This window comes from Hydra vulgaris, chromosome 09 (genome assembly GCF_038396675.1).
Source record: "Hydra vulgaris chromosome 09, alternate assembly HydraT2T_AEP".
Classification (NCBI taxonomy): domain Eukaryota; kingdom Metazoa; phylum Cnidaria; class Hydrozoa; order Anthoathecata; family Hydridae; genus Hydra; species Hydra vulgaris.
Genome location: NC_088928.1, coordinates 38348369 through 38420457, shown reverse-complemented (window position 1 = coordinate 38420457; position 72089 = coordinate 38348369). Strand labels below are relative to the sequence as shown.

At 28.1% G+C, this 72089-nt stretch overlaps 3 protein-coding genes and 2 long non-coding RNA genes across 6 annotated transcripts in view; 3 read left to right on the top strand and 2 right to left on the bottom strand.

The window, feature by feature from the left end:
* Positions 1-16098, top strand: part of LOC100197910 (RNA polymerase II-associated factor 1 homolog) — a 19412-nt gene extending 3314 nt beyond the window's left edge. For both annotated transcript variants that reach the window (XM_065805625.1, XM_065805626.1), the window contains 10 exons: positions 1431-1532; positions 2996-3047; positions 7956-8012; positions 8088-8156; positions 8248-8351; positions 8489-8605; positions 8796-8862; positions 13010-13071; positions 13595-13706; positions 15852-16098. In XM_065805625.1, the coding sequence (XP_065661697.1) occupies positions 1431-1532; positions 2996-3047; positions 7956-8012; positions 8088-8156; positions 8248-8351; positions 8489-8605; positions 8796-8862; positions 13010-13071; positions 13595-13706; positions 15852-16055 (946 nt within the window). In that variant the 3' untranslated portion in view covers positions 16056-16098. The remainder of the gene's footprint in view (positions 1-1430; positions 1533-2995; positions 3048-7955; positions 8013-8087; positions 8157-8247; positions 8352-8488; positions 8606-8795; positions 8863-13009; positions 13072-13594; positions 13707-15851) is intronic.
* On the bottom strand, positions 3920-6053 carry LOC136084949 (uncharacterized). Its single transcript, XM_065806351.1, has 5 exons — positions 5802-6053; positions 5220-5591; positions 4644-5039; positions 4113-4379; positions 3920-4018 (listed from the first exon to the last, which is right to left on the bottom strand). Exons 1-5 carry the CDS (start codon positions 6051-6053, stop codon positions 3920-3922), a joined length of 1386 nt encoding a protein of 461 aa, XP_065662423.1.
* Positions 16099-16369: 271 nt separating the features above from the next.
* On the top strand, positions 16370-18705 carry LOC100203860 (2-aminoethylphosphonate--pyruvate transaminase). Its single transcript, XM_065805627.1, has 4 exons — positions 16370-16523; positions 16614-16924; positions 17594-18081; positions 18153-18705. Exons 1-4 carry the CDS (start codon positions 16421-16423, stop codon positions 18463-18465), a joined length of 1215 nt encoding a protein of 404 aa, XP_065661699.1. The 5' UTR covers positions 16370-16420; the 3' UTR covers positions 18466-18705.
* A 1904-nt stretch (positions 18706-20609) lies between these two features.
* Positions 20610-21667, bottom strand: LOC136084763 (uncharacterized). Its single transcript, XR_010640835.1, has 2 exons — positions 21040-21667; positions 20610-20949 (listed from the first exon to the last, which is right to left on the bottom strand). It is a non-coding gene; the product is annotated as an uncharacterized LOC136084763 (long non-coding RNA).
* A 29217-nt stretch (positions 21668-50884) lies between these two features.
* LOC124811479 (uncharacterized) lies at positions 50885-52943 on the top strand. Its single transcript, XR_010640834.1, has 2 exons — positions 50885-51021; positions 52265-52943. It is a non-coding gene; the product is annotated as an uncharacterized LOC124811479 (long non-coding RNA).
* The last annotated feature ends 19146 nt before the right edge of the window (positions 52944-72089 follow it).

The window sequence follows — 72089 nt, the reverse complement described above, 5'->3', positions numbered from 1 at the left end:
CGAATTTTTTACGGTAAATGCTATTAATTTATGCACACAAAAAAGTGTTTTATGTTTTTTATTCTTATTTAAGTTGTTCAAACTGTAACATAAATAGAGGAAAATTATTACTTTTTAAGTTTTTTCGCTTGCTAGGGTTCTTATTTTGAAAACTATTTATAATATTCGCTTAATTTATAACTAAGTAGAAAATTAAAGTATAAAGTTTTTAATATTAAAGGCAGGGATTATCTTTTTCCAAATATTTCAGAAATTCCAGATATTTTTTTCAACTTTTATTTTTTCCAGATATTCAAAGCATTTTCCATACATACAAGTTTAGGTATACATTTTTGTAATATATTTGTTATTTAAGCTTTTTTCACTCATCACTTATACAAAAATTTGAAAAAAAAAACCGGAAACAACTCAGCTATAAGCGAAATTAAGGGGAAATTATATTCCAGATTTTTTCAGGGTATTTTACCCAAACAATTTTCCAGATTTGTAAAATATGACTTGGATAATCTATGATTAAAGGTTACTATGGTTACAGTTTGTGCAATTTAAATAAAAATAAAAACTTCTTTTCTTAATATTCAATTTTGCTTTGAGATGTTTTAAAATTTGTTTTTCTGTTTTAATTTATTGAATATTTAGATATTTAAATCTCTTTAATTAAATTTTCAAAAGGCATGAAATAATGTGATTCATTTTTTACTTGTAGTTTAAATAAGAGATATTTTTAAACCTCAACAATTATTCTTAGACATTTCTGCCTAAGAATATTTGTTAAAATCATAAACATTAGATTATCAACCACATCATCATATGCAACTACTAATTCTAAAATTGTTTCTTTTGTATCTTTTACTAAAACAATCTTGAGAACAAACTTTTTTTTTTTGCAAGAAATTAATACAAAAAAATAGTAAATAATCTGATAATAATCTAAAATTTTTAAGTCTTTAATATCTTTAATATTGCAATTAACAAAGGCATGTCAACATTCCACCTCTCACACATGGATCTAATATTGAATCAGTCTTCAAAATAAGCCATTTATATTGTGTGCATGCTAGTCTTCTAAATAAGTCACACATGGTCCTGAAATTGAATTTACTGACCAGTATATTCCAGATAAATTGATTAATTCTTTGTTAGGCACCCAAATTACTCTGTCTTTCATTGCTTTTTAACTATTTTAACTTTAATTTCCAATTTAAATAGTAGTTGCAGCTTTTTTGAAGGGGTGAAAGAAAGTGAGTTTAAAAATAAAAAATATAACAAAAGTAGTTAGTTACTTTTCATGTTACTGTTTGTACACCTCAAAATCATTTTAAACCTTTGCATTAGTTGGCTTTAGATTTAAATACAAAACATACTGTAGGCTATGAAATTTTTGATAATGATGACGATGATGAAATTTAAAATATTTATTTTATGATTAGACACCAGCAGCACACCAAGACAGTATCTTGGCTTCGTAAAACTGAGTATATATCAACTGAGTACAATAGATTTCAAACAAGCAGTGAAATGGCAGAAACAAAGTAAGATCTTTTATTAAATGTTTACATTATCTTTTTAAAAAGTATTTAAAGTTAAATGCAATTTTGTAGTTTGTTTGTTAAAATTTTTTAAGCTTGAGCTTTCAGAAAAAGATAAAAATGAAGAAAATCAGTTTAAAAAAAACTGTTAGTTTTTGAATTAGATTTTTTACATAAGTTAATATTACTTGCCACAACCTTCAGATTGATTTAATAATCATTTGATTACACATGTCAATAAAAAATTTTTTTTCTTTGGTGCCGAACAAACAATTTGTATTTTGTATTTCTCATTTTGATTTCAAATATGCAACTCATTTTTCACCATCATATCAAGTTGTAAAGATATTGGATTCAAATCTTTAGCATTTGGGGTAAAATCCCTAATATTGTCACACAAAAAAAAAAAAATTATTAAAAAATATGTCAACCTGTGAAAATGAGTTCCATATTTGAAATCAAAATGAGAAATGCTATACAAAAACAAATTGTTTGCTCGACGCCAGAAAATTTGTTGTTGTTGACCTGTGTTACTTAAGGATGCTTTTTATAAATTTTGTTATTAATAAAATTCTTTTTTTTAAACACATCTCCAACAAAATTCTGTAAAGTAATGTTTTGTGTTTCATTTGTATGTTATTAAGGGATTCTATTTTGTTTCAGTAGTTAAAAGTATTAATTATTGGATGTCATGGAAATTTTCTATTGAGTTACATGGGTTGCTTTAATTGCTTCTTAAAACATTGTAGTTAAAATTTTTTCAACTATATTAGTGCAAAAGATTTTATGAGTCCTTAGTTTTTTGCATATTAGACTTGAAGCCAAGTTCTTAAAACTGAAACTGATTTTCATCTGGTACTCAAACTTGGGTAGTCAGCTGAAAGCAAGTTTAGAAAATCTCTAGTTTTAAAAAAGGATAATATGTCATAAATTAAGGTTCCTGGTACTAGAACAATCCTTAAAAGTAAGACTTTAAAATAATGTTAGCTATTTTGATTGTCAGTTGTAAGCATTACCAATGTAAAATATAATTCTATCTGTAAAAAATTTTCTGTGCTGTTTTTATTTAATGTCTATTTTAGTACACATTAAAGATGAAATAAAAGAAATTTTCTGAAATCTTCTTTTGTTAGTTTTTTTAAGAAGTTTTTGTCATGATTTTATACAGGTTGCTTGAAAATTTGCTGTGTGTTTTAGATCCAATATAATTATTTTATTTGTTATAGTAAGTTATTTAGTTTAAGTGTTAGCAGAACAGGTAACTCTAGAATAAGTAAAATAAGTAAATTTCAAAAGTGGTTTCTCTGATAATAATTTCATGCTATTATACATAGTTTTCTTCAGATGGATCAAATCCAATTACCAAGTCCCAAGCATGTTTCAATGCAGATTTAATAGTTTTAAAACCAAGAGCAATTTCTTTTCAATTTAAAGATAAATTATTGTGAAATTTATTATTTCTGTAGAGTTGGATATTCATCTAAGAAGCAATCCAAACTTGATATTGATCTTTATAAGGTAAATTGTGCAATTTAATACAAGTATCAAATATGTGTGCATATATATATATATATATATATATATATATATATATATATATATATATATATATATATATATATATATGTATGTATGTATGTATGTATGTATGTATATATACGTGTATATATATATATATATATATATATATATATATATATATATATATATATATATATATATATCAGGGATGCGAAGTTCCATCGATTTTTTGGGACTCCGGACTCCGTGCTCAAAAATCATGGACTCCGAATTTTTTTTTTCTTTCTTAAATTAGATAAGGATTTTTATTATCTGGAGTTTTTATGTATAAATGCCAGAAAAGTGATAGGGTACCAGTAATATTTTTATTATGAATAATATATATATATATATATATATATATATATATATATATCTATATATAGATATATAAATACAAATATATATATATATATATATATATACATAAATATATGTATTTTTGGTTCCCTAAGTAGTCTATTCGGTCTTATCGCAGAGCACTGCGGAAAAGCAATTAACAGGAATTCACTCCTCTTTCCTAACCGATGTCGCAAAACTTGCCCAAAGGTGGGTTTGAACCACGGTTCCCTTACTTTTTAGGAAAAATAAGGGATCCGTGGGTTTATGCAGCCGAACACAACCACTGCTTAATAAGAATAATACAACTCTAAAGATAACTTTTATTTATTTTGTACTGCTGCATGCACAGAGTTCTCAATTTCTCTGTTTATTTGAAAACATGATCATAGAATTATAAAAAGATTTAAATGTTTATTTACATTAATTTTACTCTAAATTGTAAAGTTACAAAAACAAAATAATACAATATCTACATTGTCAAAAATTATTCAAATAAAAAACTCGTTTGTTTGTAAAAAAAGCATATCTTTATTAGCCAGTTGAATCAGTTTGTAATTAATTTTCCAAAGTCCATCAGCTGCAGCTATCTATAGAAATATTAATAAGTTTTTGAATATGTATTTTTTAAAGTTAAATATTCAAAACTATTTATATAAATGCATTTTGATAAAAAAAAACAACCTTATCTTCAGTTGCTGTTAGCATACAGCCATGCCTAATATCCACGTAAACTGCTGCAAGAAACAAAAAATTTTCGCGTAGTGCGCTTTCTTTATTATTCATTCCTATTTGGAAATCTCTAGCTAAGTCACTGTCTTTCCTGTCTAGTTCACACTTTATTGAATTCCAATCAAAAAGGAATTCGCCTGCGGTAATATTTTCACGCTGAAGACGGATAGTTAGATCGCGTGCCATATGCAATACATCTCTCAGTTCTTCCCACATCCCCTAAAAATATGGTTGCACATATTCAGGTTTTGAATTACTGGTCGAATCTAGAAGAACAGAAGAATTCATTAAATATATGTATTACGTTTTCAACTAGTTAAGTAAAGAGGATTATTAAAGAAATATTTACATAAACTAAATTTTAAAAGTTATTAAATAATGTAAATGTCATTAACATTGAACTAATTGGATTTATACTATAGCGGTTGGAAAACCAGTTTATACACTTTAATCAAAACTTAGAAGTTATAAACTATAACTTACCTGAATTAGCCTCTCGATTATATTGAACTGGCTAGACCAACAGGTAACCTGATCTATTATTGAAACAAGATGTGGAGCTTGGTCTCTGAAGTAGTCAATCCACTTAGAATTTCTCGCAGTTTTGACAACTTCTCTTGCATGGCTGAGGAATTTTTTTATTGTGGGCATCTTCAATGCATCATTCACGGCTAACTGTAAAGTGTGGACAGCACATCTTTGAAGATGTATAACATTCATTCTACCGGCAACTCCACTTGCCAAGGCTGCTGCCGCATTAACTGCTTTATTTTGACCATCTTCGTCGAACTCATCAGTTTCAACTGAAAGATCGCTTTCGTCATCTTCGATTTTCTCAATGATGCTGATTCCGAAGTCGCGCACCAACTTTATATTCACCTAAATATATTAATTATGATTTCAATAGTTAACTGAAAATTTAGTGAATATACGGTTTTATCAAAAAAGTTTATTTTTTAAATGTTTTTATTTAAAATATTAATTTTAATATCAATTTAATATACAATGTTCTTCATTTTAAAAAAATAAAAGGTGAATTTTAAAGTATGTGTTACTCACTGCTGCGTTGTCAACACTGAGGCCTAAAATATTAATTTTATTGATTCCAAACTTATCTAAACACTTCTCAATAATTTTTTTAGTGTATTCCGCCGTTTGTTTTCCTCTCGTATCGATAGTGCCAAGATTGATGACAACAATTTCATCATTGTTTGAGTATTGCACATTTATACCGAGGTAGTGGCGCATATGCCTAGATGTAGAATCGACTTTTAAATAAATTAGCATTTCCAATAATTTGTTTTTGATTTGTTCGCGATTCTTTTTGGCAAGATCACTAATTTGAATTCTCATATTATCTCTATTCATTTTAAATTTAAAATGAGATGCAACTTTTCCACAAAGCTTTTGAATAGGTTCCCGATCAAACGCCTATAGAAATTGTTTTTAGAATAATACATTTTTATTAAAAAATGGCAAAAAAACATATAATTTTTTAGATTTTTTTTGAAATTACTTAATAAATATTAACGAAAAAATAATTTGAACCTGGAATGAAAGACCTTCAATCAAAACCAGCTGGTTTAAGGCTTCTAAAAACTCATCTCATTTTGCTATATGCAAATTAATTTGCTGTGGTACAAAACACTGTAATATGGATTGCTGTGAAGTGCTGCCTTTGATGGCTGTATGTTTTTGCTTCTTATTCTTTTCTTCTAATTGTTTAATAATGCGAGCTTTTGCGGCACATGTAATTTCTTTACCGCATAACTCATTATTTTTACTTTTTTCGGGTACAAGACATTTGAAACATACTACTTTACATCCATTAAACATTTTATTTGCACGATGAAAATGTCTGTAGATCGTATCTGATGCATAGTTAGCGGCCATTACTAGTCAAGATTGTTGCTCACGAGTAAACAGCAAATATTATTATAAATAAAAATGTTGTTATTGCAAGTTATTGTGAACATGCAAAGTATTTGCTCTCTGTTATATATGCTTCACCAAATTAATTAACTGTATAACAACTCTCGAAAACATTGTTAGGAATGTTGTTAACATGACTAGTTACGAATTGATGACATTAGTATTTTTTCTGTCAAAGCAATTGTTGCGCAAAATAATTTTTATTTATTTGTTGAGGTATTTTTATAAGTCTTTTTTTTGGCTTCTTTCTGATTTAGATGGTAGGTTTTTTACCATTAGTCTAGATCGTTAGTTTGGCTCAATAGCGCAAACTTACAGACATTTGAATTATTTTTTTTTGCGTATAATTAATTTGTGAGTTAAATTTGATAGCTTTTCGTATCTAAACCATACCGCTTTCATTGCAATTTTTCAGTAAGCGTTATTAAAATAAAAAATTTCATTTTTTTAGGAGAGTAGACCGAAAACCAATGTACATAATTATATTATCTCACAACATTTCGGGTTTAAATTAAAAGAAACAATTTTTTTCTTAATAAAAGTAGTTACAAGTTTTATCTATTTATAATTATAGTTTCACACTACTTAACAGTTTTAAACAGTACTTAAACAAAGCACAAATTCAATCGACAATTATTTTTAAAGAACTTTACTTTGGTAAAATATTCCTTTACTGCTCATAAACTAGTTCATCATTTCTAATCGACGTACTTTCTATGATAAATCTAAAAATTTAATAATAACGGAATCACTTAAGCAAAAAAATAAACTTCTAAACTAAAATATCATTTATTTTTAAATTTGGTACATATTGAAAAAATTTGAGCAAATAAATTCTCAAACATATTATTACCTACAGGTCTAGCCAGGGAGCGATTTTTTGAGTAAAACGAGGAGGGTGAGTCCTTCAAAAGCGACAAATGTCTTATAAAAAATATTGAACTGTAAGTCAAATGTTAACTCCCTTTCTTTTTAGAGGAGGGGGCAACAACCCCCTTTCCATACAACCCGTGAAATCGCCCCTGGGTCTAGACAATTGATGACGAGGAAATACTTTAATAAACAGTTCATCATAAGTACTTTCTTAATGGGATAAAAAAAAATATAAAACAAACATTAAGGGTTTCATTAGTAGTTTTATATTTAAGAAATATAAAACTTATAATGAAATATGATGAAAAATTTAAAATTGAAACACTTTATTTTCTTTAACTAATTTTAACAAAAAAAAAAATTATTAAACAAACTGTTTCTTTAACAAAAAACCTATTAGATCACAATTGCGGCAAAATGCTTTTATTTTATATTTTCTGAATAAACGTCACATAAACAATATCAAAAGATAATTTAAATATTCTAAATGATAAAAGTTTTGGTTTAACGTAAAACTACTGAACGGGTAGGCAAATGGCCAGTTCGCACGTAAAATGCAAGCTGCGAAACGCTTCTTAACAAGGCGCGACATTCGAACCGATACTCAATCTGGCCAAATAAATAAAATCGGTAAAACAGTTTAGCCTCCTGGTCAAATGCTTTTTTTTAGTGCTTTGTAACAAGGTCTTTTTAAGGCATATTATTAAAAAAAAAAAAAAAAAAAAAAGAGTCCCGGAGTCCTAAAATTTTTATGGACTCCTAAGACTTCGGACTCCGGGCTAAAATAGGGACTCCATGGACTCCGACTCCGGACTTCGCAGCCCTGATATATATATATATATATATATATATATATATATATATATATATATATATATATATATATATATATATATATATATATATATATATTTATATATATATATATATTTATATGTATGTATGTATACACACACACACACATGTTAATGTGATGTTTTAATGTTATAGGATAGAGAATCACAAATAGAAGCAATTGAAGCCAGTTTTGAAGCTGCAAAAAAACCAGTAAAAATATTTTTCTACGCTTTTTCAGCGCAAAGATTTTTTTTTTTAAATTCAATTTTTTATATTTATTTTCAGATTACCTGTCATGACACAAATGCTAGGATAAAACCTGTTGAAATTTTACCTGTTTTTCCAGATTTTCAAGTTGGTGTTTATTGTATTAATCTTTTTTTCTATTCAAGCTTTGTTAATATTTGAATATTATTATGATTTTATATTTTTTTTTTCTGAATAGTTTTGGCATATGCCATGTGCTCATGTTATTTTTGACACTGAGCCAACACCCCGTGGAAAAACAGTTCCTGCAACTGTTGAACAAATGTCACTAGGAATGATTAGGTAAATACTATAATTAAAAAGTATTATAAATGTAGGTTATATGTTATTTATAAAGATAGCTATAAATAAGGATTTGTTATGTTATAATTTAATATTGAATTAAAGGAAACATTTTAATTTTTAAAAATGTTTTAAAGAGGAATGGAAGATGAAAGTGGCGATCAATTTGTGGCTTATTTTCTTCCCTCTGATTTGACGCTAAAGAAGAAAAAACAGGAGTTAGATAATAATGAGCAACCTAACCCAGATGAAGAGTAAGTTTTAAAAAAAGCAACCTATTCATTCTAGATTAAGGGGTTAAAGGGCTGATGTTATTTTGTTTTTTTTCCAGACTTTTTTTTGCATAAAAGAATTAAATAATTACTAAGGAAAATGTTTTATCCAGGCTTGTCATGTACATGTAAATGTTGTGTTTTTCATATATAACAAGCAACTTTTTTTTAGGTATGAATATAAATTAGCTCGTGAATATAATTGGAATGTCAAAAATAAAGCTATTAAAGGATTTGAGGTAATCAAATTTTTTCGTCAATTTTTGAAATACTGGGGTTAAAATTAGAATCAAATACAATTTATAAATATAATTTTTTTTAAATTTCAAAGTATAAATATGAAGACAGTCTTCAATGTTGGTATGAGGACTCATACCTAAATTGAAGACTGTGCTCTCATAAAGTTAGAAGACAGAAAGAAGCCTATTTATTTAAATATCTCACATCCCATCTTGAGTCAAATAACTTGCTGTCAGACAATCAATACAGTTTTTGATCCTCTTGCTCTACAACTGATTTTCTAACTGCTGTGACTGAAAGATTTTATTGTGCATTAGATGGCTATTGTGTTTGACATATCTAAGGCTTTCGACAAAGTTTGGCATGTTAATGTTCTCCATAAGCTTAATTCATATGGTGCATCTTGAATTGTTTTTGAGAATATCAAATTGTTTTTTTGTAACCGCTTTATAAAGCTCATCATCGAAGGCCAACACTCTTCATTTCCAGTAACTTCTGGGGTACCTCAAGGTTCTATTCTTGGTCTTATTTTGTTTCTTATTTACTTTATTAATTTTTTCAGCAACATTACATCTAAGGTAGCTCTTTTTGCTCATAACTCAACTTTATACTTCTGTCTTGACAAAAGGTCTTCTCTTGGATTGCTTAGAACAGGCAGCTGATCTTGAATCTGATCTCACTTTTTTAACAGGTTAGGGCTCGGAGTGGCTTGTAAATTTCAACTCCAACAAAACTCAGATGGTTTATCATTTACTACTGACCTTTCATGGAAACCGTATATGCAATTGAATGGTAAACTAGCATCTGCTAAGGTTGCTTCTTTTTATTGGACCTGGCCTATCTGCTAAGCTCAAGACTCTTTCCAACCATCGTAAAGTTGGATTTCTTTCTCTTTTCTACAAATACTATAATGGTTGCTGCTCAAAGGAGCTTTCATCTCTAGTTCCATCAACTAAAACTCATTCTTGCTTGACTCTTCATTCGTCAAAGTCTCATTCTTTTTACTGTATCTGTCCCTATATGCTCCAAAAACTTATATTTGTCTAGTTTTTTTCCACACACTTCAACCCTTTGGAGCTCTCTCCCATTTTTATGTTTTCCTGACTCATACAACGTACATCTTTTTATGTCTTCTGTCATATGTTTTCTTGCTCTTTTGCTCGATTCTTTTTTTCTAGTAACTCCCAACTTAATAGTGGTTGCTTGCAGCCTTGATGGGAGTGAATCAGAATAAAATAAAATTAAAAAAATCATGATGGTAACCATGCATTTAGACTCAAATTGGCTTTGCCAAAAATTGATTGTGTGAAGCAAAATTATCTCAAGTAAATCCAGAACTGTTTGTGAAAATGTAACACAGTTGCCATTTACAGTCTTTCAGATTATGAATAAAATTTTAAATCAATTGATCTATCTCTAATATTTATGCGCAAAGGAGGAATTACAGGAGGCAGCATGATAATCTCTATACAATGGCAAAGCAGCAAGCCAAAGGGTTTGTCCATAAATTGCCTCACGCTCTAGGAGGCGGGGGGAGTGGTTTTATGGCAGCTCATACAGGGCTTGTTATTAAAGTGTTATAATTTTGTTACAAGGAGGCTGGACAAAAACGGTAGAAAATTGTGTGACATATTTTATTGAAGAACCCAAAGGAAAGGAAATTAATTTAATCAATATTGAATAATTATGAAAAGTGATAACTATAGGTAACAAAGTACTTAATGTAAGAAGTACTTAACACTGATGAAGGCATAGCAAACATTTGACTGACCGAAAGTTATAGCAATGCTTAAATAAAAACAGTCTCACACAAATGGTCACATTTCGCACCCACCACGGAAATAATTTAGAAAGACTGTCAAGCACTCCAGACCTAAATTAAAAATAATAAACCTAATAATAAACCTAATAAACCTGAAAATTACTATTGAACCTGACTGCATAGATGATACATGAAGTTGGCTTACAAGGCTGCACACCTGCCCTTTACTTATTAGTTTTCTTGCTACAAATAACATTCCTGTTAAAAATGAACAGAAAAAGTTCATCTGAAGCAGAGAGAACTATGATAAAATCTCAACATGAATCATGTCTTACTACTAAGTGACAATTTTTGACTCTTTAACAAACGATTGTTTTTATTAAAAAAGTCAAGGAGGTAGTTGTTCTGTACATGTATTTAACTAAAACATTCTATAAGGTCTTTATTAACAAAGTCAACAAAGTGGTTTATCTATGTATACCTTCAACTAAAACACTCTTGTAGATAATACAGAACCATAGAATTTGCACAAAGTTGAAAAAGCAGTTAAGTAAAAAAGAATACTGGTGATAATACCTAGCAACTTATTTAAGATGCACAATCCGATTCTAGTAGAGCACAAGGCAGCCTACAAAACACTAGTTAAAATTGTGAGATTGCCAGATTCAAAATGCCAAGGGAAAACAAATGGTGAATGAGATAATGAAGTAACCACAGTTGTTCTCTTCTAAAGCTTAAAACATATGGCATTTGTTATGCTTTCCTTAAGTGGATAACTGACTGGTTAAAAGAGTGCGATCATTAGAGATAGCAAATTAATATGGGTAGATGTCATGAGAGGAGTTTCATAAGGCAAAGTCATCTATATAAATGACCTTCTAATTGTATGAGGCATAGCATAAAAATCTATGCAGATGGCAGAGATTTTGATGATCTCTATGTTGTTAGTAGTCATCAACATAGAGGGCAGTGTAATAAACTACAACAAAACATAGATCATGCAGACTAAGAAGTTGCTTATGTTTTTATTTTGACAAATTCACCCGTTTCTACATAATGTTTGATAATGATGGCAATTAAGGAGTAATCGAGTCAACAAACATTTAATGTGACCAAGGGTCACATGACCAAGGGTCCTAGCATCGAGTGGCTTGAAGTCAAGAAGGATCCATTAGAACTCATCGTGAGTATGCATGGTCTACTCACCTACAAAGCGACACCAATCCTCTTAGATGTATTCAGCAGGGTACAAGACTTTTTTTTGATTTTGCCAAATCAAAAAAAAATTGAAGGTAAATTAACTATACTCAGTCTCGCTGCTTTAGAACAGTGATAAGTAAAGCACAACCTTGTTCAGCAATATAAAATTATAAGCAGATATATGTGCAATTACCATCAGAATTTGTACATAACTAATATATGTGCAATTACCATCAGAATTTGCATGGACACAACTAATTAATAACTAGTTCTTGAACCTGTGTCAGGTGATTCACTAATATTAACCCAAATTTATTCAGCATGGCACTTAAAGTCTCAAAAAAAAACAACAACAAAGCTTTTGGAAAATTATAATTAAAATAATCTATAGAATTACTACATTATTGTATCAATTTTACTAATGCAAGATTATCTATATTTTTTAATATTTTTGAAATATTTGCAAATAAGTCATCAACAGCAAGATCCAAATGTGATACTGATACATCTGTACTAAAAATAACAAACTGCTATTAATTATGCAAATTATATAAATTGTCAAATAACCAGCAGTTTTATTTTAAATTTCAACAAATATTTTGAAAAGTAAAATTTTTTATTTGATATTTTTAATTGATCACTCTAGTTTATACAGGTTTACTAGCTTTTACTAATTTATATTTGTCTCAATATTGCAATTTGTATAAGACAAGATGGAAGTTAAGATGTATACTAAAAATCTACTTTATTCAAAGTTTAGAGTTGGCATTTGAAATTATAAACCTAGTCATAAATAGTAATAATCAAGTTGTAATAAGTAAGTGATAAACAAAAGAAATACTAATTAATTATAAAAAGTTTAAATAAGTTTTTATAATTTTAATAATTATGAAAATTCATATCAGTAATGGTACAGTGGTAGAATTGCTTACTTCATAAACATAAAACTTTAAGTTGGACCCTCACCACATCATTGGTAGTACCATGCTGAACTTGTTTTTTGTTTTAGAATTAAAGGCTTAAAAAAGGGTTGTAACAAAAAGTGAGTAGCCTCTTCAACTGCAAGTGAATAAGTAAAAAAAAAAAAAATTTAAAGTTTGCTTTAAAAATCAAATCCATTAATCTAACATATTCCTCTAGCATGTACAATTAGGTATTACCTATATTTTTAAAATTTTGTTTAGGAAAACTACTTTTTTGTATTTCGTGAGAATGAAGGTGTTTTTTACAACGAGTTGCAAACAAGGTTAGTTAAATTTTTTTTTTGTTATTTTCTTTTGTTTATTTGTTTTTGTTTTCGTTCATTAGAACAATAATGTTTCATATTTTGGAAGTTATGTTGATGTGGTTTCTACTTAAATGTCTTTTTTTAATAATTAAGGTTCCAAATTTTATTCCTATTTCTGAATAGTATTAAATTACATAATTAGTATAGTTAAAGAGTTTGTATTTTACATTTTGCATTACAATTTATACTATATATTTTAAATGTATATATATATATATATATAGTTTATTTTTGTTATACTTTTTAACGATGACTTCTAATTAAAAAAAAAAAAACTTTAAAAGAGTAATGGCAATAGGTATAGCGGTATAGCAGTGTAATTATTTTCAAAACTTGTTTTTAATAAATAAATGAATACAATCAAAACAAACAAATACACGAGTAGTGTAATAAACGAGTAGTGTAACAAATACACAAGTAGTGTAATAAACGAATAAACAATCATTGTGTGTAAGCTTTTCCTTCTCTTTTTTTTTTACAGAGTACGTTTAAATAAAAGAAGAGGTAGAGGTGGAGCTGGTGGCATATCTTCCTCTGTATCAAAGTTAATTGTTAAAAACCGTGAACCGACTGAAAATGAAGTAAGACTTCAGGTAAAAAAAAATTTAAATTGGTTGTTCTTATTTATGTACAAATTGTTTATAATTTCATTTTCAATTTATGCCTAATAATTGCTCAACTATAGTTTTTTAAATTTTTGCAATCTTATACACTTATCTACAATCAGTCATTTTTTGCAATGGCATTGTTGGATTGGTTGAGAACCTGAAAATAATATTAGAGTTTATCTTTTAAAACAATATTTTTAAGACAAAGACAATATTGTTTTTACTCTAGTGACTTAAAACTTAATGGTTTTTCTGCAATTAAGCATAGCTTCATTAACATATCTCTGGTGAATAATCTCTTAAAATGATTTCAGACGTTAAGCAATATCTGGGATATTAAGGACATTAGAGATGATTAGACTCGATTATTAAACAAAGCATTTTCAATGTTTAACAAAATCAAAACTGTTGACAGCAAGTTACTAAAGTTGTGTAACCTGTTGTCAACAAGTTTATCTGGAAAATCTTTCTCTAAGAGATTTTCCAGATAAAACAATTTGATTTGAAGGAAGAATTTGAAATATTTAAAACATTCAATGCAGTCAAATAGATGTTTTAGAAATATACTCAGTTTCTCCTAATGAGATATGTATTCTTTTTTAAGAGAACATACTAAGTCTTCGAATTTTATTTAAAGTATATGTTTCAAGTACATGTTTGAGTTTATTGACAACGAGGCCGAAAAACACAGCTTTACATAAACTTCTTACAAATATAAAAATATTTTTTGAGAAAACTTTCATGTTTTTAAATGAATTTCTGAAAATTATTCCGGTACAAAAATTTTAGGTACTAAAATATTTATCATAAATTTTTTTTTTTTTTTTTGGAGGATCATTTTTAAGCGTTAATTTCATAGTTATTGTCATTTCACTCTTGGATTTTCTTTGAACTGTAACAGCTAGTGTTGCAGTTTGTTGGTGTCTGGTGTTTGTCGGGTGCTTTTTATTTCTATTAAGAAGTTTTTTATCAGGCTTGGGCTATATTATCATCAGCATGTACTAGCCCCGTGTAAGGGGAAATTGATCTAGGTGCTCAAGAATATTCTGAAGTTGTAATTGTTATTGGATTTACAGGTTCTGTGAGCTCTGTAATTATCTATTAGAAAAAACCCATTTTTATTGTTTATCAAAACGTTATTGAAAGAAAATTGTTTTTTGTCTTTTGTAAAAAAATTAAAATCGATGAGCGGTTATTTTTTCATGCTTCTAGCCTATATTTTAGCTATTTTTCGTGTTCACTAATATGCAAAAACTTTAAATGACCTTTTAACGACGTAGTTGTGCTCCTTTTCTTGAATACGTTTTCCCACTCACTATAATTTACCGTATTAACGTCAACTTCATTAAATTATCTTATGTAACACTTGTTTTTGGTTTGGTTGTGAAGTGTTTAAATAAAATCGTCGGGTTAATACTTCGTTGATTACTTCGCTCATACTTAGATTTCAATTCACAACTTGTTTACCTTTTTTAAATTCTAAATTAAATGGTTTTCAAAGTTTTAAATTTCATAGAACACGCTGTTCTATGAAATTTAAAACTTTTAAATTTAGAACACGTTCTAAATTTAAACTTAGTTATAAAATCTGGTTTGATATCGTCAGAGTCGAAAGCGTAAAGCTCCGATTGATTTTAAAACAGTCGAAGCTTCGTAACATCCGTATTATGAATGCCGTAATACAAAGAATTATATTCAAACATTTAGTTTTTCACAGTCAATAATAATAAAAAATTATTTAAAAGTCTTTAACAATTATAAAAAATAATTTTTTGAATTTTGAGTTATATTTCTACTATATATTGTGTATTTTTAAGTAATGCAATAAATATTATGTGAATCTTGCTTATCTGTTGAACAGCCTCCTATAAGTCTCAAAGTAACGACTTGTGCATACAAATTATATTCAATAGAAGCTCATAACTTAAGATTGTTACGACGTTTTTTATTCAATTTTTGAATATTGAATTGATCAAAGTATATTTGATAAACTTTATATAAGTTTGACTTTAAAACTATAAATTTTTTTTTTAAATCATTTTAAATACTATGCTTATACTTGATTAATACACATTAAAAGTTAGATTTGAAAATGTACCAAATATTATCTTACAAAACAAATTTGTTTAGAATGCACGTTTAGTGCAACTAGAAAATCTAGCGCCTGACGATGACGATGACGAAGTTGCAGAAGAAGAGCAAGTTGAGGATAATAAAAACGAACAGTCAAAGCAACCCGAAAAAACATCGAGCGAGCAACAATCTAAGGAGGAAAACAACTCTGATTCAGCAAGCGATTTGTTTGGCTCGAGCTCAAGTGAAGACGAAGATTAAGAAACACGAAATATATTTATTTAATAAATTACTTTGATTTAAATTAATGTAGTGATTTCTGATCATGAAAAGTAACAATCTTTCTACGAAAAAGATTTTTAACAGCTTTTTAAAAGGAGCGGTAACGATTTATCATTGGATTTTTTGTACATATGTAATAATTTTAATTAATTTCATATTTTAGGTTTTTGATCAAATAATTTTTCATCAAAAGATCATATAAAAATTTATAAATGCTTTATTTCAATATTTAAAATGTAATTGGTTATCATAACTGTAATATATTTAAAGTCGAAACCGTTTAACTATAGTTCAACGGTTGATACTTTGTGTTACTTTTATTTTTAGTAAATAAAATTACACAGATGGCTTTAAATAAATTAGGTTTGTTTTCCCGAAATTATATGGTTCGATTTTCACAACGAATTACAATTATGACATTGAAAAGTAGTTCATCGCATTTGCAAGGTAAAAAATAGTTTTTTTAGCATTCGAGGTTGTTCCTATTTGTCAATTTTATCTTGATCTATGAATATTTTTCATTGTTATTTTTTTTAGAAAAACGGCTTTTTACTCCTGGACCACTTGGTGTTAGCCCTAAAACTAGAAACGCAATGCTTCGAGACTTAGGTAGTAGGGACACAGAATTTGTGGATACTGTCAAATTTATACGACACAAAGTACTTGAAGTAGCCAAAATATCTTCAGAAGATTTTACAATGATTCCTTTGCAAGGAAGTGGAACCTTTTCTGTTGAAGCTGTTATTATGACAATTGTACCCAAGTTAAATGGAAAGTTATTGCTTGCTGTTGCTGGAGCTTACGGAAAAAGAATGGCTGAAATTGCTAAATACTCAAACATCAATACTGTAAATAAATTATTTCTATTTTCATAAAAATTATATATTATGCAGCGACAGTTGCATAATATATAATTTTTGCACGAATTATTTCTGCGTATTAGGTACCGTATTATAAGTTAATGAGGTTTCTTTAATTTTCTAAGAAGACAATTTTTTTTTAAAAAAAGGTATTTTTTCATATTTTTAAGTTTTGTTCAATAGTTGTCTGGCGTAACATGTTTAATAAACGCTTATTTTAGAGCCTTTTCACTTATTAAACTTATAATTTATATTCATCGCTAGTAATTTTCGAAATTTTTTAAAATTAAAAAAATTATTTTCTTGGTTACTTCCAAAACGGAAGAATTAAAAAAAATAACAATTATACCATTTAAGTGAAGCGTATAAAAATAAACATAAAAAGAGCGAAGAAACCAAAACTGTATTAACGCATAATGTAATTCAGTTTAGTAAATTTTTAAAACATAAAATCATTTAATTATTTATAAAATACGTATTATGTTAAACATAACTTAATTTGATTATAAATTGTCACTTAATCACCATTAACTCTGTTTGTACAGACGACCATAGCTTGATTAGTGTTATGGCTAAATATTGAAGTGTCTGCTTTGCTTAAAAAAAATTTTATCTCTATTTTTATTTCTTAAATGTGAAAATCAATAAACTTTTCAGGTTGTGTTAGAGTTTGCGGAGGATGAGAAATGCGATTTAAATACAATAGAAAATGTGTTGAAACATGACAAAAACATTACAAATGTTGCAATGGTACATTGCGAGACAACATCTGGAGTCATTCATCCTATTCATGAGGTTGCACAACTTGTTCGACAATATAACCCTCACGCGACTTTTTTTGTTGACGCAATGAGTAGTTTTGGTGCAATACCCATTGACATGAAGAACATTGATTTTGTTGTCACTTCTGCCAACAAATGCATTGAAGGTGTTCCAGGCTTTGGAATTGTAGTGGCTCGTAAAGAAAGGTTACTGGAATGCAAAGGTCGCTCAAGGTCACTTAGTTTAGATTTGTATGAACAGTATATTGGGCTAGAAAAAACTGGTCAGTTTCGCTTTACTCCCCCCACACACTGTATCTTAGCATTTAAAAAAGCAGTTGAAATATGGGAAGCCGAAGGTGGTGTTGAAGGGCGTGCCCAAAGGTAATTTTTTTTTAATATTTAGCTTTGGTGCTAATATGGTATCTTTCGTTTAATTAAATTACTTTCTTTAGGTACAAAGAAAACAGATTGGTATTACGCGAGGGTATGGCCAAACTAGGTTTCAAAGAATTTCTTTCCGATACCCACTCTGGATATATAATCACTTCTTACCGGTATCCTCTTGATTCTCGATTTAATTTTAACGAGTTTTACAGCCGTCTTAATGATAAAGACTTAGTTATTTACCCTGGAAAAGTTACGAATGCTGACTGTTTTCGAATTGGCAATATTGGCAACTTAACAGCTAACGATATGCGTGATTTATTAGCGGCAATAAAAGAAGTTTGTCAAGACATGGGCATTAAGTTGCCGATTGATTCATAGTTATTTTAATGACTAATATTGGCGTGTCAACAATGTTATTTACCAATTTAAGTATAATTACGGTAATTGAAAATGTATTAGGAATATAGTTTTTTTTATAGTACAAATATTTTATTATTTTTTATTTATCTAATATATACTTGTTTTTATAATAAATTTTTATAAAAAATTGATTTTTATATCTTACGGATTTTTTTTTTAATTATTGTACTGTTATCTTATGCGCCAAGGATCTCAATTACTGTTACAGTTGTTAGTGAAACGAGTGCATTGATTGGATAGAATGATTTATTCTTGTTCATTAAGTAACACACTTTGTTACTCTAACTTGTGCGTCTAACGTTTTTTAAACCGCTGAAAGTTTGCTAAAGTATTCCAGCGAATAGCTACTAGACTGAAGACCGTCTTGAATCTGATCTGAAAGTTAGTATTTAGCTAAATCTCATTTGGATTCTCATCACACGCGTAGTATTTTAGTCACGTCATTTTTTGAGATAGCAGGTGTTTGTTTTTTACTGCCTATAATTTTACAACAAACGTCAACAAAAAGATGGGTTCAGATACTCTGACTTATATATAAAAATGGGCTTAATTTTAATGACTTTAATGCTAATTAGTAGCTGAGGCATTGCAAAGCACCTACTTTTAGTGAATACTTGGGCGCCGGCAGGCAAAGGCTCCCCTTCCCCCCACTCCCCCTGTTCTGTCCCCCAGGCAAAGGCTCCACTTCCCCCCACTCCCCAAATTTTAATATTCACAAAATTTCTTTTAACTTTTAAAAGATTTTATTTCGATATCTCATCAATTTAACTTATTTATAGTTTACTCACCGTAATGTAGAAATAAAGATAATAGAAAATAGAAAAAAAATCTCAAAAAATATTGGCATGATCTATAGAGTTAAGCCACTCTTAAATTTTAAGTCCTTAAAAAGTTTATATTTTTCCTTTATACATAGTTACTTAGCTTACGGCAACATAATTTGGGCAAGTTCTAATCACACTAAGGTAAAAACTTTATAGCAAGCAAAAACATGCTGTTAGAATCATATTTGGAGCTGGTAGAGCGATTTCATGTGAACCTCTTTTACGTATAACTGTTGCCCTGAATATTTTCAAACTTAATATCCATTTTGTTCTACAGTTCATGTATAAAACAAAATATAGACTCTCCCCCAAAATATTTGAAACTTATTTTATAGAAATACACCATAAATATGCTACAAGATTTTCTGCAAACAACTTTGTTATACCAAAATCTTATTCTAAACAAAATTCTTATTCAACTCAGAATCGCGGACGACTTTTGTGGAAAAGATTCCCAAACATTGTTTCCGTAAAAAAAAAGTCTCTACATCAGTTCAAAACTGATTCAAAACAGTTTTTGTTAAACACAGATTTTGATTTATACTAAGTCTTTCTTTTAAAAATAGATCAGATATATAATTCAAAAACTGAAAATCAAGGTAATTATTCCTTGTAATCATTAAAAAAGGTTGAAACTTTTTGACAATAACCATTATCAAAAATCACTTTTTCTCGCTTTTTATTATGTGATTATATATATATATATATATATATATATATATATATATATATATATATATATATATATATATATATATATATATATATATATATATATATATATATATATATATATATATATATATATATATATATATATACACAGTGGGTGCTCATATTATTAGAAACACTGTCTTTTTTTTGAAAATTATGTGTTAAAGGTTATTTATTATAGAAATAAAAAGGTTGCAGACTATTTTTTCGTAACTTTTGAGTGTTGCGGTCTGTATTTATTACAAAAAACATACTTATTTATATATTTTTTTAAATAATTCCACTATTGTACAAGCAAAAGATTACATATTGGTGATTTATTTTAGTATTTTGTTATCCCTCCCTTGGCACTTATTACCGCTTCTACACGTCTTGGCATACTTTCTATGCATTTTATTGCATTATTTTGAATATCTATGTTATTGTGCCAGACTTTGATCATCTTTTCAATTAATTGTATTTTGTTGGTGATCATTTCAGAAGCAATTTCCCTTTTCATGATCTCCCACAGATTTTCAATAGGGTTTAAATCTGGTGAGTTTCTAGGCCATCGTAGCACTGGAATTTTCTTTGCTTTTAGGTACTCTGTAACCTTCTTTGCTTTATGGCATGGGGCAGAATCATGCATAAATGTAAATTTTTGGTTCTTTGGGAACCATTCCTTCAACTGTGGTACCAATCTTGTGTCAAGAACTTTTATGTATTGGTCCTGGCGCATAGTTCCCTCAACGATATATAAGCGCCCTGTTCCATGTCCACTAATGACAGACCATACCATTATACTTAGAGGATGCTTTACATGTTCTAAGATGCAGTCTTTGTGGAATTTTTCTCCAGCTCGTCTACGCACAAACTGTGATTTGTTCATCAATATCTGGATTGTCGATTCATCCGAGAAACATACCTAAACAACATCAAAAAAACTTATAAGTCAAAGTTTTAATGTAGGCAAATCTCTAAATGGAATGTGTACAATTATAAATGAAGTACTTACATTTTTCCAGTCATCGACGGTCAAATGTTAATGACTTTTAGCCCAAGCAAGGCGTTTTTGTTGCATTGCTAGAGTGAGCTTAGGCTTTTTAGCAGGTCAACAGCATCTAAATCCTTGTTCTTTGAGTCAGCGACGAACTGTCATTGGAGATACTGGTATTCCAGCATCTTGTATTAAAGTGGTTAGTATTCGCCTAGGCTTATTCCTATTTTCTAGGCAAATATCTCGTATTTTTCTATCGTCTCTTGGCGTTGTTAGCCGTTTTCTACCACAATGTCCTGTTCGTTGAGGAGTATAATCAGCATTTTTGTCCAGATTTTCTTTTATTCGGTTGACTGTTGCCACTGAATCCTTTGTCATTGATGCTATACACCTTTGAGAATAAGAAGTATTCTTCAATAATGCTCCAACTTCTCTTTTTTTTGAGGGTGAAACATCTTTTGCCTTTCCCATAATGAACAAAACACGTGATTCTAGTAAACCGTTAAAGAAGTCAAATTATATGTAAAAATATTGATTTAATCATGTTTAACTGTAAAAAATAGACACATAAATAAAACTCAATAACAAAACAATAAAAAAATCTTTGAAAACTTTTAAAAGAGAGCAATACACAAACAGCACTTCACGCGACAACAACACAGGTATAACTGACAAAATTGTCAAAATTCGGGAAAAACCCTATAACTTCATAATGAGATGAAATGCAATGTTGCTAAACTCCCAGATTAAAGTAAAAGGTACATACATACTATTTGTAAAATAAAAAAAATGATTTTGTTAAAATTTTTTGTTAATTTTGAACTTTATTCACAAAGTTTTTAAAATTTGGTTGTGTTTCTAATAATATGAGCACCCACTGTTTATATATATATATATATATATATATATATAAAGTAATATAAATATAAAGTAATATATATATATATATAAAGTAATATAAAATATAAAGTAAGATAATATATACATAAAATAATATAAAATATATATATATATATATATATATATATATATTATATATATATATATATATATATATATATATATATATATATATATATAAAGTTATTATATATTCCCTTTTTTTTTTTTACTCAATCTATTTATGATATTATGTATTAAACGATATCTTACTTTATCTTTTATATATTTTTATATAAAGTTTATTAAACTTACATAAAGTTTTATATATTCACTCTTACTTTTACCCAATCTATTTATGATATTATGCATTAAACGATATCTTACTTTATTTTTTATATATTTTTTGTAAACATTCAATTTTTCTTTTATACTATATATTCTTGAAACAACTTTGTAAAAATTATAAATTGTAACACGGTGCTCGGCGATAAGGCAAATCAATGCCTTCTACTTGTTCCGGCCATTAACTTAATTTTAAATTTATGGAAACTGTTATATTTATTAAACGGCAAAATATGTTAAATAAATAAAATAAATGAAAATGACTACAGTTTAAATGAAATATTACTATCAAATGCAATGACTTCTACGATAGCGGAAGCTTTTTTATAAAGGCATATTTTATATTTAAAAATAAAGATGTTTGAATGAAAGTTCAAAAAAAAATACGATAGAAATAGATCATAGAAAAAATCAATAGATAAAGGAGAAGTATAGAAACCAAAAAGAAGAGAGGTAGAATAAAAAGGAAAATAAATGAAATAATAAATAATAATAATAGTAAGAAAAAAGAAATCGAACTGCAATAACAAAGTTCTTACGCTAACAAATAAACTTCGAACTAACGAAGAAAGAATTGGATACAGTGATCAAATTTTTTAAATTATTTTTTAAAGTGTTAGTTGCATTGACTTTTTTATGCTGTTGTTTTTTTGTTTGTTTGCAAAATGTTTCTTGTTTGTATTGTATTTTTATTTACTTTTTTCCAAATTATTGTGTTATATTCATTTTAATAATACTATTACCTTGTGTTTTTTGCTAGCTAAATGTTGATTATTATAATTATATATATTTAGTTTGATTAACTTGCATTAACCAGCTGTATTTTAACTTTTGTTTTGTTTTTTGGAATATGTCTAATTTGTATTTAATAAATCATTTAATGTTTTTAAACTAATCATTATATTATTATATAGTTTAGCATTATTAGGTGTTTACTTCAAATTAGTCTTTTAACTAAATGTAGACAACCATGAATGTAAAATCTTTATTCAGAAATATATATGATTGATATAATAAAAAAAAATTTTGAAAAAAAATTTCTTCAATTTATTTAATTTTGTGGACTGTTCTAAGTTTAGGTTTTTGCAATTTTTTTCTCAGAATACTGAAAAAATGTCTAAAAAATGACAAAGTAATATTTTGGATTACTTCAATTTTAAACGTGTTGTAACTACAGATGATTCCGAAAAATCACAGGAACACATTACTCTTCCTCAACCGGTAGTGGCACCAAGTGAAAGCCATTGTGATGCAAGACAGCATGAAACTTATGATTTCAAAAAAAATGTGCCAGAACATGAAGCTGGAAAGCGACGGTTTAGACATGCATGGTTGGTTCAATATGCTCCTTGGCTGGCGTACTCTTCAAAACTAAAAGGTGCTGTTTGTATATATTGCATTTTTTTCCCACAAAAAGTACATCGAGGTTTTCAAGGTGCATTTATCACTACAGCCTTTAGAAAATGTAAGGATTTTAACGAATGTGCTCGAAATCACATATCATCGTCATGGCATATGTGTTCTCAACAAGATGCTGAAAACTTCATGGCAGTGAGAAGAAATCCAAACAAGGAAATTGTCTGCCAGCTTGATGATTCTATAAAAAGCATTGTTAAAGCAAACAGACAAAAGTTCTTTTCTATCCTTTCAACAATTTTTTTGTGCGGAACAAATGATTTGGCCCTGCGAGGGAAGGAAGAAATTAAAGAAAATATGCATCAGCTATTGAACTTTCGAATTAAGGCTGGTGATAAGATTATAAAAAATCACCTTATTAAGCAATATTAAGCAAGTGTGACGCCATATTAAGCAAGTGTTTATCATTAGGTCTCAATTTAGATCATCTGTTAGATCAGGGATACGATGGTTGCTCAACCATGGCAGGAAAGGATAACGGCGTACAATCAAGAATCAGAATGAAATATCCAAAGGCGGCTTTTATTCATTGCTCATCACATAGACTGAACTTGGTTGTAAATGATCTGAGTGTACTTCCGCAACTTCGCAATACAATTGGTACTATCAAGTCAATTATTGCGTTTTTCCGTGAAAGTCCTATGAGAAGGTCAATGATACCCAACGTTTCTCTTCTCTGCGGGACTTGATGGACTGCAAAGTATAAGAGCATACAAGTGTTTTGTGATAATTTTGACCAAATATTTACCCAGTTGGATGTGTTATCTAACGAAGCAAACGGAAACACACGTCAATCGGCGCATCAGTTGTTGTTAGCATCTAGCTCAACAACTTTTTTATTTGGACTAATTATCATTTCATTTTACTCAGCTCTCCTGGAACTCTGTACTCAAGCACTTTAAGCCATTCAACTAGACCTTCCACAAGTACAGAGGCACATTCACGAATTGCTCTTGGTTATAAATCTACACCGTAACAAGGCTGATATGCATTTCAGTGCAGATATCTGATATGCATATCAGTGCAGATACAAGAGGGTTAAAAACTAAAAAAAAAAAAAAATGTAAACACTAAATGTAAAAACTAAAAAAAAAATGTAAAAATGTAAAAATGTAAAAATGTAAAAACTAAAAAAAATGTAAAAAAAAATGTAAAAACTAAAAAAAAAAAAAAATGTAAACACTACCATAAGAGACCAATTTTAGAATACTCTTTAGTTTGGTTGCTAAACCGCACTGAAACGAACAAAGCAGAGCTTCTAAGTTAAAATTAACTCTATCTATATTATTGTTTTATAACTGTGGTATTTTATAAAATATAAAAAAAAAAATATATATATATATATATATATATATATATATATATATATATATATATATATATATATATATATATATATATATATATTTGCAAATTACCTAGCACATGTATTATGTGATTATAGGGCACGTTGTCAGAGTCCTTCATATTTTTTAGACCTGCGTGTATTTTAAAACATGTATCACTGTTCTAATAAATTTAAATCTAATCTAATCTACTTCGCGTTTTCGTATATAATAAAACTTTTCTCATATTTCTGATTTGATTGTTGTTTTTTTTGTTGTTGTTTTTATTTCAATAAATCTTTTCCTCACAGAAACTATGCAAACAGTAAATCAACCTCCATTAAACTGTAATATTGCTGATAAAACCCAACCTCCAAAACCTTTTAATCTGACAAATATATTTGGGGGGCATTTTTATATAATAGAGTTCAAAACTTTATATAATCAAGGAGATATAATAAACTGGAAGAAGAACGAAGTCGAAAATCGTAGTACAGTCATTGTTGTATAATTATTCCAGCGCGAGTCAAAATGGCGCCTTTGCGTTGAAAAAGAAAATTTTTTAAATGTAGTTTGTAACTTTTGTAAGCTGTAGTCTTTAAGTTTTTAACAACTGTTTCAACTATCAAGTAGTAATCACAACAAAAAACATGAGCTACGTAAAGCAATCGTTTTTTAAATGCCTCGATAATAGATATAAATGCCAAAGTTTTAGACGATCATTAATACTTAGTTTAACCTTATCTTTTGCTTCCCCACTTAGCTATAAGTTAGTTCCGTTCTTAAAGAACGATTTTTTGGCAAGGAACTTATTATACCTCTTGAGGATTTTAATTTGTGTTGTAGTATTTTTGCTGGGTTTAAAAACAAAATGCTACATTCTAAATATAGAAATATAAAATACCTTTTTGTAATTCCTGCAAAAATACTACCACTTTTTATCTAGACATTTATTAATAAAATTTTAATCTAGAAATTTATTATTAGTTGTTGAAAAAGAAAACATAAAAAATTAATAATAAACTAACTCTGACCAAAAGTTATGATATTGGGGTAATACAAAGTATCGGAGTAATACTAGATATTGGGGTAATACTTCATGAAAACATACCTTAGGTTTAAAAAAAATCTTTTACCTCATAGTACTACCAAAGATGCTGAATGCGCTGGGGCTCAGGCTCCATCCGAAAATTTGTTACTGGGGTTTACCCCTAACCGGTAAAACTCATCAAGCGTTCAAAAAATATAAAAATAAATAAAATTTATAATATTCTTAAAAATAAACAGCAACTTAAAAACAAAAATATTATACACAAAAACTTTAAACCAAAAAAACTATAAAACTACAACCGGGCGATTCTCAGGAACTGAAGAAATGTTTAAATCATGCTGAAAAGCAAAAGTGGCTCTCACCTTAAAATTAAAACAATACTTTGCTCATGCAACGTTTCGTAAGCTATGCGAAACGTTTTCGTTAGCTATGGGGAAGTATAAGTGATTCACGATTCTATATGAATCTATAGAAAACCATATATTATGTTTATTACCGTTAAATATTCTGCCATCATCAGCTGGTTAGAAGATTGTGAAAATCATGTTGAAAACTAGGCCAAGAATAAGTCAGAAACAGCCGGTTTAGAATCTTTCCTTTAAAATTGGCACATTTTTCAAATTATAAAAAACTCGGTTTTTGAAATTAAAAGTTTAGCGCGTGTTCTTCACGATGTTATTTTACGATGTTAATTGTGTTTTTTTTTTCAAAATATGCTATTTTAACCGAATTATAATATTAAACATTTATTATAAAAAATTTCAGATATGCTGGTCGAGTTTTGCAAAGCAAAAAAAAAACCTATCAATGCGTCAAAGACGATGTTAAAAGTAGGTCCAAGAAATATTTTCTCCAAAGTCTTATGGGATGCGGTTTTGGCAGCTGAATGTAGTTAATGTAAAACTGGAAAATGCTACAGAAACGTAAGATTACATCACGATTCACTGGAATTGGAGTTCCATACTTTACTACAACTCCAGAGGACCACTTCCGTCAAATTTACTATGCATCTCTAGAGATGCATAGTAAAGCTGACGGTAGTGGTCCTACTAGTATCCTACTAGGTCTTACTAGTATTCTATCACAATCCAGAGCTCTGGATTGTGTTAGAACGGGAACATCAGGATTTGCCAAAATTTTTCACAATGCTTTTTCAGGTAGCTTGTTTTATCTTTAAAACACAATCCTTCTATATTAGCGCTTCTACTTTTTAATTCTTCGAATATACGGTCAACAGCTCCTTTCATAACTCTTTCAGTTCCTTTTTTAGCTGATAAACCAGCATCTGTCGATGTTTCGCCATCCATATTTTCCTTTCTTCTTTGACGTCTTTCAAATTCAATGTCCGTTCACTGCAAATTCGAATTCCAGCTTGGAACTTTTCCCAGTGTTGAGTTGAACGAAGAAAAAATAAAGTGCATTGATGGTTCCAAAAAAAATTGTCATCGCTGCTTCTTCTTTAGTTGCATACTACCTACCAAATTAAGTGAATGATTATCACAACTCACAAATACTGCCGTTTTGTTTTTATTCAAGATTCTTTGATGAACATCAGTCTTGTGTCCAGCATTACAGCAGCATTATCATAGCTTGTGACCTACAATCTTGGAAATTCATGTTATCTTTATCTAGCTGCTTCAATATTTCTTGAACAAAGTTTGCAGCACCCTTTTCGCTTATTTGTATAAAACCGAGTAATGATTATTTAATCACGAACAATGTATGTCATGATGTGAATAAACTCGTTCTGAATTTTCGGTGAAAGACATAATTTGGATCCAGCTTTGCTTTCTGCAAATCTTATGTGTTCTTTTATGAGAGGGTCAAAATAAGAAAATAGTTTCAACAAACCAAGTAAATTTCCTGTATTAAAAACTGACTGAAGTGGTTCTCTGTGGCCTCGCAAAGCCAAGTTTTGTATTGCAAGGTATTCAATGCAGAGTAAAAGTCTTTTCAAAGTATCATATCATATCTTACTATCATATCATATCTTACTATCATATCATATCTTACTTTCACTTTGAATTTACTCTTGAAGTTCTGCATCCATTATCCCTCCGTTTTTATGTAATTTTTGTTCCATTTCTTTTCACTTAGCAAAACATTGTAGATGATATTTGGAGTTTTCATGAAAAATTATTTTTTCAGGAGCTTTCCATTTTTTAAATCCGCTTTCTTGCTCTAAACTTGACTGATTATCGAAATCGGAAAAAAGAAGACATCTTATACAAAAGGCAGAGTTTTTTGGAAGGTGAATAAACTAACCATGAGCGTATCCCTTGCTCTTCAAGACCATTTCCTATTAGTTATTTGAACCAAGTTTTGTTCATAGAACAATTTTTAGTGGGCAAAAAAAGGCTCTCGATGTTTTGAAAGATCCGAGTTTTATTATTTCTATTCTCAAAGAATCAACTTTTTCGATTTTCCACTAAACTTTAGGAGACCTATGTCAAGTTCTTTAACCGCTCTAGATATGGGACTATTAATATTTTCTGCGTCTTTGGATACCAATTTTTTATTTGCTTCAACGTCATCACTATATATCAATGTTTAAAAAAGTGCTACCTCAAGGCTTTGAAGGGTGCGCTTTTTTAAACCTTGTAAAAAGCGCACGCCTCACCGCCTCAATATTTTTTGAACCTTGATATTTATTTCTTTGTCAGCCCCATCTTTTAATTCTTCAGAAGTAGCAGACTTTCTATAACTTGAATTCTTTGAAGATCTTGTCAACACATTTTCAGAAAATTTTTTTCTGCATCATTAGATGTTGTGTTGAATTCTTTCTCGATTGATCTTAATCAAGCATCATCTAATTCTTTGGAACTTGTAGAATTTTCAGACAATTCTAGAGTCGCTTGATTTTCGTTTGAAGTTTGTGCTTGATTTTTAAAAAACGTCTTGAAAATTTTTCTGGTTTTTCCTACTTCATTTGCCTCATTCGCTTCTTTTTCGACCTGCAAACTTTTCCACTTTTTTTCTTCTCAAATGAACGTTTCATAGTTCTCAGTTTTCAGCTAATATTTCCTAAAGTATATAAAAACAATTATATATAATTTTCAATTTACGTAAAAAAAATATTGTATTAATTCTTTCATTTACGCAAACCGCTGCAAGCGGCTTTCGAGTATGCTTTACAAAACTTATATAATTAAAAAGACTATTTGTTTACCTTTCTATTGATTTATAGTTTCTTGCAAAAAATTTTTTGTCTAAACGTAGCGAAAGAGTTGAACAGGAACCCTGACTAACAGTTTTTTTTCAAAACTCACGAAATAAAATTTTATAAACATAAGATTTAAAAATTTCAATTCAATAAGCTCTAAATAAAGTAGTTAGCATGATTATTAATGTTCCCCTGAGAATTTAGATATTTCTTTTCCATATTCGTGTAGTTAAGGTGATTTTTAAATTAAATGGATTCTTTCGTTTGAAATTACCATGAGTCGGGAGGCTTAATAAGCGCGAATTTCGTAAGTGCGAAGCGTTGCAAAAACAGGCATATGGGCAAACTGGCATAAGTGCAAATTGGTATTGGTGCGCCGAATAAATTTGCAAAGATTGGCATAAGTGCGAACGGTCATAAGAGTGAAGCAGTTATAAAAATTGGCATAAGTGCAAACTGGCATAAGTGCGCCGAATGTAGTAAATATTAACTTAAGTACAAATTGGCATTTCGCACTTGTGCCAATTTGTAAATATGCCAGTTCGCACTTATGCCAATGTTTGCAAATTCTTTTGGCTCACTTATGCCAGTTCGCACTCGTGCCAGTTTTTAAAACTGCTTTGCATTTATGGCAGTTCATATTTATGCCAGTTCGCACTTACGCCATTCGCGCTTATACCAATTCGCACTTAATTTGCGCTTAATCAGTCGACCCGCATGAGTTTGTCAGGGTATTATGTCTTTAGATGTTATAATTTTTTTGCTTTTGGTTCTTAAAATGTTCAAACAAACTTTTCTCTTTTTTATATAATTTTCAAAACCTTGTAACGACCCCTAATAGTGAACCTAAAGAACATCATTTTTGAGTCTTTCGATCAATTTTTCTCAACAGTGTTAACTTGATTTTAGTTAAAATCTCTTGAAAAAGTGAGTTAACCCACTTTAGATCCTAGTTCGCATCTGTTCTGACACATATTAAGTAAATATAGTCAAAATACAACATTTCTATCAATTTTCACAACAAATTTAAGAACTCCAAACAAGAAAGAGCTTAAAATGACAAAAAGCTGTGACGTTATAATACGATAATACATAATAAACGATCGTAACAGTTCATATTTTTAGACTATGATGTTCATTTCACCTAAACAACGTATTTATATAAAATCTTATTCAAATTTTGATAAGCAATCGTAATTTTTAGAAGATTTAAAAAAAAAAAGTCTACGTTCTGGGTTTTTGCACTACAACCATTTTTATTTTATGTTTCTTAAAAATTTTAAAAATTTACATCACTTTAATTTTTTTCATCAAAAAATTAACTGAAATATATCTTTTTTTTTTTTTTTAATATATATTTTCACAACTACAAAATGTCATAAAAAATTCATTTTTTTGTTAAAAATTGTTATATTTTGTATATAAAATTAAAGCAACTCTATGAATATCTGGTTCTTTTGAGACCCGAGCTGATATTTTGAAGAAAAAAAAATTCACTGATATATGGGAGCCAGTAATCAAAGGACATGGAGGGTGACCTTTTTCAAAAATTAAATAAAACCAATGACTTTCAGTTATTTTCGAACCAAAACATATCTGTTTTTTATATTGGAAACTTGACTTACCAAAAATTCACATCTCTACTTAATAAGTCTTATCGTCGAGAACATTGGGGAATACGCAAGATACACATAAACATTGTGATTCTTATGCACAAATATTTTAAATATTATTGTGATAAAATTTTGTTTTGTTTCTTCTAGCTGTATTATGATTTGTGTGTGTGTATTTCTTTTTTTTCATTTTTATGTTATATATATATATATATATATATATATATATATATATATATATATATATATATATATATATATATATATATATATATATATATATGTATATATATATATATACATATATATTAGGGGCATTAAACGCCCCATACTTTTAAAAATTGATCTGTCCCTATTCTTAGAACTTTTTTTCGGTTCTCACAAAACACTCTGTTAAATTTTTTCAAAATTGAATCAGATTTAGGGGGGCCACCTCAAGTCTGAAACTTGCAACAAGACCCTAAACAGAAGAAAAAAAGTTTTTCAAATGTATTTCATATTAAGTTTCAAAAGAAGCAAAGTTTTATAAAAATTTTACACAATAATTATTATTTTAAGTTTTATTGCATAAAAATTATTATTTTTTAACAAAAAATTAAAAAAAACCTTTTTTTCATAGTTTTTGTCAAAGTTTTTTTTAAGAAATTTTTAACAAAAAATGATAATTATTTTTGAAATTCTTATAAAGTTTCGCTTCTTTTGAGACCAAGCATGACATACATTTGAAAAACTTTTTTTTCTTCTGTTTAGGGTCTCGTTGCAAGTTTCAGACTTAAGGTGGCCCCCCTAAATCTGATTCAATTTTGAAAAAAATTTAACAAAATTTAACAGAGTGTCTTGTGAGAACCAATAGAAAGTGTTAAGAATAGGAACAGATCAATTTTTAAAAGTATGGGGCGTTTGATGCACCCTAATATATGTATATATATATATATATATATATATATATATATATATATATATATATATATATATATATATAAATCCGAGTTTTTTCACGCTGTATATTGTTTTAGTTCAAATTTTGATTTATCATGTGAACTAGAACAATTCTATGTAATTATCTATATTATGAACAAGATTTTTAAGTTTTGATTATAAAGAAAATATATTGTTAGGATGAGTAATTAAGGTGTATTTCGGAATTAATTTGTTGCATACATATATGCGGCGATGAGAGATAGAGAATAAGAGATAGGATGCGCATTGTGCACGGAAGTAAGCGGACGTGTTTTTTTTACGGTTGAAAAAAGTTAAATCTTTAAACAAATTTTATAATAACATATATTTATTTACAAAAAAAAAAGAACAAAAAATAAAATAACAACAGGAAAGTTTGATGAATATGGCAGTCACAATTGTTGAAATACAAAAAATGCTAAAAGAAATGTTTTTAAGAATATAAAAAAGAAGCTGCAGTAATGTTTTCAGAATACAAAAATGAGATGGCGATTATATTGAAACAGCAAGAACAAATTGTTATCAACATTTTAAGTGCAAACACCAAGATATTCAATGAAAGAGTAGAAAAAGTTGAACAAAAAGTTAATGATTATTCTAACAAAATAAAGTTATTAGTTAATGATGTAGAAGATGTTAAGCTGAGCTTGAATTTCCACGAGGAGCTGTTCGTTAAAAAAATTGCCAGTATCAACGAACGACAAAACGAAAAATCAAGAAAAGAAACATTATTTAGTGTAAATATCAAGGAAAAACAAAGAGTATCTGAAGATAGATCCAGAAGAAAAAGTCTGAGAGTTGATGGGTTGTTGGAAACTGAAAAAGAAAGCAGGAATAAAACAGAAGAAAAAATTCAATCGCTTTTTGCACATAAATTAGAGTTAACTGAAATAGATGTAGAGCGGGCTCATCGAACAGGATTAAAAAGAAATGGACGCTCCAGAACAATTGTTATTAATTTTCTGAGGTATAAAGACAAGATAAAAATTCTGAAAGAATCATATAAGCTATAAGGAACTAACGTGTATGTGAACGAAGACTTTTCCCGTGAAACTGCGGATATAAGAAAAAGTTATTGGCGGAAGTGAAGAAAAGGCGATCCAATGGTGAAAATGCTTATCTTAGGTATGATAAAGTTATTAATTCAAAAAACTCTTTATTTAAATTTAGTAATAATTAACCAAATCAAAATTAAAAAGTTATACATATTTTAAATGAATATTTAAAGGTAACAAATATATACATTTCTTTTTAAATGGCGGAAAATAATATTTTGAATGTTTTTGATATATCTACAAGAGAAAACACGATACTTTTAACAAATGACTTTGACCCTGACGTGAATTATTTTAATAACTTTTCAATAGATACTGTTTATTTTAATATAAGTGATGCCTCAAGTTATTTAAACTCTTCATTACCCAATTTTTTATTATTAAAAACTTCATTATCCAGTTTTTCATTAATTAATTTGAACATCACGAGTATGAGTAAAAATTTTGAATCCCTTAAAATAACTTTAAAAAACTTTACGATTTTAGTGTAACCTGTCTAACGGAAACTTGGTGTCAAAATGGCGGTGAGTTAAATTCTGATTTTTTTCTACCAGGTTATAATTCAATACACCAACCCAGGAAAAACGGTATTGGGGAGGGGGGGCGTATTTATTTTTATTCTTAACTTTTACGTTTAAAAAAAATACTAAATCTCAGTGTCAATGACGCTAATTGTGAGTCGTTTAACAATTGAAATTATTAATCAGAAAACCAAAAATATTTTTATAACTTCTCTTTACAGACCACCTAATAGTAACTTTGAAGACCAGACCACCTAATGATAATTTTGAAGACCAGACCACCTAATGGTAATTTTAAAGCATTTGAAAGACACTTAAAAAATATATTGCCACAAGTCATTAAAAAACATATTTAGTTTATTGGTGATTTTAACATAGATATTCAAAAAATAAATGATTCCTACGCAAAACGGTTTGTAAATACTCTACTTCAGAAAAGTTTAATACTTGTAAATTAACAAACAAACGCGCGTAACACGCAATACTTATTCAATTATTTATAACATTATATCACTAATATGGCCATGACTTGCCAAATCAAAAGTGGAGTATTTAAAACTGATACCAGTGTTTATTTTCCAAATTTTCTTATAAATTACTCTTTAATTCCTGAATCAAAAAATTTATTTGCAACATCTAAGAAAAATAAACAAATAGTCTATTATAAAATTTCGAGAATTATTGACAGAAATTGATTGGAATCTTTTAACTGAGTGCAATTATGCTAATGATGCATACAACTCATTTTTACGGTTGTTTTCTACACAACACGAAAGATCCTTTCCAAGAATTAAAAAAACAACCAATTCCAAAAACTGAAAAAATGGAAACTTTAAAAAAAATAAAACTTATAACAATGAAATTAAATACAAAAAGTATAAAAATTGTTTTGAAAGTATAAAAAAGCAAATTAAAAAAATTATTATTTTAACTTTTAAGAAAATTCAATAGGAAATAGTAAAAAGACATGGGAAGTAATTAAAGAAGTTACAGGGAAAAAACAATTACAAAAAAACACCACCATTCCAAATAAATTAAAGCTAAACTTGAACAAACAAATATTTGATAAGAAAGAAATAGCTGAAAACTTCAACAAATTTTTTATAAACATAGGAAAAAAATTAGCAGCAAATATAATTCCTGGAAATATAACATTACAATCCTATTTAAAAAAAAAACACACTATGTAATGGATGAGTCGGAACTGTCTCTAAATGAACTTTAGGCATCCTTTAATGCGCCTAAAATAAATAAAAGTGCCGGGTTTGATAATATTAATGTTAATGTTCTAAAAGCTGTTTTGATGTTATTAAATTACCTCTTTTGTTTTTCTTCAATCTTTCAATAACAACTGGTATTTTTCATTGTCAATTAAAAATAGCAAGAGTAGTCCCTGTATACAAAAATGGCGACGATTCTATACCATTTAACTACAGACCTATATCTATCCTGATTTAGCCAGTCAAATTCTGGATGGGTTTGCTAAAAAAAGTTATACTCTCGGCTTGTTCATTGACTTCTCAAAAGATTTTGACACTGTTGATTATAAAATTCTCTTGTACAAACTAGAAACATATGGAGTAATAAATAGCAACTTATAATGGCTGCAAAGTTACCTTAAAAATATAAAATAAGGAGTATCTTATGATTCAACGTGTACAAAGTTAGAAACAATAAGCTGTGGAGTTCCTCAAGGCTCTATTCTTGGACCCTTACTATTTCTAATTTACGTAAATGATATCTACCTATCTTCAAACATGCTTAATTTTGTTCTTTTTGCTGATGACACTAATCTTTTTTATAACCATTTCAATATAAAAACAATTTTCTTTACAGTAAATTGTGAGCTGGAAAGCCTAAATGACTGGTTTAAATCAAACAAACTCTCTTTGAATATCAGTAAAACTAAGTACTAATTTTATTTCATCATCAATCTAAATTCGATAATTTGTCTCTGCAACTTCCTCAGCTAATAATAAATAACAATAAAGTAAACAGAGTTTCATCACTTGAAATTTTAGGAATTATATTTGATGAACATTTGAATTGGAAAAATCATATTACGATAGTTGAAAACAAAATTTCTAAAACTATAGGCATTATTCATAAAACAAAACACCTACTAAGTAAAAAATGTTTAATAGATTTATATTACTCTTTTATCCATAGCTATATAAGCTATTGCAATATAGATTGGGCAAATACTTGCCCTTCAGCATTAAAATATATACATATTAAGCAAAAACAAGCCAATAGAATTATATGTAATGTGCATAAATACGCCCACACCAAACCGTTACTCCGGGAAATAAAAGCTCTTAATGTCTATGAGTTAAACGTGTTCCAAAACTTGTTATTCATGTTTAAAGATCAAAATGACATGCTTCCAAAATCCTTTAATAACCGATTTCAAAAAATTATTCTAAATACTTAACAAGGTGCTCTATCCGAAAATTTTAATTTACCTTTAAGTCAACTCTTAAAATATTTGATTACTCAATTTCATATAGAGGGCCTCGTCTGTGGAACATAGTTCTTAATGAAAATGTGAAAAGTATAACTTCAATAAATTGTTTTAAAATAAACTAAAATAGTATTTAATTGAATTAAAAGACACAAACATATTTTTGTATTTTTAGAATATTAAGAAATATTACAAGATTTTAAAAAAAATCTTGTAATATTTCTTACTGTATGTTGTAAAATGTTTATAAAAAAACGAAAATTCATTGGGTGACTCTAATAAAAATATCAGTGATGTTTTAATTCTTTTAATGGTAGAATGGTGATAGAATAGGCAAATAAAAATGACTTACCCTGCAATGAGGTTCTTTTGTTACTAAATATAAGAGAAAAAGCTAATCACAAACAAATATATGGGCAATTCCATCGCAGAAAATGAAAAAGTAGTCAAATTTACTTCTCTTTTTTGTCAACTTTTAACAAATGAATATTGATGTAGACACGTGAAAGTTTATTTAAAATATACTTTTAGTACTAAAATTATTTATTTAAGTCATTTTTATGCTTTCGAAAGTTACGGTTTTTCTCATTGTCGCATGATAAAAAAAGTAAAATGTTATTTTAACCATGAATTTATTTGCATAGTCTGAAATAGTTTAACGTGAAAATGGAGCTAACATGTTCAAATTGTTGTTGGTCCGATTTTATAGTTTATAAAATATATATATTTTAAGAAAATAACGAAAGGACTTTGGCAATTTTCATGTAACGTAAGTTAACGAAAACATGATAAAGTTTTGTTTTTTTCAAAATTTAGTTTAAAAAAGTTAAGTTTTTTAATAATATATGCGAAAGAATATTAAATGTTACGTTTTTACACTTAAAATTTTGAATATCGGTGCTTAGTTAAAGCACATTTTTATTTCAAATTTGTGTAACGTAAAACAACAAGCATTTACTAAAGTTCTGAATTACGTCATTAAGTAATTATTATTTCGGAACAAACTGAAACTTTTTATATTAGAAGAATTTTTTTACTAAAATTAAACATATTATTGTTTTTTTATTTGTTTATGTATTCTTATTTTGGTTGACATAAAAACATGCATAAATAAATAAAAACATAAAAAAAAAGAGATTTATTTGCTATTCTCTTAATATAAAAAGATCAGTTAGAACCTTTTTTATTTTTGTTTTAGTCTAACAAAGCCTTTGTAAATACGATTAAGGGGGTCATCCATATAGCACGTCACCCTATATTTGTTAATTCTTAACCCCTTCCCTCCTGTCACAAACGGTCACATATACCTGAACCCCTCTCCCTTCTAAACTGTGAAAGCAGTTTTTACGCCAAAAATATTTTAAAAGATTCAAATGTAAATACTTTGCAGCATTTTAAAAATTCAACTTAATGAAAATAAGGCAATACAATAAAAACTTCGACCAACCAAAGATTATTTATTTAAATGACTCAAATAAATATTAGTAAAGTTGTAATACTAAAATAACTTTTTAAAGCTTTTTTTTTTTTAATTTTGTTATTTAGGTACCCCAAGAAGACCTAACGGTCTTGTCACAGAGCACCCTGGAAGTGCATTTAACTAGGAAGTTCACGCCTCCTTCCTTACCTTGATATCAACTAAATGTTATGAAAAATCACTCAGGATAAGTGTCACTAGTTTTTTTAAATTTCTTATGTAAATTATTTTTAACGAGTAGGATATTGTGATACCACTACCCAACTATTGAAGTATCAAAAAACACCGAGCTATCGGTAGTAATGATATTGAAAATGTGATATCAAAAAACTCAATTTCAATATCGTGTGTTTAAAAGTGAAAACATTTTTTCCAATAATGAAAATTGTTCCAATCACTACCGAAGTCCCTTTGCCACTACCGAACTCAATATCAAAAAAAAAAAAAAAATTGGTAATAATAATACGAGTTTTTTGAAATAAATTTAATGAAAAATATTTTGTCCTAAATTAAAAAACTTCAGAGCATAATAATTTTACCTGAACATTTGATATTTTACTAAAGTTAAATTATGTAAATTTAATTTAAAATAATTCTCCGTTAAAATTTTTATTAAAATTAAATTATACAGTACAATCTCTCTAATTCGAATCTCCTTAATTCGAAATCCTCCATAATTCGAATAAATGCAAAGTTACCGTAAAATGCGTTTAAGAAAAATCAACTTTCTATAATCGAAAATCTCTCTAATTCGAACTTATATTTTTCCCTATAACATTCGAATTAGAGAGATTCTTCTGTACTAATTAAATTTCATAAAATAATTAATTTTCAATTATTATTATGGTTTAATTTTTTTTTGCAGAGGTTATTTTTTTTTTAATAAATTTTACAGGTCTGTCTAAAAAAATTAATTGTTAGAATGACATTGTTTTATTGTTTTGAAGAAAGTGACATCTTAAGAGTAGATAATGCCAAAAGCAAGTCCTCATTGGGAGTTCTTTCAAAAAGATTTTCAAAGCAAAGATGTTGCCCAATGCAAACAGTGCCCATCAAAAATAAGCACGAAGCTAGGCAGCACCACAGGACTAAAATCTTCGGTGCTGCCACAAAACATTTTTAACAGTATTGAAAATGACAGAAAAAAGCGATCATCTGAAACTACAACTGAAGCACTGTTAGAGGAGACAATTGGTAAAGCTGCGGATAAAAATGTTAGTCAAGCCCAGATTGTTGAAGGAGGTAAATAAGTGAAAATGGACATTTCTTCTTATTGCAAAGTAAAACAAAAATTTCCTCAAATGATAAGCGACAGCTCATAGCAGAATTAGAAATCATGAAATATTTATGCGTGTCAAATTTACCATACAAACATGTTGCTTCTGATGGGTTCAAAGATCTTATGGGTTTCACAATTCCTGAAGTTAATCTTAAAGCACCTTTCACATATTCAAGGAGCAAGTTACCCATCTTATACCAAAATATCAGAGAGGCAATTTTGATTATTATCAAAAAGAATTTAGCAAATATTGATGCTGTTGGTTTCACAACGAATCTGTGGTCAAGTAGAAGCAAATGCATGATGCATATTTTGCTTTAACTTTGCACCAACTCCAACTATAAGTTTAAGTACTATTTGCTTGGATGTGTTGGATTCCCCGAGCAACACACTGGAGATAACATTGCTCTCAAAACAGAAACAATCATCAATGTAATACTTTTAAGACAGACTGCAAAATGACGTTTGTGTCTCTTATAGTGCTGCTAACATGTTGTCAACAATGAAGAAATCATCAATGATTAATGAAAATACTACTTGTACATATTCTCCACTTGGTAATAACACAAGGTGTCAGTTCTGAAAAGTTAATGAGACGTTCCAAGCTTGCAAAAAGCTTGCTTCAAGAACACACAAGTCAATTGCTAGTCAGAAAAGAATTTTTGACACCTACAAAGAAGAAAAAATCAACTTTAAAAAAATCATCACACCATGCAAGACGAGATGGAATAGTGGGTTTATGTGCATGATCTCTATTTTACATCTCAAACCAGCATTGGAAGCTATTACAAATTGCAACTTAAAAACTGATGACATTTTAAAACCGCTTATCCCTACGCAAAAGCATTTTGAAGTGATTTAAAAAATTGTTTCAATTTTACAAGTGTTTAGTATCTTTACAGATGTTGTGTCTTCAGAAAAGTATTCTAAAGCTCAACTAATTATTCCTGGCTTGTTTGATATTTATAGAAAAATTAATCTATGCCTCAGGTTTGCGAACCAATGCATTAGCTCATTTCCTTGACCCCAAATTTAGAGGTCACTTACTACCAAAATTCGGAAGAGAGAGTCTTACTATTTCACAGTTGAAAAGATGTGCTTAAGGAGATAAGCAAGACCAAGAGATGCAACATTTACCAGTAGCAAGCACACCTCAAGAGCAAGACCTTTCTCCAGCTGAGGCACTCCTTCAAAAGATGATGAGCCACAACAGCCAGGAATTATCTCACTTTTACACGTCTAAAACATCACCATTTAAAACTGAAATGGAAGCGTACAAGTGAATAGGCTTTCCACCAAAAAATTTTAACATTTTAAATTGGTAGAAGATTCAATCTCCTCAACTACCTCTTTTGGAAGGTGTAGCCAGAAAAGTTTTGTTTATTCCAGCATCATCAACGTCATCTGAGAGAGTGTTTTCACAAGCAGGAAACATCGTTAAGTGCAAAAGAACATTTTTAAAATCAGACACAATTGAAAAACTTGTTTACATTAAATAAAACATTTCAAAAGCTGTTATTAAGAAGTGGTCAGTTGAAGAAGACAAGCAGAACATTGATGAAGACTTTGATTTGTACTTTCATAAAAATTTTCTGGTTTAAATAAAAACACCATTTGAAAATACTTTCTCTAATTCTTTAATAAATTGAGGCTCAATAAATCATTTTTTTTTTGTCTCATCAAAATTGTTTATTGATGTAGGGCACTGATATTTTGGCAATTAAGTGAAGCATTGGTAAAGTTAATGGGTTTAAATATTGTAAATTGCAAATTCTCTTAATTTAATTAACTTTTTCGCAAATGCTGCGAAAAAGTTGTGAATACCAAATAGTTACGCAAAAAATATTTTGTGTAAGTTTTTCGTAACTTTAGCTCAGCTACGCAAGAGTCACGCAAAAGTTCTGAATCCGCACCCTGGAGTTAACTGTATTCAAAATTTGTTAAAAAAGATAAAAAAAAAGATAAAAACACTCATAACTAGAAACTAATAAACTCATTTTCATGTAGTTTATTTGTTAAAAATGCATGAATTTGATTTTTAAGATCATTAATTGGGCACAGTGAATCAACCAATTTACTGTACTCCGATTCAATGTGCCCCACCATAACAAATTAAGTTTAAGTATAATTTATCGAGACATAAGTGTTATTAAAACCAAACTACTAAAAGGAAAATGGATGACTTACCAAACCAGCATATACAAATATACCAGCCCAACGAATTTGATAATTTGACGCAAAGTTTAAAAGTCTTCAACAAAAGCCACTAAGCCGAAAAAGTTAAAAGTAATTGCAATTTAGTGCACTTAATTATAGTATTTTGGTGTTAGCAAAGAAACACTGAATAAATCATTTTTTAATATAAACAAATTTTTTTCAACTTTGTTGTATTTGCTGGTTTGGCGTTTAACCATCCAAATATCAATAATCCATATAAAAACCTTGAACTTTTAGAATTATCTCAACCATGGTTTCCATAAAAAATATAAGGTGAGAAAATTTACTTACTATTTAATTGGTAGGCAAAAATTTTGTCATAACAACAATAAACAAAGATGGCTGATTTATGACCACATAAAATAGCTGATATATGACCACACACATAACTGTTACTATTTTCGAGTTTTTTGGTTTGGTTTTTTGTTCTTTGAGCTCGTGGTTATCAAGCAAGAACTTGTTTTCGTGACGGCACTTATACTGATATTATTTTTGTTTTTTTATTTAATAATTGTTGCATACCTTTGTATGATATTATGCAAAGTTTTTCATGAAGGCAAAGCAAGCATTTGTTTGTTACGTTGCTGTTAGCGAACCTTTTCTTCCATTCACCTACTGCTAGGTCAATATATACTTTTTCTGGAGTGTTAGGGGGGATACTATACATTTATAAACAACATTAGAGGCTCTACATTTCCTATTATAGTGCAATTAACCAAGAAGCTAAAAATATAGCAAACACCCTCAGCCTAAGCAAACGTATACAAGTAATCGCAAAATCTGAAGCTTTTATTACACTAAAAGACCACAAAGACTCGTTCCAAAACAATAAACCATGCCGTCTATTGAACCCCGCCAATAGTGAACTTGGTCACATAAGCAAAAAATAACTATAAATAAAAAAATAAGAACTTTATTAAATTTAAACCAATGCAAAAATACCACTGATGTAATCAAATAGTTTGAAAATATACCAGAAAAACAACATTGCATTTTTATTCAACTTGACATTGTCGATTTTTACCCCACTATTACATCAAAAATACTAAGTAATGCAATGCAAACTGCTTGCAAAAAAACACACAAGTATTAGCGATGACAACATCAGAGTAATTAAAGAATGCAGAAAGTCCTTGCTATTTTCTAACAACGAAACACGAAAGAAAAACTTTGCACACGACTGCTTTGATATCACAATGGGTTGTTTTGACGGTGCAGAAGTTTGCGAACTGGTGGGCCTATATATATATATATATATATATATATATATATATATATATATATATATATATATATATATATATATATATATATATATATATATATATATATATATATATATATATATATATATATATATATATATATATATATATTATATATATATATATATATATATATATATATATATATATATATATATATATATATATATATATATATATATACACAGAGGCATATTCGTTTAGACGCACCAATTTTTTTCTCTTTATCTTAATTTTTTTCTATGTATTGTCAACTGATATGCATGTAACTTATTATCAAAATAATTGTTGTGTTGTGGGCTAATAAAAACCTCAAAAAAAAATTTTCTATGTGTCTTTATTAACATGAGAGTATGTTTGATATACAAAAGCACATTTTTTAATTGGAATATATCTATAGACGCAATCAGGTTAATAACGGTAATTATTGATTTTTAACCACTTTTACACAAATAAATTGATAAATTTTGGTGTAATTTGATCTTTTGCTCTGCCAGTATCATTTTTATTGCATTTTACGAAATGCCTAAAGGAAAGTATTTGACAGATGCTGAAAAAATACAAATTAATTTATATCGTGGCTCAGAAATCTCACCAGCACTTTCTATACGAGAAATAGCAAGAAAAATTGGAAGATCTGACCATGTTGTACGAAACTACATTGCAAAAGGTGACAATTACGGTGTAAAAAAAGCAACAAACGGCAACAAAGTATTAACAAATCGGCAAATTAATCGAATTCGCTTCGAAGCAACCAAAAATAAATTGAATGCAACACAAATAAAGGATACATCATTATTGCCTGTCACCAATAAATATGTTGCACATATTCTACGTACAACACCAAACTTAAAATGGAAGAAACCACACCAAAAACCAATGTTAAAAAAACACCATAAAATTGCTAGATTACAGTTTGCTAAAAACCATATGCATTGGACTCATGAGTGGCAAAACGTAATATTTTCAGATGAAAAAAAGTTCAATTTAGATGGTCCGGACTCTTACAGTTGTTATTGGCATGATCTAAGAGGAATAAATGACCCAAAAACAAAACGAAATTATGGAGGAGGAAGTTTAATGATTTGGGGTGGATTTTCTTATTCAGAAAAATTGACTCTGGGTTGTGGTTTACCTAAATAGAACTCGATAAAGTATACAGAAATGTTGGATGATGTTCTCATAACTTATATGGATGAAAACATGGACGATAATGCCATATTTCAGCAAGATAATGCTGCAATTCACACATCTAGGCATTCTATGAAATGATTTAAAGACCACAACATCCCGGTTCTCGAATGGCCAGCTTGTAGCCCGGACTTAAATCCAATCGAGAACGTGTAGGGAATGCTATCAAGAAAAGTTTATGACGCTAAAGCAGCCGGACACCAATTTAAAACTGCTACTGAGTTAAAGTGTAAAATCCTTGAAGCATGGTCCGAGTTGGATCAAACTACACTTCAACGACTAGTGGAGTTAATGAAAGGCAGAATTTTTGAGGTGATCCAGTGTAATGGAGGACATTCCCATTACTAATTTTCATCATTAATGTCAAAAATATGACTGCGTCTATAGATATATTCCAATTAAAAAATGTACTTTTGTATATCAAACATACTCTCATGTTAATAAAGACGCATAAAAAAATTTTTTTTGTGATTTTTATTAGCCCACAACACAACAATTATTTTGATAATAACTTGCATGCATATCAGTTGACAATACATAGAAAAAATTATTATAAAGAGAAAAAAATTGATGCGTCTAAACGAATATGCCTCAGTGTATATATATATATATATATATATATATATATATATATATATATATATATAGATATATATATATATATATATATATATATATATATATATATATATATATATATATATATATATATATATATATATATATATATATATATATATATAGATATATATATATATATATATTAGACTCACTATCTAAAATAATAAATAAAGAAGACGTTGGACTATATTGTAATGATGGTCTGATAGTACTTCGTAAAAAAATAGATCACAAACTGATATGAATTAATCTAAACCAGAAACGAAGCTGAGTTAAAAAGAAATGGCTTCACTGGTTTCAATTTAAAGTATAACCCCAAAAAAGAGGAAAAAAAAAAGTATATATATATATATATATATATATATATATATATATATATATATATATATATATATATATATATATATATATATATATATATATATATATATATATATATATATATATATATATATATATATATATATATATATATATATATATATATATATATATATATATATATATATATATAATATGGTTTAACCCCCCGTATAGTAAAAGCGTTTCTACCAATGTCGAACATATCTTCTTAATCGACAATGAACTTAATCGACAAACATTTTCCAATATCACACCCCCTAACTAAACTATTCATTCGAAACACCCTCAAAGTAAGTTACAGCTGCACTAAAAATATCGAAAAAATATTAAAAAGCTACAATAAATCAGTTCAGAAAGACCAAAAGAATACCCACCCTGCAATTGCATAAATAAAGAAAACTGCCCTATAATAGGAAAATGTAGGGCCTCTAATGTTATTCATAAATGTATAGTACCCCCCTAACACTCCAGAAAAAGTATATATTGACCTAACAGTAGATGAATGGAAGAAAAGATGGGCTAACCACAAACACTCATTCACAAACAAAAAGATAAAAAATTCAACCACTCTTTCAAAGTATATATGACAGATATAAGAAAACTTAAAAATAACACCCAAATTAACCTGGTCAATAGTTAAACAAGTCCCCGCCTACAGCAACGTAACAAAAAAATGCTTGCTTTGCCTTCATGAAAAACTTTGCATAATATCATACAAAAGTAGACAAGAATTATTAAATAAAAAAACAGAAATAATATCTAAGTGCCGTCACGAAAACAACTTCTTGCTTAACAACCACGAGCTGAAAGAATAAAAAGTCAAACCACGCTTGCAAATAGTAACAGTTATATAATTTTTTTGAACGTCAAGATATTTATTAAGAGTATATTTTTTAACGAAAAAAACAATGTATTTTTTACCTGACGATTGCTAAACGCATGAAACTTTTAGTAGTAAAAACTATGTAGTTATTTTCATTTAATCTCGTCAAAAAATCAATTTTATATTTATATATATATATATATATATATATATATATATATATATATATATATATATATAAATATATATATATATATATTTAACTAATATATATATATATATATATATATATATATATATATATATATATACATATATATATATAAATAAATAAGCATCTTTAAAGACCTTAAACATTCAGTTCTCCAAGTTTTTTTTGTTTCAATAGGCGTGTAACATTGGCCTGCTTTGATTGTATCGTTAAATTATAACAAGATACTGATCGAAGATTTTAGTTGTGAATATTACCGTTAAAACCCGTTTGTAAAATTCCATGCAAAGGCACAAATGAACATGTTGATTATTAGATCTAACTTTTGATAGACTGTATAGGATATCAGAGTCAGAGCTGTTTGGTTAAAAGTAGATTATTCTCAAAGATTTTTTTAGAAGGTTATAGATGCCATATTAATTGATGATTAAACAAGAAGTTTACATCATAATACCAAGTATAAACCAAGGTTTTTTTTTTTTAAACTATACAGTTATTGTCCATTTGTTCTAAAACTAAGTTTTTTATAAATTTTTTTGCTTTTAGATTTAAAAAGAATTATTTCGTTTTTTTGGTTTTTAGTGAGATTTTGCACCAAACCACTTAACCAAACATAATAAGTCATTGACAAGATAGTTATTTAGTTTCTTAAGTTGGTCTTATACTAAAAAAAAAGTAAAAAAAAATGTAAAAAAAGAGTAAAAAAAAATACATATTATTGAAACCCTAAAATAGAAAATTTTGAAATGAAGTTGAATTTTTTCCTTAGCAATGGGTTCTTTATATAAGAAAATAGGTGTTTTAGGGTGTTACTCTATATACTCTTTATATATATTTAGCTTTTGACACTGGTGCCAGCGACTGTTTCATGTTTATTTTCCTGAATAAGCCATGATTTTTAAGAAAAGTTATTATGTTTACATACATCACTTATAAGAAAACTATAAGCCTTGTGTTTAACTTTGTTTACCTCGTGCTAATTTATTATGGGGAAAATAAATATGATTCAAAATTAAGATGAAAAACAGGTAGTTACGGGATATTTAAAAATATATATTTTAGAGAAAATCAATTTTTTTCAGCATCAACATTCTGCATTTCATATGGTTTGACTTATTTGGAAATCATTAATTTAACTCAATCAAAAATCTTGACATCAAGGTCTTCGATCTTGACATCATAATCTTGACATCAAGGTCTTCAATCTTGACATCAAAATCTTGACATCAAGGTCTTCAAAAAAGTTATTACATAGCAGCAATAATAGTAATAATAAAAGTTATAATTCAAATTTCCGTTATACTTTATCCTTTTCGACACGGACATTTTAAAATTAGTTCTTACTTTGCTTGGGTAATGACCATAATTTCATAATAATTCGATTGAAATCTCAACTAGTCTATCAAAAAAGAAAGGATTATCTGTGTTTCTAAACATTTCTTGTACAAAATTTTTGTGCAATTGAAAGAAGTCTTTTTATTCCAGCAAAGAGAATAAAAAGCAAGGTTCTGGAATGTCACCATTTAAAATTAATTATACATCTGTCTTTGTCACGAGAGAGATAGGAAAAGGTTATTTTGGCTTAAAAAAGTTTCGTGGTCTAATGAACTTATATCTTCCAATGAGCAAAAAAGCGTTTAATTATATCGAAAATAAAGTTCATATCATAAATCAAAAAATAATTGATGTGGAAATGAAAAATGTAGCAATTAAATTTCAATAATTTAACACCGATATACAGCAAAATGACTTTAATACTAACGCAGTAGCTGATATTGTTGTTTCCTATGATGGAGCTTGGAAAAAAAGGGTCATTCCTCATTTAATGGTGCTGTCACTGTTATTGCTAGTGACTCAGGAAAATGTATTGACTATCAAGGTTTTTCAAAATATTCAATACGTGTGCATTATGGGAATCAAGAAAAGATTGCGATGCAGATCTTTATGAAAATATAAATCGTTGTCCCAAAGAAGTTTTTGTTGATTGTACCACTTCGGAAATAAGTATTGTATGAGCAAAAATTCCATTTAATGATGGTATTTCTGGTATATTGGACATGTTTGAATATTTAATTGTTACATCAAGTACATTTGCTACTCAGTATTGTATCAAGAAAGACCAAGAAAGAATAAAGATGATGTAAAAGACTCCATCAGTAGACAAACCAGACTTAATAGCAAAAAGCAGTTTCGTGCTCAACAAAAAAGGTTTTTTTTTTATAGTAAATGAAAGTCTTATAAAGTAGCAGTGTTTTATAGTAAATGAAAGTCTTATGAAGTAGCAGTGTTTATGTTATGAAGTGTTTTAAATTTTAGTTTTTTATTATTGTTCTAATTAAACCTATTTTAATGTTGTTATTGTATTTTGTAACCAGCGCTAAATATTTTGTGATCGGTTTGTCTGATTGCGTTGAAATTTTTAGGAGTTGTTCATATCTACATTCACCTTACAAAAATAATTTATGTTAGTTAACTGGTTCCAAAAAGATGGTTATTTTTTTAGGCCTTAAACTGGCTTTTCTACAAAAACTTGAACAGTTTGTTGAATCATTTGATTTTAGCAGGATGAGTATAATCATCTGATATTAAAAAGTTGTGAAAATTTCACTGTCATACCATTATTAGTTTACAGGCTGTTTATTGAAGTACTTAGTTTATGTTTAGGGTCCATGGGCCCAAAATCTTAACCCCCCAAAAATAAATATTTTTTAATTTACTGTGTTTTAAATATGAAATACTATATCTTATATAAAAATCATAAAATATGAATGCATTAAAAAAAATTTGATTTAATAGTGTAAGACCCACATTTTGACAATATTAGCGATTTTATCCCAAATGCTAAAAATTTGAACCCACATATCTTTACAACTTGACTATTACAACTTGACCATTACTTAATAAGTAAATAAAAGCAGCTTTCTCTTTTTTCAAAATGGGTGCTTGCTGCTTTTTTTTACATTTTATTTGTATTATTCTAGTAGCGTTTCGAGAGAAGAGAGTGTAAGATTTTATACTAACTCTACTTTTCTTTTTCACTATCTCAATAAACAATGCTTCCCAGACAAAACACTAAATTGCTAAGAGATTTTTAAAGGTTCGGCTTTAGTAAGTGCTGTGTATTTGCATATAAATTACACAGGCCAGCAAAAAAAAAATTCTGCAGCCGAGCAAACAATATGGTTTTTGTTGAACATTTTTCATTTTGATTTCAAATATGCAACTCATTTTTCACTATCACATCAATTCATCACGATTAAGTAATACTTAATCGTCTAATAACATGGTTAAGTAAAAAAAGAAACCGATAATTTATTGCACATAAAAAAAAAAAAAAAGTAAAGAAGAATAAAAAAGAAACCTAGAAATTGTGAAAGTATTTGTTTTGTGCGATAACGCATTTATTTATTAAAATCTCAAACTTTTTAAAAAATTCTTGAAACGAATTGGGTGTTATTATGGATTTATCTCGATATGATGTGATATGGATCCATCTTGATATCATAAGATAAAGTATTATAAAAAAAATCATTCTTTTTTCTATAATACTTATTTGGTGGCTTGAGGTGGTTTAAGTTACTTCTCAAGCTAAAAAAAAAACTATTATTTGTAATGAAGTTTATCAAAAAGGTTTATTAAAGATATCCTGTGATGTTATATCCCACAAAGTTTGTTATTGGAGCAACTTGTTTTCTTGATCCATGTTAATGTCTTGGAAAGCTTCAAATCTACTTAATATTATGTTTGCTAAAGATACTAATCTAGTTCATTATAGTAATGATATTTGTAAAAAATTTTCACTTTGAATGACGGTCTTAATAACATACCTATCTGGTTCTAATATAAGAAGTTATATTTTTTTAAAATATTTTTAAAGATATCTGCACAAAAATTTCTACAGAAATATTAGAACTTTAAAATCTAAATAAGGGAAACTCGACTTACTCTACTTTATTGCTTTTTAATCTATAACTAAATTAGTTATGCAGATATTGCACAGTTAATATAATTAAACCACCGTCAGTGTGGACACACAATTAATTTTATTTATTCATAAATATTATATTAATTAGATTATTTTGCGGATTAATTGTTAAAATTTTGATTTCATTTAGAATTTATTTTAGAACACGAATTTAGTTACTAAATATTGAAACTAAACTAAACGTAATTGAGTTGTATTTTTTATTTATCTTCTTTTCTTTAGGCAAACCATATATAAATACGTTTTTTATCGTGAAATATATAACAAAAATAATATAGTATATAATCAAGATAATTTTTTATAAGAAATTTATAATACATGATGTCTCTTAGTAGTTATAAAACATATAGTTTTATTATTTTAAAAAGATTGTACCTTATATATATTGCTCTCAGCATGTTAAAGGTTGCTTCTTATGGTTTGTTTAGGAGAGTTTTTGAGATGTTAAATTGTTCTTTTTTAACCCGAAGTATTAAAGTTGTTCTCAAAGGTCAATGTTCTTTTTCATTTCCTGTTAAGTCTAAGGTATCACAAGGTTCCATCCTTAGTCTTGTATAATTTCTAATTTATGTTAATGGTCTTACTGATAATCTTAAATCTAATGTAGCTCTATTTGCAGATAACACAATTATAAACTCATATCTTGACAAAAATTACCATTTTTTGATAACTTAGAACAGAAAGCTGATCTTGAAGCTAATCCCTCTTCTGAAACAGCTACATTAACTTGTGAGCTCAAACAAAACTTAGTTATTTATTGCAAACACTAATCGCAAAATTGTTGATATTCCTGCATTAATGACAATAATCTTATTAAATACTCTACTTCACGCCTTCTAAGGTTTTTTTTAACAACGGGGCTCTCATGGAAACCATATAATGAACTTATTTACAAAAGTTACCTCTCTTTATCCTGCTCGCCATTTCTTTACTCCCGAATCTATCTTCTACCTTTACTAATCTCTTATTTCTCTACAAATCTTCTATTCGTCCCTGTATGGAATACTGTTGTCATAATTGGGTTAGTTCTCCAAAACAAGGTCCAAAAAAGGTCTCTTTCTTCTTTCTACAAACTTTTCATAGTCGCTGCTCAAACAAGCTATTAAAACTAGTTCCGTTTGCCAAAACTCAATCTCGTGTGATTCATCATTCAAAAAAGTTGTATCTTTTTACTGTATCTGTGCCGTCATGCTCTAAAAAGCTTTATTTGTCTAGTTTTTACCTCGCTTATCAATGCCTTGGAACACTCTTTCGCCTTCATGTTTTTCTCATTCATACAATTTACTGTTTGTTCGCTATCTTGTTCTTTAACAACTTCCTTATTTTTCTTTTGGTAACTCACAACTCATATAGTGGTTGCTAGCAGCTTTGTAGAGAGTTAACAATTTTTTATACCATTTTTAATTACATTATATTACTTTTAAAAGTCCAAGAAACTAATATATATATATATATATATATATATATATATATATATATATAAACATTAATATAATAAACTATAAAGAGTTTTAAGGTGGTATTATTTACAAAAGTGAAAAGTATTATTTGTTAAAAAAAAAAAATCAGCTGTTAAAACAAAAACTTTGTTTTGAATTTCACAATAGAAAAAATATAATAAAGGAAATATAATAAAGAAAATATAATAGAGCTTAAAATTTTTTTTTTGAAGAATCGTTTACTTTGTTTTCATTTTTTGTAAGTAAAAACGTCGTTTGCAACAACCTTAATTAGCGTTACTTGGAAGAAAAATATTTAAAACAAAGTTTTATATAGGTATTTTTTAATTTATTTTATAAGCATAAAACTATCAACAAAACGCAACTTGAGGTAAAAGAAACAAAAAAAAAAAACTTTTCTTGAATCATTTTAACTTTTATAGTTTTTTTGTTTTTTTTCAAAATTAACAACTGTTTCATTGCATTAATATATTTTACAATATGTTAAAACTGTATGTTACTTTAAATGCCTTTTTCAGTATATTTATATACTCAAAATAAAATGTATTTTCAAATTTAATTAGTTATTAAAATGTTAAACAACATCTCCCAGCAAACATTCAAATTTATATCTCCCAGCAAACATTCGAATATATATCTCCCAGCAAACATTCGAATATATATCTCCCAGCAAACATTCGAATATATATCTCCCAGCAAACATTCAAATGTATATCTCGTAGAAAATATTCGAATTTTCAGCAAACAGAGGAATTTCAGTGGACCTATATAGGCATTTTGAGCGGATCACTGTAGTTTTGCTTATCGGATACCTAGTGGTTACTTAGTTTTTTTGAATACCTCGATAGCAGGATAAATATCAAAGTTTCAGACAATCTCAAATACTTGTTTGAATTTTGTCCATTGAACTCCCTGGTAGCTATAGGTTTGTTAAATTCTTAAAGAACCTTTATTTGTAAAGGAACCTATTAAATCCCTTCAAGTTTTTATTTTGTGTGGTAGTGTTTTTGCCATATTTAAAAACAGATATAATTATAAAAAGCTATATTTTAAATTTAGAAATATAAAATACCTTTTTTGTAAATCCGGCAAAAATACTATAAATTCTAGCCTAAACATTTAATAATTCAATTCTAATCTAAAAATTTTTTATTAGCTTATTTTAAAAAACACTACATAAAAAAATTCAAAAATAAAAATTAACTCTAAATTTTGTTTTCCTATTTTTACAAGCAGGTCATCAATATTAAAAGCAGAGAAGTTGACTTTTAAATGATTTTATGTTGGAGAATAAATGCATGATTTTTCTTTTGATAATCTTAAGGTTATTAGACTTGAAGATTCCTTTATGAAACCTTAATTCATTAAATTCACAACACTTTAGTCAAGAACTTCAATAAACTTTATGATAGTATTAGAAAACATTATTTCCGAAAAAGAAAAACCAAATTTAAAAAAATCTAAAATGTCGCCGTACATATTCATATTCTGCATCTGCATAAAGTAGGCCCCAGACTCAGATTTTAAATAGCAAAAGTTAATTTTACTTTTGTTTTTAGAGAAGTATATCGATGGCTCCAAACTTCGACGCCGTTTCATTACCTCGTCTCAATAAATGTATCGAGTTGGGAACTCATCAAACGTTTTCTTTGTCCGATTATGTTGTAATACACTTGTGTAAACCTCCTTGCATTGAATGCGAATTTGTAAATATCTCTTCAAAACAAGCATTGCAAATTAGCTTAAAGGAAGAAAAAATGAAAAACGAAAGGTACAGAGAAAAGATTATAGAACTGTCTAAAAAGTATGAACAATCGAGAAGAAAAGTTAAAAATCAAAAGCTCAGGATTGAACAACTTTCAAAGCAACTTCAAACGGAGCAAAAAAAAACTTTTGAAAACGACATTGAAAAATTTGTTGTTATAAATTTAGATACTAATTACTAATTACTAGGGTTACTAATTACTATGAATGCTTAATTAATAAAAATAAGAGAAAAAATACGTTTTTATTCTTTTTTTTGTTATGTGGTATTATCATTTTATTTCGTTTAAAAGATATCTTGACTGTATTTCATTTTTGAGTAATCTATTGTTACATTTTTGCGTTCATTCACTCCGAGAGAGCGGCAAGTAAATTTTATTTGTAAATTTAAAAAAGTACATTTTTTGTATGTGTTTGTAAATTAAAACCGTTTGTAATTAAAATAGAAATGAATATAATTATCCTCTTTTATAATTAACACAAATATAAATGATATTATAATGAAAGCACATAAAAGAATAGTCAGTGGATTCAAACCCATTTTCTCGAGAAATGGGTGAATTCTTACGAATGTAAATGCCCAGGCTAAGCATGTGACTATTGGAGTCTTTACGAATTAAAGAAAAATAACCATCAACACTAAGGTCACAAGATATGATATGACTGAGTAAATTTGTTTTTTAAACTATCTTCTTTTTATGGAGAACATTTAATACAAATATTATTTATTAATATTTGTGATATTTCGAGAAGATATGGGCAGTTCAATTATCATACAATAACATTATCATATTTTTACAAAATCCGATCTATTTACTCTCACCTGCCATAAGAACGGAAGTGGAAGAGGTGGAGGGGGGATAGGTCATTACAAAGAGGAGGGTTAGAAATTTTTTCAAAATTTAATAAATGGAGTAGGGAGGAGGAGGGGGGGGGGCAAAAAATTGGAAAATCAAAATTTAAAAAAATTTTAAATTTTTAAAAACATTAAAACAGCTACAGAATGTTTATCCTCCTCTCCATGAACAAATTTTTTTAACATCTTTGTGGCACGAACTAAAAGTAATCGAGCACGCTTTAAAAACATAACTTACAGAAGAATTTCATTTATAAAGTAAATTCTTTTAAACAATTCTTAAGCAAAAAAATAATGTTTGCTAGTTGGATTCACAAATTCCAATCTATGATGGGGAGCTTTATGTTTCGACTTTTTTACGTTATGAGTTAGGTTTTTTTTCTTTTTTATTTATCACTTTTGCCAATTCATACTTATGCCAATTTGCACTTATTGGCATAAATGCGAATTGGTGTAAGCGTGAACTGGCATAAGTACGAAATAAAAGAAGTAAAATTGCAAATATTTACATAAGTGCGATTTGGCATTTCGCACTTATGCAAATTCGCACTTATGTCAGTTTGCAATTATGCTAGTTTTTGTAACTGCTTTGCAATTATGCCTGTTAATACTTATGCCAATTCGCACTTATGTCAATGTTTGCAATTTCTTTTGTCGCACTAACGCCATTTTGCACTTATGCCATATTTGTAACTGCCTCGCAATTATGCCAGTTCGCATTAATGCCAATTCGCACTTAATTCAATGCATAATTATTGTGCAATTTATTTCGGCGCACTTACGCTTGTTCGCATTTATGCAAGTTTGTAACTGCGCACTGACACCATTCGCACTTATGTCAGTTCACGCTTATGCCAGTTCACATTTACGCCAATGTTCGCAAGTTTATTTAGGGCACTTGTGCCAGTTCGGATTCACACTTATTCCAGTTTTTGCAACTGCTTCATACTTATGCCAGTTCGTACTTATGAAGTTTGCGCTTATTCAGCCTCCCGAGTTTTTCGCTTAACTCTTTGGAGAAAAGGAAAAATATTTTTGCAGTAAAAATATTGTAAAACTGTTTTATATTTCTTCAAAATTTTTGAAAGGAGTTTAAAAAATTTTGATGGAGCATAAAGCAAATAAATTTTAAAATTGTTTTATATTTCTTTAAAATTTTTAAGCTGTACGGAGAAAGGGAGTTCGGAAAAAAAATGAACTCTTTTCTCCTTTTTTTCCGCAGATGGAGAGTATATGAAGAGTACAGGGGACGACAGAGTCACATTTAAAAAGTTTTGAGAAAAGGTATATTATTCAATTAGAGTAAAATCGGGTCAAACCGATCACCGAACAATAAAAATCAAGTAACTTTATTATTTTAAAAAATTTTTAATTTATTTTTTTAAAATAAGACATTATTTATAAATGTTTTTTTTTTTTTTTTAATTGTATTTAAAAATATGAAAACAAGAAGAAAAAAAATGATCGCTTTTGGCAGAAAGTCTGTTAAAACCGATCAATATAAAACACATTTAATAAATTTAACATTTTATATATGTAAATGTATTTTTATATATTTTTTATATAGCATACAGAAATAATAAAAGATTTAAGGTTTACATTTTTTATAACAAAAAAAATCTAAACCCATTACAAAATTTTTTGGAAAACATGTTTTGTTGCAGAGCCAAGAATTGCGATTTGGATTCTCGCATGACATCATGTCCGAATGTAATTTTTTTTTACACTTTCTGCATTTAATAACTTTTCTTCTTTTGGCTGAAGGTGTTGTAATCGGTTCTATATTTTAAGTTACTTCTTTTTCTGCAGGGTTTGGCAATGGCATTATGAGTTTGTAGATGGTTTTACGCTTTTTATCTTGTTTTTCAGCTAATTTGAGTTGCTTAACTTCTTTTTTTTTTTTTGAGATAACCTGCAACACCGTGTTCTGTAATACATTGGCCAGCAATTTTTGGAATATTAGGTTGCCTGAATTTTTTTACATAAGACTGATTTTTTTCTTGAAAAAAACTCTTTAGCTCATTTGCCATATCGATTTTCATTCTCTCATGTAGTGTTCTGTACTTGTCGAACCTCGATGCTGCTGTTGCTGGTTCAGAAGATAATGCTAAAGACTTTATTGTTCGCAATGGCGTTGAAGACGTCGGTTGATTAAACGTTTCAGAGATAGCTAATGCCTGTTGATTGATTTTGTTTTTGTTAAGTGGAAAGTTTTTGCATTTTGTGTCTTTGTAATATTTGGTAAGAACTGCCTTCCACACTTGCTAACATGGCAATAGACACCTCTGTCCAGTGGCTGAAGAATGTGAGATGAGTGGGCTGGTAGACAAATCAAAATTATATTGTTTTCCCGACATAGCAATACAGCTGCTAATCTGACGTGAGACGTATGTCCATCAAGATGTAAAATATGAGTAACACTAAAAACTTGACATTCCGGTATATACACTTCCTTCAACCATTCAATTAATGTGTCATGCTTCATCCAACCAGATTTAGAAATTGAATATTTAGTGCCAGTCGGACCACCTAAAGCCCACTAAGCTCTAAAGTTTCGTTTTGCTTTGTATACCACGAAGGGTGGTGTAAAGTATCTATTAGCATTACAGCAATTGTTCACTGTATAATAGATTTTTTCATTGTTACCAGTGAGTTTCAAAGAAACGCTTTGCACCTTTTCAAAATAATAGAGTTGCTTTGCCTTGATCACCACATAAACCCGTTTTATCGCAATTCCAAATGTGACAGGTAGAAGTTATCCCAGACAATTGATATTGCTTAGTGACAACTTCAAAATAATTATCAATTACTTCTTGCATACAAGAAGCGGCTCTGGCAGATGCTAAAGTGTGAGTTTTTCTTGGGGAAAGTTCTTTAGACCATCGGTTTATAAATGCATAAAACCAGTCTTTGCCAGGCCTGCCGTTTTTAAATAGGCCTGATTAATTTGTACGAAGAAGGTAACCACATACACCATTTCGTGTTAAACCATAACCACAATCACATAGGAACTTAAACAATAATTGATAAATATCATTGAGTCATTTTTGTAAAATAACTTTATATAGGAAGATCCCGGAATTAACACATGAGAAAATCCAATAATTTAATTCACCTAGGTACCTAATTTAAAAATTCCCATACTACTTAATAAAGGAATTTTAAGTAAATATGCGAATGATCGGTTTTACCAGAAATAATTTAATGTTAATTTTTCTTACTTTTTTATCTAATTTTTAACTAAAAAACGAAAAAAATAATGTAATCGGTATTAAAATTAAATTTTTGACAAGATAGAGGTAAAATTATTTTTAAACGAATTATGGTTCTCGAATTATTACGATAGCAAAGAAAAAAAGGAAATTTTTACGACTTTCTTTTAAACTTTTATAAAAATAAAATGACTGAAAAACGACTAGGATTTTATTTTGACACATTTGAATAGAGGAGATGATTCTCTTTCTTCTGGTGTTTTTATTTTTTAAATATTCCTATCAGTTCCGGTTTTATTTAAATTTTTCGATCAGTGATCGAAAATTTTTAATAAAACTAGTATGATCGGTTTGACCCGCCTTTACTCTATAAAAGTTTTCATATAAAGTATAAAAGGAAATACGAAAAAATTATTTCTTTATTTGTTTATCTGGAATTTACATTTTTTATAAAATATTTGTAACTTTTATTAAATTTTTTTTTTCCTAACTGTATACAAAGACTTTAATAAATGATTCATAAATACTTTTTTAAAACTTTTTAAATGCGACTATGTTGTTTTTTCCCTTGTACTCCTCATATGTAATGCGATTTTACCATTTTTTTTTTTAAGAAAGTCTTATTTACTGGATTAGCGCATTAAGTATTTAAACAAAAATACTTTTATTATTTCAAATAAATTAATTTCAAATAAACAAATAATATTTGTTTTCAAAAATTATAAATTTACCGGTGTTGTATTTAGGTGATCCCAATCCCAAAATTTTCTTTAAAACTTTTTTTTTGGTTTATTACCAAGTTTAAAGATTGCAGACTTATAAAACATAAATTTTTTATAAGTTTGATTAAGAAACCCCAAGAAGTCCTAACGGTCTTATCACTGAGCACCGCGGATGAGCATTTAATTAGAGGTTTACGCCTCTATCCAAACCATTGTAACAAAACTTGTTAAAATGCGGGGTTTGAACCACGGATCCTTTGTTTCTAACGCTAGTGCGCTAACACTGCGCCACGGCTGCTCGCAAAATTTATCGTAGAAGTCAACAAAAATATTTTTGTTCTGATACCAAAAATAATGTTACATGGCATTTTTTTTTTTTTTTTTTTTCTTCTTCTTTTATTTAGCCCTACAAATATTTACAAGTTCCGTGTTTTATAATATATATAAAAATGGCAAGGACGAGAAGAAGACAGATTTGCCTTATCACCAAGTCCTTTGTTTTTTCTAGTCATTTATATAAATACATTGTAACTAAAATTAAAAATTAAAAATGAGAGAAAAAAGCAAAATGCTTCAAAGAAGTTTATACAAAATGCAAAATAGTTAAAGTTCTTAAAAGTTGTGTTTACTAAAAGTTAAAGAAGTAGTTTATTCTCAATAACATGAAGATTAACTTACAGTCATGCAATGCTATATATATTCAAATTTCAAAGTTATTCATTAAAGTAAAATTTTAATAAATCATTTAAGAAAACCAAAACCAACAGCATAAAAAGAAAATGAAAACATAAAGGTTAATTTATAATCAGAAGACACTATATATACATATTATGAAAAAGTATGTATGTGTATGTGTGTGTATATGTATATATATATATATATATATATATATGAGTGTATATGTGTGTATGTGTGTGTATATGTATATATGTGTGTGTATATGTATATATGTGTGTATATGTGTATGTGTGTGTATATGTATATATGTGTGTGTATGTATGTGTATATATAGATATATGTATATGTGTATATATATATATATATGTATGTATATATATATGTATATGTATATATATATATATATATATATATATATATATATATATATATATATATATATATATATATATATGTATATATATATATATATATACATATATATATATATATATATATATATATATATATATATATATATATATATATATATATATATATATATATATATATATATATATATATATACATATATATATATATATATGTATATATATATAATTGAATATAATGTATATAATTAAAGAATTTAGACCTTTTCAGACAAACAAAGCATGCACTAATAGATAATTTTCAAATATAAAATTTTTATAGATAGATTTAAAAAAAATTATCTGTTTTTTCATTATTTAAAAGTAATAGTTTTAGCTTTTGTTTAAACTGTTCAAGATTTGTAAGTGTTTTAATATCATTACTAATTATCTTATTCCATACATTAGGTCCTCTAATAGTTATAGCAAACTTGGTTGACTCATATAAAGTTTTGGGTTGTACAAAGTTGTTACTTGAATATTTAGTCATGTATTTGTGTTGAATTTTATTAAATAATGGTTTGAAGATATTTGGTATTGTATTATTATTAGTTTTATACATAAAAATTAGCAGATGATATATATTTATTTGGTACAAGTTTGATATTTCTAGATTGTTGAACAATGGTCCAGAATGTGAGAAGCGGTGTGCATTTGATAATAATCTAATTGCATGTTTTTGTTTGTTAAATAGCTTTTTTGTCTTTGACTTTTTGGTGCTGCACCAGGCAATGTTTGCATAATTCAGATAGGAATGAATAAATGAGTAATATATGTATTTCAAACATGATTGATCTAAGTATGGTTTTGCTTTATAGAGTAAGCCGATATTTTTAGAAATTTTATTTTCAATCATGTTTATGTGGTCTTTCCAATTTATGTTTTCATCTAGAATTACACCTAGAAATTTCATTGAACATTCCCTTTTTACGATGTATTCTCCAATAGTAAGTTTTGGAAGTGCAAGAGGGATTTTATCTTTTTTATGGAGGCGAAGAAAAATAGTATAATTAGTTTTAGTTAAATTAATTCATATTTAACCATTCGGTTAGTTTTAGAAGTTCAATGTTGACCGTTTTAAATAATGTTGTTATATCACTGTGAGAATAAAATAAATTTGTGTCATCAGCAAATAAAATAGAATCTAAAATATTAGAAGCTTAGATTAAATCATTAATATAGATTAAAAAATAAAAAAGGTCCTAATATAGATCCTTGAGGAACGCCGCAAGTAATTGACATATTGTTAGTTTTTTCATTCCCGAATGAAATATATTGTTTTCTATTAGATAGGTAGCTTTTAAACCAAGCTATGTTTATATTTTTGATTCCGTAGTTTTCTAATTTTTTAATTAAAATGCTATGATCAACAGTGTCGAACGCCTTACTAAGATCTATGAAAACACCTAAAGTGAACTTGTTTTTGTCAAAACTTTGAAAAATAATCTGAATAAGATGAAGAATTGCATGATCAGTAGAGTGGTTTTAATTTTTAGTTTTTCATGCAAAAAAAGCCATCGTTACTTATTGCTTTTCCATTTTGAACCTATACTAATGCATAGAAAATGTACACGAAAAAGACCTATTTTATGAAAATCTAAAAATTGACCAAAAAGTTGCAATTTTTTGATATTTTTCAATAGGCTCTATAATTTTTTATATCGATTGGTGCTCAGGGTAGCAAAAAATGCAAAATGGACCCCTCAGTTGGTCATTTTCAAAAATTGAAAAAAAAAGAATTTTATTGTAGGGGATTTCAATATGAATTGCTTCCATTACTTTACGGACATTAAAGTTAAAAATTTTTATGATTCTATTTTTGAAATGGGAGCCATTCCTTTAATAAATCGCCCTACCAGAGTAACTCTTAAATCGGCTACTCTAATTGATAACATTCTAACAACTGATATTTTTAACAGTGACTTAAATAAAGGTATTTTAAAAACAGACATATCTGACCATTTCCCTATCTTTTTTATCATAAACAACTCTAAAATTATGACCAAAACTAACATAAAAGTTAAATTACGCAACTTTAACCAAAAAAATGTTGAGCAATTTAAAACACAATTATCATTACTTCATTGGAAGAACATCGACTTTAGTGATAACGCAAACAAAATTTACGATGATTTTTTTAATACATTTTACTCAGTTTATGATGCCAATTTTCCTTTACATGAAAAAACATTAAATCAAAAAAACATCAATTCTCCCTGGATTACCAAAGGTTTAAAAAAATGATCAAAAGTTAAGCAGAAATTATCCATAAAATATCTAAAAAACAAATCATTCGCCAATGAGAAAATATACAAAGACTACAAAAATCTTTTTGAAAAAGTTCGAAAAAACTTAAAAAAACATTACTATTCTAAAATTCTCAATAAAGCCAAAAATACTTGTAAACGCTCCTGGGAAATAATAAAAGAAATTATCGGTAAATCAAAACCGTGCTCAGGTTCCCTGCCACACATGATCAAAGTAGATAACAATAATATAATTAATTCTCAAACAATAGCTCACGAATTTAACAAATTCTTTGTTGAAATTGGCCCTAAACTATCTAAATTAATTCCTAACACTGAAACATCATTTAAAGATTTTCTAGTACCAATGGATAATTGCATTCACTCGGATGAGTTACCTAAAGAGTTACTATTTGATGAGTTCGAAAAAGCCTTTAAAACACTAAAAAAAAATAAAGCAGTTAGACAGGACGAAATCAATGGTAACATAATTTTAGATTGCTTTGAACAATTAAAATATATTCTTTTTAAAGTCTTTAAATCATCAATCGAACAAGGAGTCTTTCCTGATCAATTGAAATTGCTAAAGTTATTCCACTATTTAAAGGTGGTGACAAATCTGACATTAGTAATTACCGGCCTATTTCTATCTTGTCTATATTTTCAAAAATACTAGAAAGAATCATGTTCAATAGAGTATTTAATTATTTTAATAATTAATTATTGATTATACAACAATCAGTTTGGCTTTAAGAAGAATAACTCAACCGAGCATGCAATTATTCAGTTGGTACGTGAGATTTCCAATTCTTTTGAAAAATCTCAATTTACATTGGGAATTTTTATCGATCTTTCAAAAGCATTTGATACTGTGGATCATGATATTTTACTTTATAAACTTAACTATTACGGAATAAATGAAAGAGTTAGTAAATGGTTTCAAAGTTATTTATCCAACAGAAAACAATTTGTTTCTTGTAATGATCTTAATCATACACAGTTTTAACATGTTTCCTGTGGTGTTCCGCAAGGTTCCATCTTAGGCCCTCTTTTGTTCTTAATATATATCAACGACTTGCATAAAGCATCAAATCTTCTAAGTATTATGTTTGCTGATGACATAAACTTATTTCTATCTAACAGTGACATCTACCTACTATTCTCCGTTATGAACAAAGAACTTCAAAACATATCTAAATGGTTTAAAAGTAACAAATTAACATTAAATGTAAACAAAACAAAATGGATTTTTTTCCACCCGCTCTCCAAAAAACGTTCTCTACCCCAATTACCAAAAATTTCTATTGACCATAATGAAATAAAAAGAGATTCTGTAACTAAATACCTGGGGGTTTTCATTGACGAGAACATCACATGGAAACATCATATTAACTATGTCTGCTCGAAAGCTTCAAAAAGTATTGGAATTCTATATAAGGTGCCCACTCATTTAGATAAAAATAATTTAACTAAACTTTATTATTCTTTTATTCATAGTTATATAAGTTATGGAATTATTGCCTGGGGTAGTACTGATCAAAGCAAGTTACAATGTCTCCATCGCCGTCAGAAACATGCGATCCGTGTAATTAATTTTGCGGATCGGTTCTCAAATTCCTCAATATTTTTCAATCAAATGAAAATCCTCAATGTTTATAAACGAAACGTATATAAAAATTTATCTTTTGTTTATATGTGGAAGTATGATTTATCTCCTTTAATTTTTTAAGACCTTTTTATTTTGAAACCTTTAAGCAAGTTTAACATGAGGAATAATAACTATTTAAATAAACCACTCTGTATCACTTATCGTGCAGCTCATCTCTGGAACAAAATTATTTTGCCTAACTTCGGCTTACCCCTAACTTATTCTGTTTTTAAAATTAAATTAAAAGATCTCATTCTCTCTATTGAAAATATCTTAGAATATTTTTAATTTGTCTTATGATATATAATAATTTTGAAATGTATGTTCAATCTTTGTTTTATACTTGTTGACAATTTGTTTCTATTTATCTAAGTACTATTTTAATATTTTTATGTTAATTTTTTACGTTCTCTTATTGTAAAAAGGCGTTTTTATAATACTTTATGTACTCTGTTTTGTAAAAGGCTTCTGACGATAAGATCATTTGATCTTCTTTTAGAAGCCTTGTTTGTATTTGAAAAAATATGTGATTTATATATATTACGTCAAATGTAAAAAAAAACTTCCGAAAAAAAAAAAAGAAAAAAAAAAAAATATATATATATATATACACACACACACACATATATATATATATGTATATATATATATATATATATATATATATATATATATATATATATATATATATATATACATATATATATATATATAATCTATATATAGTCATGAAGAACTTCGAAAGGTATGAATGAACTTCAATGAAAGAACTTCAAAAAGTATCTTTTAGTTAAATGTAAGAAGTTAATTATAAATTTAAGCAAAAAAATAATTTCTTTTCAAAAATAACTTTTTCCATTCACAAGCCATTCATTCTCTCAATGAATAGAAATAAAAAGAGATTTTGTCGCTGAAAATCTGAAAGTATTTTTCTTAATGAGAATATCTCCTGGAAATAGTATATTGACTAAGTCTGCTCAAGTATTTTAAAAAGTATCGGAATCTTTTATTAGAGCGAGCTCATTTAGATAAAAAAAAATTTAACTAAACTCTATTACAATCTTGTTCTTAGTTACATAAACTATGGATTTATTGTCTATGGAATTTCTATGTATTTTCAATTATAAATACCTATCAACATAAATGCTTGTTTGTATGCTAATGGCAACAAAAACACATCATATTTTTAAAAAGCTTTTCAGCTTTACGTTATATACACATATTTATATTTACGTTTGAGAACGTATTAAATTCAAAAGTAACACAAAATATATTATTGTAAAACTTTCAAAAATTTACAAATAAATACTAAAAAACTACATAAAAGTTGTTTTTCAAAGTTATATAAAGGATTTTAACAATGTGATAAGTTTAAATATTATTAAATTTCGCAAACTTCTGCAGTATTGACATGGTTTGCTTATTACTGGAGTCTTCTTCGTTCGCTTTAATTGGCTCCCTTTTTCAGGATTGATGCCGAAAAATGCACTAAAACTGTCAATAATATATCTATAAGCATTTAACATTTGAAAACATTCTCATTAATAAATAAGAAATGCCATTAAAATCAAATACAATATAAACCTTTGACAAATAAATAAACTTAATTAAACAAAATATAAACATAATATACCGTTGAAATTCTAATATTGATGAAGCTTCTTTTGAATATGGTTTATTGAAAATATAAAAACTCGAAAACAAACAAGAAAACGGCTCGACGAAGTTAATCATTCCGTTAACCACAACAATGCAATCAATTACCAGCATAAATCAATTTGCTGTAAATAACGAATTTTCTAAAAAAAGAAGTTGACCGAACAAAAATCCAGTTAAGTATATATAAAGAAAAATAAAGTTCTTACTTTTTTTTTAAATTATTTTCAAAAACATAAAACATATTAGAACTTATAGTTCAACATACCGTAAACATATAGAAAAGCAGAGTTGGGTTCTGGCGCCAATTCTGTTTGATTTATTGTCTCCTAAACATATTTTTCTTACTATCAAATATTGAAGTTACATGTCAATCCGTTACCAATCATTGTGGTACCATATTCATCTTTAAACGATTTAGGATATTTGGCAACTATAGAAGGAACATTTGCATCTAAATGGTTTTTTAATGGCTTTGGGAAATCAGCAAGTACATCTTTCATAACAATCCTTATAATTGCATACCGATGCGCTGTTGAATATTTTTTTCCAGCTGCAAATATATATTGTGTCTTTTTAGACATTTTGGGTCAATGTAAAATAAATGTCAAATACCAATCAGCAGCACTTACATGTTTAATCTTCAATACTAGACAAAAATTAAACTATATTTAACATAAAGCAATTAAATACTTTTTCACTTACTATTTTTTATTAACAGCTTTTTTTAATAACTAAAATTAGTTGAGTTATTTTTTACTTCATCTGTGGGCATCATTTGCACGCTGGATTGTGTGGCCACAATAAAACCTATAGGATTTTGAGAATGCTCTGCAAAAAATTTTAATAATATTATTAATAAAAGTATATAAATGTATATGATAATTAAAATGATATTTACTTTTTATACATATTATGAATCTTTAATACCAGAGCTTTCTTTTGTCCGAGATTTAAGGAGTTTGAGTTGTTGAATGGGTTTTAGCATGAACAAACCCTCAACTTTAACCGGGTAGAGATCTGTTTCATTTTCAACACCTATTTCCCATAAATTTTTCACAAACTGGTACAAAATACATCCGTCAATATTCGGCAGTGTTCTTAAAATATTTCTTTTAATAGCGTCCATTATCTAAAAAAAAGAGATCATATATATCATGTGTATATATTAGGAATATCATATATATTATAGTAAGTTTTAGAATAGTAAGAATATCATATATATTATAGTAAGTAACAAAATACAATAACAGTATCACAAAAAACGTTTGTAAAAAACCGTTAAAACGATATTATAAAGATGAGCTGAAGTAATGTGAAAACAATTTTAAAATTTCGATGATTTTTCTAAATAGGGGTCTCCAGCTGTTTGACGCAATTTTAACACCGTTGTCCTCGTTCAAAAGCGGTGGAAGTGCCTTGCCTTGTAATTCCTTTGGAAATAAATAATCTCAATGGAATCTCTTATTTTCCTTTTATGGTTGTTTGAATTAAGTGCGATTGTTTTGGGGTGTATCCAAATAAGTATACCGTGACAGTCCTAGCAGTGTTTTTGGCTCTGGAAGCATGCCAATTGCCTTTCATGCTGTTTACCTGATGCTCAATACTTCTTTGTATAACTTTCTTTTTTGTTTCTCCAATATAAACGTCACTGCTTAAACACGTACGCTTATACCCGGGTTGCTATTTGGTAATTATTTGGATTTGTTAATACATAAAACTATTTTTAAAGTTGGCAGTGTTGTAAATATAACTTTAACCCGGTATAATAATTACTGTATAGGAAAGAATTATGCTTGCTTTCATTTTAAATTATACAAGGTGGCCGCAAAATTCATAAAAAACGGAGTTTATAAAAAATGTTTTTATAATAATCTCTACTACTTATTTTTATTTGGTTCTAACGACTTGTTCTTTAAATATTATTTTTATTTGGTTCTTACGACTTGTTCTTTAAATATTATTTTTATTTGGTTCTTACGACTTGTTCTTTAAATATTATTTTTATTTGGTTCTTACGACTTGTTCTTTAAATATTATTTTTATTTGGTTCTTACGACTTGTTCTTTAAATATTATTTTTATTTGGTTCTTACGACTTGTTCTTTAAATATTATTTTTATTTGGTTCTTACGACTTGTTCTTTAAATATTATTTTTATTTAGTTCTTACGACTTGTTCTTTAAATATTATTTTTATTTGGTTCTTACGACTTGTTCTTTAAATATTATTTTTATTTGGTTCTTACGACTTGTTCTTTAAATATTATTTTTATTTGGTTCTTACGACTTGTTCTTTAAATATTATTTTTATTTGGTTCTTACGACTTGTTCTTTAAATATTATTTTTATTTGGTTCTTACGACTTGTTCTTTAAATATTATTTTTATTTGGTTCTTACGACTTGTTCTTTAAATATTATTTTTATTTGGTTCTTACGACTTGTTCTTTAAATATTATTTTTATTTGGTTCTTACGACTTGTTCTTTAAATATTATTTTTATTTGGTTCTTACGACTTGTTCTTTAAATATTATTTGAGAAAAAAAATCCACGCGTATGCCAAATACTACAAATAAAATAGTTTACAAATAAAATCTTTTATTACGATACTGCCAAATAGTATATACAACTTTTTAAAATTATTTATGTAATATCTGTAGTTATTTGATGAGCAAATTATTTAATGTATTAAAAAATGTATTAAAAAAAATTATTTATGTAATATCTGAAGTTATTTGGTGAGCATGACACAGAGTGCTTTAGGGAAATAAAAGAACGATTGCAGTGCTTGTAAAATGGTAGTGAAAGGTACTCTATTAAAGAAGCAAGCATTATACATTGAATCTCGTTATTTTCTCCATAATCCTAGCTCATGCACTTATTGTGTGTTCTTCTCATTAACAAGAGCATACCCAATTCCACGAGTATCAAAAAAAAGAAACGAAATTCCTTCAAAACTTGGAAGTTCATCATTCTTCGTAAAGTCAAAAATCAAGAATAATTCTTTTTTGTGATGTAATCGCCTTGATCGGCAATATGGGTAGAAAATGTATCCGGCAGTTGTCCACATGTAGTTATAATTGCCTCAAAAATTGTAGAACTAAAATTTGTAACATTGAATAAAAATGAATTGACTGCATAAATTGTAGAACTTGATATGCTTGAAGTATTGTATGATTGCAATAATTGATGCATCTTTGTTAAGGTTTTACATACACGCTTGTAGTTGTTAAAATTTCTGGCACATTTTTTAAAGTAAGAATGCTTTTGTTCAAACCTCAAAGTGGATACCCGCTTCGGAGGCACGTAACGTAAAGTCAGCTGTGGAGAGTTGGACTAATAATGACATTTTGGTAATAGTTTCTTAAAAGAGAACAATTCTCTTCGAGAAGACAAATGATCCTTTATTGAAACCTGCAGATAAGCAATATGTTGATTATCAATTTTGGGCAAACATATACAATCTCAACAATTTTTTTTAGTTATAAATACAATAACCACACAAGGTCTTCAAAATCTGTAATTTAATTACCTATAAAAAGGTGAAACAAACCCAAATACATCCCAAATACATCGGTTTTGAACCACATAATCACTTAACTTTTCTCGAATTTTTATTCACCTTACAAAGTTCAAACTTCAAATTGCTTCTGCATGTAAACTCTTCTGTTCATATTGTTAAATGAAAACCATCTTTTACTAGCAAAGTATTTTACAGATAAATACATACCTTGTGAAGCATTGCCTTCAAATTGCCTGCGGACTAGTTAAAAAGTTTAAGTTTATACATACCGGAGGTTTGCGAATTCGGTATTGGCGGTTTATTATAATGGAGTTACCGGTAACTCCATTATAAAAAACCCCCAATAATGAATTTTTTACATACATTTTTTTACCATTAGTGCTTGGGACTTTATTAACAAAGTCATTAACCTTTTTAACATGTTGAATATAAAAGTTCTTGTAAGCTTGCAAATACTTTCATATTTTCATATAATCTTGAAGTATGTTTTCGATTATAAGCAAAATTCAACAACCTCTCGCAAAAATAGTTCTTGAATGCAGTAAATCAATGAGAGCTACCAAATTGTAGGCTCGAGTTCATTTTAAAACGACATCTTCAAAAACACGAATAGTACTTTCACTAAAATTATTAGTATATCGATTTCTAGTAATTAGAGACAACCAATACAGGAGAAAACATTTTTGCGTAGAAGCTTTTTTTCAAGATAAGCTGTAAATATTGAATGTTCAATTCCTATTTCAATGATACCATTCTCGAGATCTTCTTGTGGGAGTAGCCTAAAGAGCTGTCTGGGGAAATTATCAAAAGAAATTTTGACAGCACAACTGTCGATGCAATTTTACCGGAAGAAAAGAAAAGCTAGTTTAGAGTGAAAGACGTAAGTCTATGGTATCTTTATGGTAAGTCTATGGTATCTTTTTGGTAAGTCTATGGTATCTTTATGGTAAGTCTATAGTATCTTTTTGGTAAGTCTATGGTATCTTTATGGTAAGTCTATGGTATCTTTTTGGTAAGTCTATGGTATCTTTATGGTAAGTCTATGGTATCTTTATGGTAAGTCTATGGTATCTTTATGGTAAGTCTATGGTACCTTTATGGTAACTCTAGGCATTTAATAAATAAGTCTGTTGCCTAAAGTATTTGGGGTATACTAAAGTTTTTATAAAATGTAAATATATTTTTGATACACGTATTATTTTTATTTGTTTGTATTTTGCTATTACTAGTTAGATTTCAGTTACTTAATTATTTAGACAAACATTAGCTTTCAGAATGATTATATAAAGTTGTTATTTAATAAGATTTATTAAGCTTTTTTAATTTAAGTGACAAGTTAGTATACAGTACACAATTATTTCATCTGATGATAATAATTCAAACAAACTATACAAATCATACAACGAAAAGATCATGTCCAGCGAGTCAACTGGACATGATCTTTTCAAAATTGTTGTCATGTTCAATTAATAGGGATGGTCTTAAAAAAATTTGCGAGAAGAGGTGTAAAAGTTTAAAAAGTGCTGGAGGAGAGATTTATTTTTTATTTTTCATAATAAATAATTATATCAGATTTAATGGTTTTGTTTAAATCTGGTCCACTTTTTCCAATTTTTTGTTGCTTCCAATAAATTAAATTTAAAATCTGATGATGAACTTATGTTTCAACTTATGCTGAAAAATACATATTTTAATAACTCATTCTCCTTACATCAAAGTTGAGGGTGCAATTTTGATTTGGTTATTTTTGTTCTCAAACTCCAATTACAGTCATATTTCGCCAAATATTATACTTTGACATAAACATGAACACATTTAAAGGTGCTTGCAAGTGTCATATTTGAAGTATCAAAAATTGTTGGCTATGCTAAACTTATACACAAAATATTAAGACAATACTGTGTGTGTCCAAAATATTTGAAAATCAGTGTCCCGAAATGGTTTCGCATGGAGGGGAGCAGAATATATTGGTGTTTTACCGACAAAAGACTCAAAAGATGAGCTCCTTCGTGACATTTACTCACTAAGGTCCAAGTTTGTTACTACGAAACTTATTTACTACAAAAAACTTATTTTAGAGTTTAAAAAACTTTCCATAGAGGGCTATCGAACGACTCTCCTACGACAGGGCAACCTATATGCCCCGGACACAACCAAGCACCGCGCGTAACGTTTTTCCACCTAGCGGTCTTGTTTTGCAAGGTTCGTTTTTCAAAGTTAAAGAGTTCAGAGACGGTTTTAATTTCAATAAAGTTTACTTCTTGAAAGTAGTGGTATACTTGACTTTGGGAACAACATAAAAAAAAAAAAAGATCAGGAAACCGCTTGGCACTAAACACTGGGAAGTAAGAACACAAGTTTTAACATTGATTGGTACTTAATGCTGTCAAGTAACACCACAACTTAGTAATAAAATTTGGCAGGCTCGAATTTCAATCTTGCTCTAAATGTTGCCAAGAAACACCACCTTTTTTCCACAAACATGGAAACAATGCAGTATAAACATACAAACTTTAACAAATATAAACTAACATGACGCAAATAATCACATTATATAACAAAAAAAATCACATATTATACGAAGCATAAACATACTTATCAAAATTACAAGTTAAGAATATTTGTAAGTGCAACATTTTTTGTTTAATATTTGTTAAACAAAATTATTTGTAATGCATATTTAACAACTTAAAAAAATAAAAGTTTTAGATAAATTGTGCTCTTGAACATGCAACAAATGAAATTCAACATAAAAAAAAGGCAGGGTCACATTTCGAAAATTTTGACTTTTTAGAATTTCTAGCGTTATAAGCAGTATTGCTATATTTTTATTTAATTTTAAATCAAATAAACGATGAGATGTATTTTTAAAGCTAGATGGAACTAAATACTTTTCTTACGAATACTATTTAAATTCAAAAAAATAAGTTTTTATGAATTTAAATAATATTCGCAACATATGAATAGACATTAGATTTTAACATAAATTTGTTGAAAAATATTTTGTAACTAAATTTGTGTATAGAAACTAAACACGTTTATAAATAGATAATTTATGCAAAATATTTTTGTAACATATAACGCATAGTTTCGCCTTCGCGAGTATTTTTTACGGCGGGAAAACTATTTTTTAATATATTTCTATGATATATCAGACATATGCATATGTTTGATTATAGAGATAATAAGAGATAGTCTTGAATTTTGTATAGCTAAATTATTATTTTTTTTTATTGGTTAGTTTAATTTTGTATATTATAGATGGATGTAGATAAAAATTACCTTAAGGAAAATGATACAGTCGATGATTTAAAATTGTGGCTTCAGCACTATGGTTTTTCTGAAGCTGTTATTCAGACTTTTTATGGTGTGATTTAAATTAACTTTATTTTTAACTATTTTAGTTGCCATGAAAACAATAATGATGCATCATTGCAGTATGCACCCTTATTTTGCCTACACACGTCAGCAGTTACTTACGCATATGATAAGGCGTCACCGAGATGCAACAAATTTTCAACTATAATGTAATGTTTTCGGTACTTTGTTTAAAAATCTTTTTTTTTTGAAAGTTACTGCAAAAGAAATCATGCTTCAGTGCTCAAAATGGAAAAAATTGATATTGAAAGTTTCTGCTCTCCAAAAATTATCGAAGATGATTGTGGGGATAAACAGTTGAACAAAAGAAAATTCGATGGTGCCATGTTGTTTAAATTAAAATATCGTCACAGGTTCACTTCATCAGCCCTTAATGACATTGTTTTGCGAACTAAAGAGCTATAGCATCATAAAATTTTAAGTATAAAGCAAAGGTTGGAAACAGAAATAGGTGAACTAAATAACTAGCTACAAAGTTGTTTTATGCCAAAGTTTTTTATGGCTCGCACACAACTTACTTGCAAGAAGCAATTTTTGCTAAAGAACTTGGTTATAATTAACCTGAATCTGTAAATTTTGGTGTTTGTGACTCAGAAAAAGAAGCTCTTATATATTTTGTGCCTTTTGTAAACCAGTTACAAATGCTTTTACAATTGCCAGAAATGGAATTTATATTTGATAAAAATAACAGAAAGTTAGATCAAGGAGTTACTATGACTGATTTATTTATGGCTCATATGTCAAAGACCATGAGCTTTTGCAATTACATCCAGATAGTTTATTTTTTGCCTTCACTTCATTCACATTGACTCTAATTGCTGTATTGCCATTTATTATAGGTGACTATAATTCAGAAGATGACCCTAAATGGATAAGTTTCATTATTCTTCTTAAAATTACATTGCTTTGTTTGTCATCAATGGCAAATGAAAATACTGCAAACTTTTTAAAATGTTTAACAGTCACGTACAACAAAAACTTTGCTCAGATTTATCTATAAGAATATTTTATTTCAAAGATTGTGCATTTACCAGATCAATTGCTTATGTTTGGGCTACTACGAAATCATTGGTGTATGCGTTTTGAAAGAAAACATGCACTATTTACCCAGCGGGCACAAGTACGTACAATGTACGTGTATTGTACGTCCAAACGTCGCACAGTGACTCAAAACAACAAAAAAATGGTAATAAACCCCTCCCAACTTTTCTCTAAATTAAGTGCCCTTTTTTAAATAATATTAAATTGCAATAATTTTTTATTTCAAAAGTATAAATAATTTTTTAATAAA

Bases quoted from the DNA above. Each gene is read 5' to 3' on its own strand.
- LOC100203860 (XM_065805627.1), top strand. From the start codon at position 16,421: ATGGCTTTAAATAAATTAGGTTTGTTTTCCCGAAATTATATGGTTCGA. The intron at 16,524-16,613 runs GTAAAAAATAGT...TATTTTTTTTAG, and splicing joins TAGTTCATCGCATTTGCAAG to AAAAACGGCTTTTTACTCCT. The intron at 16,925-17,593 runs GTAAATAAATTA...TAAACTTTTCAG, and splicing joins AATACTCAAACATCAATACT to GTTGTGTTAGAGTTTGCGGA.
- LOC136084949 (XM_065806351.1), bottom strand. From the start codon at position 6,053: ATGGCCGCTAACTATGCATCAGATACGATCTACAGACATTTTCATCGT. The intron at 5,592-5,801 runs GTACCACAGCAA...CAATTTCTATAG, and splicing joins AATCCATATTACAGTGTTTT to GCGTTTGATCGGGAACCTAT. The intron at 4,380-4,643 runs GTAAGTTATAGT...CCATATTTTTAG, and splicing joins TAATCGAGAGGCTAATTCAG to GGGATGTGGGAAGAACTGAG.